A 72089-nucleotide genomic window follows, 5' to 3' on the forward strand; every position below is an offset into this window, starting at 1 on the left:
TTCAGTTGTCCTGAAAAGAGGAAAGACATTGTCTAAAGGCATTCAAGTAGTTTTAGATGGTGAACTGTGTCAAAGTCCAACGTGATCAGGATGAACTTGCTTCCCTTATCGAGGGTGCTTCTGACATGCTCCACTACTAAAAGCGCTGTCTCCATGCTGAAGTGTGGCTGGAAGCCTGATTGACTGGAATGTAATAGTTTGTTTTCCTGCAGGAATTGAGATAGTTGATGATTAACTGCTTTTTCCAGGATTTTGGAATAAGCAGGGAGGAGGGAGAAGGATCTATAGCTTACCGGCTGTTTCAGGTCAGCCATAGGTTTCTTCACCTGTGGAAGCACTTTTGCCCTTTTCAAATGCGCACGGACCGTGCCAGTTGAAAGTGAGGTATTTAGTGTAATATTTACTATTGGATTAATAGTCTGGGCAGCCTTAGTCAACAGGTCTATGGGGCATGGATCAGATGGGGACCCGACTTCAGGCTCTTGATAGCTGTTAGTGACATCTTGAGGGATAGCGGGTCCAAACTCGCCAGAATGGGACTTCACGTGGGAGAAATGGACATAGCCAGGAGATCAGAAAGATTCAGGTCAAATTGTACATTGTTGAGAAGATCAGCCTGAATGGTAGCGATCTTTCATAAAATAATAATTCTAACTCCTTACACTACCCAGCTGTTGGTTGACAGTTTCTTTATATGACTATGGGTCTAAAAGGGATTAAACAATTTTAAAAATCTCACTAGTCTTATTGCCTGCCTCCTCGATCTTTGTTTCGAAGAAGGCATTTTTAGCTATAGAGACACCTTAGCATGATAATTTTGAAATGCTAGTTTATTTGCCACTTTATCCTCTAGCTTGAAATTACATCTCCATACCCTTTCAAGGTGTTTACACTGTTTTTTACATGATCTAAGGTCATCATTGAACCACAGGGCCGTCGGTTTCATCCTTGCTAAAAGGCACCTCGTAATAGGGGTTAACTCATTATTGGTTCCCTAAAATCCAACCATCCACGCATGTAGCATCCACTTCAGGAGAGCCAGACAAAGCCCGGATGTTTGTTTCCAAGGCTTACATCAGGTCATTTTGCTGTACTTGGTGGTAGGCTCTGTAAGAGACCTGGGTATTTTTCTTTGGAGGCAGTCTGGCAAATGTTTGTGGCCACGTAAATTGGTTAAGGTGGTGGTCAGACCATGCAAGAGGGGGTGGTTGCAGCACTTCCAGATCTACTTTTGAAAATACCTGTTCTCATGTTTGGCCGGCTTGGTGAGTAGAGCCAAAAACCTGTTGCTTAAGTGAAAAGGCGCTCATAGTATCTAAGACTGCCGAAGCCTTTGACTCCGTGGGGTTGTCCACATGGAGATTAATATCTCAAAGTGCTATAAAATGGGTATAACTCATGGTCCAAGGGGCTATGGCACTGCTTAGTGAGTTCACGCATGGGCTGGCCTGGCAAAGGGCTGATAGATGAGGGCTCCTGCCAGAGACTGATGGGGAGTTAGGGATAAACAGAAGCCCTTTACATCTGGCTTCTCAGGACCCTCAAGTGGAAAGGATGTACATTTGTATTCCTTTTTATAAACTTATGCTATCCCATCCTCTGCCGGTTTCACGGCCCTTCCTCAGGACTCTGTAAGGTGTATGGAATGCTCTGTCTAACGTAGGATTGGCTGTATCAGAGAGCCAAGTTTCTGTGAGGAATAAGGCATCCAGTTTCCCATCAAATAAGTCAAAGATGTGGAGTTTGTGTTTCTGGAAAGACCTCACATTTATTAAAGCTGCTGAGAACTGTTTTAGTGCTCGATTAGATTTTTAGTGCACTCACATACTCACTCACACACCCACACAACCACTTACATACCCATTCACACATGCGTACAAGTACTCACACATCCACTCAATCACCCATACAACCATTCACACAGACACTTACTCTCCAATACATCCACTCACACACCATTTCACTTAACCAAACACCCACTAAAACAGCCGCTCAGTCACCCAGTCATTCACTCATGCAGCCATTCAGAAACCCACTCACTCACTCATACAGTCACTATACACCCGCTTACACCACCACTCACTCACCCATACAACCACACTCACACAGCATCTCACTCAGGCACACAGTGTTTCACACACCCCCTATATACCCATACAGCCACTTACACACCCATACACATAAGGATACATAGTCACACATCCAAACACATTATGTATGTTAGAAGTAGTATCACTCAGGAGTAATGCACCTACAGGCACATGCATCAAGCGTTTAAAAAATCGCAAAATCAGCGAATCGCTAAAAAATGGCTTTTGCGATCTTAAAATACCGTGTAGCAATGCATCAACTGTATATTTGCGAAATCCCAAGTTTTCGCAAATATAAAGAATCGCTAAACATTCTGAGATTTATATTGCGATTCTCTATTTGCGTCTCCCAAATAGCAAATCGCAAATAAAGATTTGCAAAATATATGCATGAAAACTCGCAAATTGCGATTTCACAGAAAATCGCAATTTTGCGAGAGCTAAATAAGAAGGATCACAACCAGGTGGTAATCATGAGTGCAAATCAGATACAGCTGAAAATCAACTTAAACCTATTTAAACACACGCAGAATGAGCTAGCACATTTCACAATGGCAGGGATTTACCTGATGGCGAGGAAGATGAGGCTGCAGGCTGCTGGACACAGACGGAGGCAAATAAATGAGCACATTTTCAGAGTCCGCATAACTTTGCTAGGACAGCAAAAGGATGAGATATACGATAAGTATAGGCTCAATGCAGCAATGATCCATGATCTAATCAATGATTTGGATCCCATTCTGCAACGACAGACACGTAGGACCAATGCTATCCCAACGCATGTGCAGGTCCTATGTTGCCTACACCTACTGGCGTCAGGCAGTTTTCAGGGGGTCATTGCTGTAGCGGGAGGTGTGTCACAAAGCGCACTTTCAAGAATATTCAAAGCATTCCTTGATGCCATGATGGCCTTGATCGGGTCACACATCAATTTCCCTACCACCGCGCTTGACCTTGCCAAAACTGAACAGGAGTTTTACCAGATAGCTCACTTCCCACATGTTTTGGGTTGTATTGATTGCACCCACGTGGCAATATGTCCCCCTGCAGCACAGGAATATTTATGTAGAAATAGGAAATGTTACCATTCCCTCAATATTCAGGTTGTTTGCAATGCCAAAAACATTATAACTGACATTGTTGCGCAATTTCCCGGGAGTGCACATGATTCTTATATATTCAGGCAAAGTGGCATACACAACCGTCTTGTCAGGGGAGAATTTGGAGAGGGACATCTGCTTGGTAAATATGTGTCATTGATTCTCACAATCATTGTACGTATGTCAATGTCAAACTGCCACTGACCCTTTGCTTACTTACATGTAGGTGACAGCACATACACCTTGCGTAATTACCTTATGACGCCTTACCTCAATCCCACATCTGACAATCAACAGAGGTACAATGGAGCACATATTTCAACAAGGAACATCATAGAGCGCACATTTGGGCTGCTGAAGAGCCGATTCAGATGTCTCCGGTGGAGCACTTCAGTACAACCCTGAACAATGCTGCAAGATAGTAGCAGCATGTGCCATGCTGCACAATATTGCGACAAAGGGAGGAATGGAAATCGAGGTGTCTGACAGCGACTCGGAGGATGGGAACCAGCAAGTGCCACACCACCGTGCAGCACAAGGGGCAAGCGCAGCAGAAGGGCGCAGGAGAAGATTAGACATCACACAAAAGTATTTCTGAGGTGAGTAATGATGACACAGAAACTTTATATTGCAATCAAAGTAATCTTTAATTAAATAAATAATGACATGAGTGTTGAAGCACACTTTTAATGTGACCAGTGGCACAAGATTCTGAGTAATGGACATAAGTGGATTGAAAATGAGTAATGACTTGTAAGTCAGTCAAAAGGTCAGATTACAACAATGGTTACGTCACCATATTGGAATGTTATTGTACATGGCAATCTAGTGCTTTCTCCCACGAACACCCAGACGCCTGTCAGAGCCAGCATCATCATCCCTAATGTTGGAAGCGGAGGGGGTACTGCTGCGTGTGCTGCGTCTTACTGCAGTGGTGACTGGCATTGCCAAACTACTTATGCTTGAGGCCCCCTCACTACCCTCTTCCTGCGTGGAAATGTTGGCCGCAAATGTGGAAGCATTAATCAATTCCACTGCATTGGTCACCTGGTCCAGTGCTTTAGCCACATCCCCGCTCCAATGGCACATTTCTGTTTGCATGGTCACAGACCTACGTGCCAGCAGTGCAGTTGTTGTGGCCAGCCTATTGTTTGATTTAGCATACATTTGAGGTGCTGCATTAGTTCACGATGGTGTCTTTTCTGGGATACATGTCCCTCCTGCATGACCTTGGTCAGTTGCTGCACACTATCGGACAATACTGCAATGTTGCTTGCCATCTTCCCAATTTGTAACTGTACTGCACGTGTGTTCTTGGTCTGCAGGCGCTGCATACGGAGCATCTGTCCCTCAACACACCCCAGACATCATTTGGTTGCTCCTCCTGCTGTGTTCTGAGCAATCTAGCTCTTCTACGCCGGACTCTGACATTGCTTCTGCGGACCTGTGTTTGTGGATTTGGGATGGGAGTGGCTTGGCCATGGCTGGCATCTTGTGTTGCATCAGCCTCATCATCAGAATCCATGGTGACCAGTGGTGGGACAGTTGCCCTGTGTGAGTTTGGGGCACGTGATGGATTTTTTGGCAACACAGGTGTGTCCATATGTTCAACTGCGCTGGTGTCCTGCATGTCCTGGAAATCACTATCCTCAGCTTCTACACGTTGTGCATCTGTGAGGTTAAACAGTGCAAAACAGCATTAATTAATGTATGTGATGTCATGTCACAGTAATATATTTTTGGCTTTGTTATTAAATTGAGAATATATTACACTATTTAGAGTTGTTTATCTCATATTTGTGTGTTTGTCATTGTAACTGCTTGACCTGACTACATCTCCCATAATGCACCTCCATTTATGAATACATTGTGCACTGGATGTTCAAAGTGTGCACTTGTGCTGTACTGAGGTCATGTTCTACCTTTATAATTTAGGACAATGGTAACATGCATTCTTCTTACCTTCAGATGTGTTTGCTGCTCCTGACATGTCTAGCTGTGTCACACCAACAACAGCTTCAGGCTGGATTGTGGATTCTACCAAGTCCTCCATGGAAGTGTTCCCAGTGTCTGTCGGTGTTCCCCCTCCTGTCTTCATTGCCTCCTTGAGCCGGTCAGCAATGCACACCTTAGCCCGACTGCGCAAGTCGTACCATCGTTTTTTCAGCTCTTCGATGGTGCGGTGTGTCACCCCAATGGCATTGACCCTGTTTTGGATCCGGATCCATATTTTTCTTTTCTCCTGCTCTGCCACTTTTAATGATAATTTGCCAAAAAGCTTATCATGGCTGTGGACTACTCCTTCAATGAGGGTGTCAATTTCTTTTTCAGAAAACTTTATTTTCCTCTTCCTGCCTGTTTGGCTGTCCCCTGCTGTTTGTGAAGCTTACATTTAATTTAAATTCCAGGTGCTTCCAATGTCTCTGTCCCACTCCTGTTCAGCTCCCAGAGCCAGCTCCCTCCTCTCCCTGAGACTGTGCACTGAAAATGAGGCTGGACCTGGTCACTTCCTGGTTCTGATGTCATCAAGATGCATCAAAAAGCGACTTTGGTAAATGCGATTTCGCAAATAGCGAAATCGCTAATAGCGAGTTCGCAATTGCCGGAATCTCTATGATATTTGCGATTTTTAGCGATTCTTTAATTTATCGCAATTTTTTTGTTGCATCGCGTTTTGCGAGTCTTTATTTGCGATTCCTTAAAAATCGCAAATAAGGAATCGCAATCTTTAACATTGATGTGTGTGCCCGCTAGTATACTAAGTTAACTTTTGTAGTAAGTTAGTACATATGTTCATAACCCATAAATTCTTAAAAATACTTACACTCACTTGATGATGCCATCAGAGATGTAATCCGTGATATAATGAGTGATGCTACTGAGCATGTCATGAGTGATGTAATATGTGAGTTCATAAGCAGTGCATTTCGGCGACGTAAGTTAGAGTTAGCTCAGGTAACTATAACTGCTGATATTCACTGGTTTTGTTAAAGGGAAATCTGAGCTAAACTATAATGTCCCACGTTAATGTCCATAGGAAATTTGAGACACGGCTACAGCCCGAACTGCTGAACGAAATTACACCAAATTTGGCAGAAAGCTAGCTCCTGGTCCAGAAAGCACTCTTGTTATTAAATGGTGTAAATCTGTATGGTAGTTCCTGAGAAATGTAAAGATTTCTCAGATATGCTACTGTAGCCGCTGTGGATCCGCGTACCCTCCTGGTCTCGTGCCTGCCAAACCAGGAAGTGTTGGGAGCCATCATGCGACTCGGTTGAACCCCTGCTGCCCTGGGGACCACCACTTCTCTGGGGCTATTTTCAAAATGGGAAGGGGGCATGCAGCCCCCTCCTGGAGCCCTAAATGGCCATAGGGACCACAGGCACCCACATCCGGCTAAAGCAATGTCCCTGGTGCCCAACCCTGGGACATTGCAGTTTGCTATGTGACAATTGGAGCACTGCTCCCACCATCACATAACAAACAGTGTGCTCCGCTTTGAACAAGCAAGGGTATTTTGCTCTTGCTTGTTCAAAACGGAGCATTCTTTGCTTTTTACAGCCAGGGAGCTGCATGTGAGCAGCTCCCTGGGTGTAAAAAGCCATGCCGGCTCCGACATGTGGCGTGAGCCAGCAGGGATCACAAGGGCCTTCAGGCCCCCCCCCCCCGCAGTCCCCAACAACAGCCCAAGCCCTGGGGATGGGGTTCCCGAGGCGAAAAAGGCCTAGCCCCCCTTCTTTAAAAACAAAAATGGCCAGCCTCCATGGGATGGGGTCCTCAGGGCCCAAAAGGGTCAAGGGAAGGGGGGGCACACAACCTCCCTTCCTAAAATAAAAAAAAAATAACCCCGGCAACTCACCGGAGGCCCTACTTGCTTTCTACACTACTCTGCAAATGTGTTTACTGGTGCTGCTGAGGGCCTTTAGGGGCCAACTAGCCTGCCTGTTACCTCCACTTAGCCACACACAGTGCTGAGAGGTGGTCGGGACATGCACCTATTTTCACCACTCTGCAAATGCGCCTCTCTACTCACTGCTGGTGGGGCAATGAGATCCTCTTGCCTCCTGAGGGCCTGAAGAGTAAAGTGGACTTTATCCCCAAAGCAGCAGTGAACCAGGAGGCGCGTTTGCAGAGTGGTGGAGAAAGTGGTCGTGGTCTCTGACCACCTCTCAGCAATTCAGGTTTGTGGGGCTTACTGGAGGTAACAGGAGGGCTAGTCGGGCCCCCGGGACCCTCAAGAGCTAAGGGGACTTCATCTCCCAAATAGTAGTGCGCCAGGAGGTGTGTTTGCAGAGTTGTTTTTCAGTAAATTTGTAAGATTTCCTTTTAATTTAACATAAGATAATATTACTATTCTTATTATTAATTTACCCTATAATGTTAAATGTTTTTGATACTCAGTGTTCCAGTACCATACACTGGAAAGAAGGTTGTTTAATCTCAGTTATCAGAGAAGTTTGAATCACTTTCCCAATAGACCCAGGGGCAGGATTACATACTGTGTGCAGGTGTGTGCAAATTAGATTCAATTGGATTTGTGATTCCCTTTTCAATGCTTTGGCATGGTGTACACGTTTTCCTCAAAATAAATAGCAGATGTATAATTTGCACATCTAGGGTCATATTACGGAAGTGCCCAGGGGCGCAAGGGGCTTTTGTGCCTTCTTTGGGTGCCCTTGAGACACTTTGGTATTACAGAAGGGCCACAGACACTTGTACATCCCCTACTGTAGCAGCACTAGTGCACATAAAGCGCCAACACTATCATCAAAGGGTGTTCCTCCATTTTGCATGGGGGCATGACATCATGCAAATGAAGGAATCCCTTTGTCTCTATGCCTCCACCGTGTTATAGACACAGAGGCAATGAAGCTGTCAGGAGGTGCACAGCACTGCCTAAAAGGTGGTGCAATGTCAGTGTGCCTCCTGATATCCTGTTGCAGGCGGGTGCAGTCACTCATTTTACCCACCTGCAAGGGGATCTCTAATCACCATTCAAAGAGCAGGCAGGTGCCTGTCTGCACCATGAAACACGGAGTGGCTTCAAAGCAGCTGCTCTGTTTTTTACATGAATGCACTGTCCCTAGGGCAGTGTGAGTTCAATACAGTGCATTTTCCTTGTTTGCGCCGGGCCCAAGCAAGGAAAATGTGCTGTATCTGTGATATCGCCCCTGGGGTAGTGTTAGGTGCCCTGCATGCACATGAAGAAAGGAGATGTGTGATTGTTATTAATAAAATTGCCCTGTCTACAAAGCAAACACTTACTCACTAAACTACTAAGGGGCCGATTCCGAATCGGAAGGTGTCGGACGGATTCCTTTCCGACCGAGCCATTCAGAATAAAAAATTATAGAGTTGCTAAAAATATAGTGTGTTATGTTGCCGTTTTCTAGATTCTTTTTTAAGTGCATTGAATGTTTTTTAATTTTATTATATGTATTTTTTCAATGCTTATATATTTTTTAATAAATAGTTGATTACCAACTCAGCAATGGCGGCCTGCAAGGCAGTGTAGTTCTTCATCCCTGCCTTCGCAGTCCCAGTCAGGAGACATTTGTTATCCAATGTTGTGAACTTCTAAGACAATCCGACAGAAGAGCTTAGTCAGAGGATCAACTGTTACATACCACAAGTTTTTTGTGGTGTATTTAGATAAGTGTGGCTGGTTAAGAAAAACATGAACACATTTCAGGCAATACTCCCTTCTCTAGAGAGGTTTAAGCAGTCACAAATGGTCAATGGTTTTGCAGTATACAAATGCAGTAACACCAGTTGACATGCTTACCCTTGCTCATGGGACATTGTTTAGCTCTTCATTGACATAAAGTTTACTAGTTCCTATCTCAGGTGAGACATGTAACATAGTCTAAAAGTGAATTAGCATGATTCTGGACTCCATGTATGTGAATGTTTGGTTATTACTATACTTCCCAGCAATACTATGATGTGGAAGATTCCAGAATATGTTTTATAGCATCACTAGGCATGTGGAACAATAAATTGTTTCATGACGTATGTGACTGTTAGTGTTTTTGCAGGGGATTTGCCTAGTAGAGAGACAGTTGTTGCTAAGACTTGTGATGGTGGGGAGCAAGGTGTTTTCAAAGTATACATGACACTGGGATCCTAAAAAACAAGTATTTATTGTTGGCCCAAACTTCACGGCAGCACAAAGTATCCACCATCACCAAGGCCATATCCAACTATACTTCAGCAGAATGCTCACCTGCCACAAAACTAAAGGAGTATACATAACCCATGGTGCATGCATGAAATGCAAAATGTTTATGTTTATGTTTATTGTAATTTATATAGCGCTAATCACCCAAGGTCTCTAAGCGCTTCACATTTAGACAACAGACAATCGAGGTAACACTCTGAACATGGCCCCATCCCGTAAGCCTACGCGAAGGCCTCCGAGAATAGCATAGTCTTCAGCCTCCTCCGAAATGAGAGTAGATGTAGATCTTTCCGGAGCACCTCAGGGAGTTTGTTCCACAGCTGCGGGACACAAACAGAAAAGGCACGACCCCCAAGTGTCGATAAATTGAAGCGGGGGCAAGTAAGAAAACTGGCCTGCGAAGAACGGAGGTGGCGACCTGGGATGTAGGGCTTCAGACGGTCTTTGATATAATTGGGTGCTCTGCCGAATAGGGACTTATGAGCAATACACAAGCCCTTGAAGCATACCCTTTGTTTAATAGGGAGCCAGTGCAGCTGCCGCAGCAGAGGGGTGGCATGTGTTTTACGAGGCAGCTTGAAAATCAATCTAGCTGCATCGTTCATGACTACCTGGAGTTTCCTCAGGAGTGATGCAGGGAGCCCAATGTAGACTGTATTTCCATAGTCAAGCCGAGACAATACCAAGGCAGTTACCACCCTTTGCATGGTAGTGAATGATAGAAGGGCCGATAGTTTCCGGAGCTGACGTAGTAATCCGACACAGCTTCCCACCACAGCGGAAACCTGGTTCTTCATTGTCACTCCGGAATCCAGTATAATCCCTAGGCTCTTCACGGTAGGTACCGGAATGGAGGTAGGGCCCAACTCTTGGGGCCAAAACAGATCAGACCAAGGGGAGGAATCTGGAAAGAGTACCAGAACTTCAGTTTTGTCAGGGTTTACTTTTAGCGAGTTCAGAGTCATCCAATTCATGGTGTACCTGAGGATGTTCTGAACATTCCGTTGAGAGTCACAAGAGTGGTTGATGCGAACTATTAACTGAGTATCGTCCGCAAATCCCATAGCATAGTGGATGCATGCAATTACAACATAACACAAGGCGAGGAAGATGAAAACTTAGACATAACTTTGTAGGAAATTATTAGGTAAAGAACTATAGGCTCTCATCAATGACCTCAGGATGCACTAGGCTGGACTTAGCCAGCATTGCCTGCAGTGATAACCTGAAACTTGCATGTCTGTATATTGTGTGGCTGGGGGTGAAATGTTTACTGCGACTGAGCCAAATGTATTTTAAAAGACCAACACAAGCATGTTTCAGTGTATGGCTAGCATAGGGACTGTAGCCATCGTTTATTTGTAGAAACAGAAAAGTTCAACAATAGAGTTCACTGCCTCTTGCTAGCAAAGGCATAAACTTAGGAGGGAGGATGGCATGCAATGCATTTGGTCAAAGACTGAAATTTAGATGAGGATCATTTTAGGGCTAATTCATCTATATAAATTGGCAGAGGTCATTGGTGAGTCAATGAAAAGAAAGTGGCAATCTTTGGAGAAACTGCAGCAGAAAGAGATCAATATGTGGTAAAAATGAAGTCACACAAAAAGTACTTAACATCCCAAAAAGATTCTAGGGGATTATGAATGATCAATTTTTCGCTAAAGAGAACAAAATACAGAAATGTGTGAACTATGGACAGAGGGATCAAATGAAAGTTCTTGCAAGGTGCACTGAGATTGATCAAATAAATGACATTTATGAACAAGATTAATACCCAATGGGTGTCCTGGTACTACTATGGCAAAAGCAAGATACAAAAGATCCAACACAAAGATTAAACAGATTGCAGGTGAGAAGAAACTAACCTGTTTACTGGAAAGAAGAGATCAGACACATTTTACGTTGCTTGCTAAAGAATAAGTGATTTTTTAAGAACTGGAACCAGAGGAGAATTCAAGAGTATAGGTGAGGTATGCCCTCAATACAGGTGATGCAAAATATGAGTATCATTAGTAGGACCATGTTGGAGGACAGAAGAGTCTAAGATGCAGAATATTGAGGTAGAACCTTTTTCTGATGAAAGGCAAGCTTACCACCATAAATGACAAATATTAAATGGCTTAAAAACAGCCTGTTTAGCAACCAGCAACAGTCAGGAGAGGCTATGTGGGACAAATAGACATGTGCTAAGACAAGTCAAGAATAAGTCTGATTTTATTTAATGTTCTGGACCCTCAATATTTAGATTGCAGCCAAGAAAATCTCATCATGTTGAAAACCAACATGAGGGTTGTGACCTGTCAAAACCTACAATGAACATCAATAACAATATGCAAGGTATTGAGCAACCCAGTACACTCTGCTAGACAAATTAACAACCTAGTGTTAAATCATAACAATGCAACATTGGACGTAAGAACACAATTTCTTGTCTGTTTAGACAAGTCTATCCACCACTTATGTTTCCTCACCCTTGTTACTCCCAGTGTGCAACTCATTTCAATAAGTCCTTTCAGAATTATCTGCTCTGAGCTGACCAAGAGGTCCTTCAAAATAAAGGCATCCATTGTAGAACCTTGGTCGAATGTATCCTTGAACTCACCTAATACCAATGATTTAGTCATATAAAAAGTCATACTTTGCCTCCTAAAACACATAATCAACTCTCCTATCTTGAACAATTTATTGGGTTTCAGACAAGACAATGGAAAAGAATTAAGGACAAATGTAGAACAGGGAAGGAAAGATTGAGGTTATTTTGAACTTTTTGCTTAACATTCACAGATATTTTCCTGGGTTTTTCAAATTTTAAGTGATATGCCTGGCTAGGATTCCTTCTTCTTTGGTTAGTCTACCAGGTTGTAAACCTAGGCTACATAAAATGTGGTATAATATCATAAAGTTAATAGTTGTAAAATATTATTTGTAGTTTGGAGACATATCTCACTAATTACCAACTCCAAGTCAGAATAAAGTCTGAGGGGCCGATTCACAGAACTAACCTGAGATAAAATCCTAAACTTACTACTTTTAGTATTCACAGAAGGCATTTAGTAGTAGTAAAGTTAGGACTCCTAACTTTGCTACTATTAAATGCCTTTAGTGAATTCCAAAAGTAGTAGGTTTACTACTACTAAACTGAGACAAAATCCTAACTTTACGACTTTCGGTATTCACAAAAGGCATTTAGCAGTAGTAAAGTTAGGAGTCCTAACTTTACTACTACTAAATGCCTTCTGTGAATACCAAAAGTAGTAAGTTGAAGATTTTGCCTCAGATTAGTTCTGTGAATCGGCCCCTAATTGTTTTATTCATTATAGATCTATGTGAGCACAGTCAAATAGAATGTTTTATTATGTTAGTTTATTTGTAAACCGCTTGAATTCCCAAAGGAATGTAGAATATTAGATACAGAATACTATTGCAGGGAGAAAAGGAGGGTTTTTAATTCTTTGTGAAATTGGAAAAGGTTGGATAGACAGCATAGGTTACCAAATAGACTATTCGACAAGGAAGTTGTCATGCAAGATTTTTTTTTAAATGGGGGATGTTCAATACCAGGGAATGAGAATACCTGATGTTGTGCATGGGTTTATAAAGTAGTCATGAAAGAATTACAGTGTCTTGAGAATAGAACTTTATGATATAGGCAAGGTGTTTTAATGTTGATGCATTTATAAACTGATAAACAATGTGAGGAGAACAGTAACAATGAAACTGAAGCAGAGTTAGGCACATTATAGATTGGTCGGGTTACAGCATTTAGTCCAAGTTGCAGTTTGTGAACCAGTAAGTTAGGGAGACCAGTATACGTAGAATTCCAATAGTCCAGTCTACTTAATATTAAGGACTGGGCTGATATCCTTCAGGAGGCAGAAGAAAGGTGATCTTTTTGAGTACTTAAATCATGAGATAACAAGTGAATGTGGGCTTTTAAATTAGATTTGTGAAAGATAGATTTTTGTTGAAGGTCACTTTGATGTTTTATGATGATTCAACTGGATATGGAGGGATACACAAGTAACTAGGACAGAGGTAAGAGGACCACAGATTGGGTTTGCCAAAAACTATATTTTCCATCTGATACGTGGTTAGCCATAGGGAGTTGTCTTTTATCCAAGCTGCCAATGCAGCCAGACATGATTGAACAAATGAGGTTAGCTACAACCTTTGGTGATGCTTCATTAGGTTAAAGCAAGCATAATTGCTTTTAAGCCACTAATTGACTAGTAGCCCCCCCAGGACAGAATATCTGAGGGAAATTGCCAGTGAGCACAAAGTATGTGGACATATTTTATGCAGAGGGGCCTTGTAGGTTAGTCCTCAACTTGGCCCGTGCTTACTGGACTACTGGACTACTTACAGTACAGCATTCATTTTATCCAGTCTTTCCCAGAGAACCAGATAAGATAGCTGATGTAACACCCTGGGGTATTTAAATGTAGTCGAAATGGGGGAGTGAATGCACAAGTACATAGACTCGGGCCTAGATCTGGAGCCTTTATATTGGATGAGTGTGAAACCTAAAAAGTTACAGAAGCAAAAAGAATGTAACATTCCTAACTATTTGTTCTGTGTTAGCTATTGTGAAATTACTTTTATTCCACTGGTAAATCTGAATGGTAAATCCTGGGTTCCTATTTTGGGAAAAGAGAACACATGGTTGTTACTGCCTAGATGCTAACACAATTGTAATGAAAGAGCTGCCATATTGGAGTAAATAGGGAATAATCATTGAGGCGCTCAGTCATAATGACTCATAACTGCTACTAATGGACAACTCTTTGTCCTAGATCATCAGTTGACAGTATGTAATGACTAATGCGAAGGTTCTCAACAGGTCAGTTGTGAGCTACCAGTAGCTCGGAGGCTGTCTTGGACTAGCTCCCTGCCTGTCAGCCTAGTTTGGAATATGCACCCATGAGGCCCACAAAGGTGACTATAAAGGACCTTTGCTTGATAAGAAGTCTTAAATAAAGACTAATCAACTACCTCACATCAGAGCACATTGTAAGGAAAGCTTCAGCCTGAAAAACATATGTTACCCATGAGAAGTTTATTTCCTTAAATTCAATGGCAGAAATATATTTGGAAGAGAGTTGTAATAGATTTAAATGTTTCTTCCTTTCTTTTTGCTTTCTCTTTCTTTTTTGTTCCTTATCTCTGTGTATTTCTCTTTCTCATTTTCAATATTTCTTTTCTCAATATTTGTGTTCTTTTACTTCTCCCTTTTAACCATTCTCTCTGTTTCTCCCACCTTCATTTTCTCTATCGTTTCGGCAGCCTTCCTTTTCTCTTTCTTTCTTTTCGCTCTTATTTTTTATTTCTGTCTTTTTCTCATTCTTTCCTTCTTTTACGCCCATCAGCAGCTTGCTTCACCCCCCGTTGGGGGCCAAGGATCAGGAGACAGCGGTGGTGTGATCGGGAGCAAGAACTCCATCTCCCAGCGTCCTTCGCTGCGCTGTTGCACTGCTGCCAGCGTCGTCTGTGCACCAGGAGGCGCTTTGAAAAGCCCCCAGGGCCTCTCGCAGCATGGGACGCATGCGGGCTTGCCCTGGGCCCATCTGCGCCCGTCAGAGCCAGGAAGAGGCTGGGCTGGGCCACCCCTTAACATCGAAATCTCCAACAACAGTGATGGGTAAGCGGAAACAACTCTGTAGCAAGGATCAGGGGGGGGGGGCTAAAAGCCAAAATCCCAAGGAAGTCTGCTTCTATTATTTCATATTTAACCTATACCCTAAACAAGGAAGTAGCCAATGCAGAAAAAGAACTGGGATTGGGTATGAGTCAAGACCCCGGGGAGGGGAATATTGTAATTGAGAATTCCCCCAGAATCCCTGTTCCCTGGAGCCAACTGTTCTGATAACAAATGCGAGAGCAGGGAGGGGAGAATCAACACATGATGTTACACGTGTCAATGCGTGCGGATGGTGAAACTAAGGAAAATTGGACACCCTTGAACAAGTCAACAAAAGGGGCTATTACGGGCCCTTTAGGGAAAAAGAGGGCCACCAAAAAAGTAATTAAATGGGACAAAGGACCTAAAAAGAGTATTTTTACACAGGCGGAAGATGTGGACAAAAACACTCAACTAACACTGCGGAAACTGGTGGAGGATATATTTAGCTCCTGAATGGAATCTACACTTACAAGCATTGCTAAAGACATAACTGACACATTAAACACTTTTGTCGAGGGTATGCTGAAGAAATGTGAGCGTATTGAATCATTCTTAAGGAACTTGAAAATTCCAGGTGACACCCCTAATTTATTCACAATACCCCAGGTCCAAACAGAGCCTAGGTCTTATACTGGCGAGGATTGCCCCGGTAGTCAATTTCAATTGCAATCTTCGGATAGGTCAAAACCTAGCTCCTTGAATAGGACAGGGGTAATCCAGGGGAGCCAAGTTGGGGGGAGGAACTCCCGTCATAATGATCAGAGACCCATAAGCTCTCCATCCAATGGCATGATTTTGGTTATTAGTGGGAACCAAGGCATACAAGAGAGGAATTTCAGACCAAATAGCTGCAGACTTAACCTCCCTCCAGAAGCTACTCCTCTGGTAGCTGTTCTTATAGGGGTGCCCTCACTCGGAGACATGACTATGAATCCACTTCGGCTCTGTTACGGAAAACCAAACACTGGTGTGATCAACAATGTAATGGCAATTCCAAGGTTTCATCTCATATTATAATGGCTAGACGTGTTGGGTGGGTTGGAAACTGTCCAAAACAGGCCGAAGGCAATTGTATAGTTGGTAACTTCGATAAAAAGGATGTAGTGGGCCGGCTGTTTTGCGACAGTTCTGCGTTGGGAAAAGGGGGCATCAGGGCTTTACCCCTGGGCTTCTTTTACCCACCAATAAAAGGAATAAAGGCATCAGGTAGACCCCCAGGTGAGGCATGCTCAAAGTTGTATAATCAGAGTGATGATCATCCCATACAACATAAAGAACCAGAGACTCACTCAGATAGGCCCAGTTGGAGACCGGTAACAGTCCCACAATTATTATCATTGCCGACGGTGCGAAATGAAGAAGGGGGTTGTTTAGCTCTAAAAAACTGATTTTTCCCACTGTCCTAGTTAGATGTGAATGACTGACTGGGGGCGCCCCAGTCCCATGAGTTCCCACGGTGATAGTCAAAACGGCCAGGTCATGGATGCAGATATAGCCCCCAAATGTAAGATCATTAGCTGTAACATAGCGGGCCTTAGAAGTAACAAGCATTGGCATAGCCAATAGGTCTCGCCTTAGGGACCTTATAAGTGTTTAGCCGTGCAACAGTTTGTGTTGTTGCACCAAGGAAATTGTGCTGCATAACTAAATACTTATAAGGTCCCAAAAGCGAGACCTATTGGCTATGCCTATGCTTGTTCTTTATTTTGGGAGTTTTGTGCTGGCCAACACAGCCTCACACATACGCTGCACTTCATCTTAAACAAGGCTTGTGTACGAGCACGTCGCCCGCTTAGCAGACTTGCATTTTCAACCAACAGCCTGTGTAAACTGCACTGCACTGCATCAGCTTCACGGATGGGTGCAGCGATTCATGTTAATTGTTTCTTATGTTTTACTTACGCCCAGCAGCTTTACATGGCCGAGACAGCCTCACATATACACTTCATTTATAACAATGCTTGTTGCTCTTAGTTACGAAAATGTGGCCACTTTTGGGTACCCAAGTACTAACAGCTACTCTTTAAGTGCCGATTAGTGGCTGGAGCTGTTAAAGGCAGGATTGTAATGGGGCTGGCTTATGGAACCTTCGACAGTTGTTCTTTCGTTATGTGGATTGCGAAAGGGTAATTAAATGCTAGCCATTGAGACAGAGTGCGTGTGTCCAGAGTGGCTTCACTTTTCATTTGTCACTGGGTCGGCTTAGATGATATCAGCAGAGCGGTGCTGACACTTATTTGGTGCATAGTCCTGTCCAACTCAGTGACTTAGCGACTGGCCCGATGCAACTGGAAGATCGGGATGGTGACGGGTGTTGCTAGCTGCATTGACTCTTTCCATGACAAGGTGGGTTCAGACTAACTGGGCCCCTCCCACCAGCAGTGTTACGGCACTCTTTGCTGAGAGCCACTCGGTCTGTACATGCAGAACAAGCTGCGTCACCTCCCGAGGGAAGTCTCCGTGCTTCACTCTACCCCTGTTTCTCTGTAGCCCAATCCATTCCTGGTGCCAAGCTCCACCCTGTGCTATCACAGAAGAGTGCCCCTGGTGTTCCCAGGGCTCAGGGCAATCTCATCGGCTCCCTTGTGGATGAGTCTTGTCCTGCTATTATCCTGCCTGGAAGGGGGATTTGGGGGGCAGCTGAGCACCGCGAGGTCTGCCCCCCGGGCAGATTGGGAGGGGGTGGGGCCAGCCGGGCGCGGCCATTTTGTGGCCTTTGGGCTACATTGGGACTAGCCCAATTGTAGCCCAAATTTTAGAAATAGCCCAAAGTATTTAGGGGTGTTTGGCGCTTTCCCAGCCACCATTTTAGGTTTGGTGACCTGGTGGCTGGGAGCGCTGTAGAATAGGTTCTAGGTAGTGAGGCCTTGGGTGGTAGGGGTTTATTGCGGTTTTTGTTGCGAATTTGGCTGAAGTGATGGCGAACAAGGTCGTGAGGGTGTTGGAGGCCATCCGCCTCCTCAGCAAAGCAGGACGCATGGACCTGCTGCTGCCTGGGACCTCGGGAGGACCGCGCCCGGTGAGGCGCACGTCGGCGGGGGTGGCGGCCGGCGTTTTGGCCTGGTCACCCCCCCGTAAGGCACCACGGAAGCAGGTGATCGGACAGGGCTGTGTGGATGTTAGGGGCGCGGCCCTGGGGGTGTGTCTGGTGGCGGGAGGGGCCACGGGTGTGGAGGAGGGCCGGATTGTAGGCAGGAAAAAGGCGCAGCACGGGAGCGCGTCCCGCATCTCCCCACTGGGGCCTCAGGCGCTTTATGGCCGCGTCGGGGGCATCGCAGGGGTTGAGAGCGGGAGGAGGGGGGATCGAGCCCTAAGACGCTGCTGGGACTCCAAGGGGCAGACATGTGGCATGTGGGGGGAGAGCAGCAAGCCCCTCCCCGGCCCACACGAAAATGGAAAGGGGCCGCCCTCAGGGGAGGAGAGCGGTCCCTAGTATGGGCAGCGAGGTGGGCCTGATGCAGCATGCCCACTATGGGGAGGAGAGTGTGGTGCCACATAGGGGGAAACATATGGAGCAAGGGGTTGAGGCCACGGGTCCCCGGCGGGTTATGGAGATGGGGGTAGGAAGGTCTCATCGGGGGGCAGAGGGCTGGGATCAAGAGGCGGGGGGCACTTCAGGGGGGCCGGGAGGGAAGCACTTTTCAGGAGGGGGTTGGGGGACCGGGGCTTGGCGCGCAGGGGTGGGGGACATGTGCCCATTGCTGTTGGGGTCGGAAGGGAGTGAGAGGGACTGGGAGGGGTTGGATGTGTTTGACTCTTGGGCGGAGGGGGTCCAGGATGCCCACGGGGAGGGGAGGTTGGCAGAGAGCAGGGGGTGGGTTGTTTCGCCTTCCCCTCGGGTTGGGGGATGGGGGTGTGGCGGAGGTCGAGGGTGAAGAGGAGGACTTCAGCAGGGGTGGGGATGGGGGATCCCCTGGGGAGGAGGATGTTGGGGTGGGGGGCTGGTTTGGAGCAACGAGGAGGGGGATGGTGAGGTCGCAGGGGATGGGGTTAACCTTAGTGCGGTGGGTAGGGCGTGGGTGGCTAGCACTCTGGGCGAAGATGTGCGGTGGAGTGGGATAGGCAGAAGGAAGAGAGTGGGGCCCAGCACACCAGACCGTATGTTTATTTTGCAGGCAGCGGAGCATCGCGGGGTACCAGACTTGGCAGGGCTGGGAACCGCTCAATGGCTCCAAGGAGAAGGGACAGCTGAGCCTCGGGCGGCGTGCCCGGTACCGGCGGCGGATCCCGTCGAGGCCGGCAGAAGTAGGCCCACAGCAGGCTCGCCGGCCCCAACACCCACGGGGCCGCTACGGCCCGGGGAGCATATTCGGAGGAGGAGCGACGTGAAAGTTGATTTCAATGTTGTTAAGAGGGTGCAGTCAGCGCCGCCGGTCGTCAGGGCTGGTTGCTCGCAGGATGAGGATTTGGTGTATGATGAGGATAGCATGGAGGAGGGAGAGTTGAGAGAAGGAGAGGGGGAGGGAGGCCGAGTAACATTGTTCATAGTGTGTTGCAGGTGTCACGACGCCCGGCAGAACCCACGGGTCGGACATCGCGCTGGGAGGAAAGATCGGCCCCTCCGGGGGGAAGAACAAGAGAACGGAGAGCGGAATCTCTAGCTCCAGGTAAACGGGCGGCCGGTGCGGCCACTTTTATGGTATCAGTGGAAGTGGGGGGCAGGGTGGGGGAGGTTAAGGAAAGGGATATACGTGATGGACGTTGGAGTGGGGACAGAGGACACAGACACAGGGGCACAGGAGAACGCAGGTAAGGCATCCAGGGGGAAGGAGGGCCCAGGTAAGGGGCCCGAGGACAAGGTGACTACAGGGGACAAAGGGGTTGACGGTTGACAAGGCCAAGAGAAAGGTAAATGTAGACATGCTCCGCTTTTGCCGCCAGTTGGGTTTTGCCAGGATTTGGCACAGAGACATCAGGTACGACACGCCAGAATTTTTCAGGGGGGACGGGGTCCATCTGTCCAGGCTAGGCATGGACTTTTATTTGTTGGAGTTGAGGGAAGTACCTGCCAGGATGTTGGGCGTGCGTAGAAGCTGAACGGGGAGTTGTCTGGAGGGGCCATGGGGGGTTTAGGGTCTAGGCAGGGAATAGGGGGCAGGGGGGGCGGGAAAACGGGGAGGCGGCGTTTCCGCCTCCTCTCCCGCCTTTTCCTGGGTGGCAGGGTTGTTTGAAAGTTGGACAAGTTTGCCTGGAGTTTTGTAGTTTCTTGTTAAGTTTGGGGAGTTTGTGAACAGGAGCAGGGAAAGGTTAAACAGGCTGTAAGTTTACATTACAGGTTTGTTAGTTACAGTTGCATAAAGGCAGGTAGGATTTTAGGTCATGGGAGGTTAGGATTTATAAATGCTATATGGCACGATTGTGTAATATTGTTATGGAAAGTTATTTATTGTCTGTTTCAGGGTGGGGGTCTTATGATGTGGGGATCGTAGGGGTGGGGAGGGAACAAGGGGTCAGGTATTTTATGTATAGAGAGGTTTTAGTTTTGTAAGGCAAATTGCCAGTGTTAATAAAATTGTGATATGCACCTGTTTCAATAAAGCGACCTTTTACACACACAAAATGGTTGTCGGTGTGGCTTGCCCCCCCTTTCCCTCCCAAGAGGAATTTGGGGGGCAGCCGAGCACCACGAGATCTGCCCCCTGGGCAGATTGGGAGGGGGTGGGGCCAGCCGTGCACGGCCATTTTGTGGCCTTTGGGCTACATTGGGACGAGCCCAATTGTAGCCCAAATTTTAGAAATAGCCCAAAGTATTTAGGGGTGTTTGGCGCTTTCCCAGCCACCATTTTAGGTTTGGTGACCTGGTGGCTGGGAGCGCTGTAGAGTAGGTTCTTGTCCCCGCCCTCCCTCCCTGGGCGTGGGAGTTTTTGTGGTAGGCAGTTAGGGCAGATTTTTTCTGGAGGGGTCTTATTGGAACAGGTTGATAAGGGCGTTTATATTGTAGTCTTGTCGCTTGGAACAGGTGCTGGCGGGGTTGTTTGAAAGTTGGGCAAGTTTGGCTGGAGTTTTGTAGTTTCTTGTTAAGTTTGGGGAGTTTGTGAACAGGAGCAGGGAAAGGTTAAACAGGCAGGAAGTTTACATTACAGGTTCGTTAGTTACATTTGCAGAAAGGCAGGTAGGATTTTAGGTCATGGGAGGATAGGATTTATAAATGGTATATTGTGAGATTGTGTAACATTGTTATGGAAAGTTATTTAACGTATGTTGCAGTGTGGGGGTCTTATCATGTGGGGATCATAGGGGTGGGGGGGACAAGGGGTCAGGTATTTTATGTATAGAGAGGTTTTAGTTTTGTAAGGCAAATTGCCAGTGTTAATAAAATTGTGATATGCACCGGTTTCAATAAAGCGGTCTTTTACACATACAAAATGGTTGTCGGTGTGGCTTGCCCCCCCTTTCCCTCCCAATGCAGTAAGTGAGGCGGTGGGACTATCCCCTGCACAGAGGCTACCTTGTGCTCCTTACCACCACGGTGGTGACTGACATGGGACCAGGGCAAGGCTTGGCTGCTTTCTGCATGCACCACACCATGACCCCTGCACCCACCTCACCCCTGGGTGTTGATCCATCTCACCCCTGGGCTCTGTATCGTCCACAGATTTGGAGATGAGTAATGGCAGTCTGACCCTTGGACCCACTTCACTCCTAAGCTCTGTACTGTCTGCAAATTTGGAGATGAGGTATGGCAGTCTGGGCTCTGTACTTGCTGTAACTCTGGGCTCTGTGCCCACCACAGCATGGGGGTTGAGACATGGGAGCCCCTGGGCACTGTCCAGATATCAGGGGTGAAGCATGGTAGCCTGACCTCTGGTCCAACCACTGCTCGGGAGATGAAGCATGTAAGTGTGAGCTCTGCAACCACCTCACCCCTGGGCACTGTATTGTCCACACATAGGAGGGATGATGTATGGTAGCCTGGTCTCTGTAACAACCTAATTTCTGGAGTGAGGCATGGTGGTCTTGGCTCTCCAATTACCTCGCCCTTGGACCCACCGTAACTCTTATGCTGACTGAATGCAGTAGTCACTCAAAAAGTCATAATCTGTTTCAGAAGTAAGTCATTTTTCAACTGGTTTGTTGAAAAGTGTGAAAGAATAGTCCTGCGTGACACTTAAAGGAATGCTGTTACATATCATCAGAGCGAAACCTAAAAAGAGAATGTTAATGTTGAGGTTTGTTTCAATAAACTATTCCTAAGTCATGATAGTAGGTGCTGCAAAGGCAGTGTTTTAAATGGACTGAAACTCACGGATATGGTGTACCAGAACTTGTCAGTGGTCTCCCCCCAAGTACCAGACTTTTTCCTTCCTTGCGCTAAGAGAGTACCAGTACTCCTAGAAGCAGCTGGGACCAGGCTCTGAGGTATGGGTACATATGTGCAGTGCAGACTTTGAGATAAGGCGTGTCCATTCATAGGGGATCCATTGAGAGGGCCCCCATGAGCTGCAGGGCCAGGGGACTCTTAGGAGTCACTTGCACGCTCGCCCTCTAAGTATATTGCTGCATCTCCAGTGCGGAGTTTAGTGAACAGTAGTTTAACTTTGAGATATAGTAGTTAATATGTCAAGTTTAACAATAATTGTTTTGGGCAACATTTTAGAGCATGGGCATCTTCAGAGAACCCCTCACAGAACACTTTCCCAACTCTGCTTCATCAAACTTTACAACATTTGACCTACACACAATAGTTATATGAAAACGCTGACTTTCGTAAACGTTGGAAATAACAGCTTTGCTTTTGGAGAAAAATGATTTTAAATGATTTACCTATAATTTGGGCATACGCTGTGAAAATGACACTGTGTTCTTTTTTTATCCACCAATCGTGGCTCACGCAGTAGTCAACAAAGCTATTTAACCCCTTCCCCGCTCATGACGGAACGGTTCCGTCATGAGCCACGGTTGCCGTGTGCTCATGACGGAACGGTTCCGTCATGACACGACCGTTGGCGGCCGCTTGGCCTACGCGGCGCTGTTTCCCCGCCTGTGCGGGGGGACAACGCAAATGGGCGGAGTCATGACGGAACCGTTCCGTCATGAGCACAGCTCAACCGTGGCTCATGACAGAGCGGCTCCGTCATGAGCACAGGCCCGCCGCGCTGCCCCCCTGCCCCCCCAGCCCTGCAGCGGAATGTCCGCAGCAGCGAAGGGGTTAAAATTCATGTCTGCCAAAGACTGTACATCATGACTGGAAGTGGTTAACTAGTGCTCAGTGCTGCTGTGAGATGAAGTTCAATCAACATCCTTCATCTTTGGTATGGACAGTCAATAAATTTAGATTAGTGGAACCTGAGTACACAATGGCTTATGAAGGACACATAGTGGAGTGTCCATAATGACAGTCATGACTACTATGGAATAAAGTGTGAACAAAATCATACCCGCATATACCAACAGGAGTAGTACACAATATAGCAGAAATGTTTCAAACATACATTTGCCCGTTTTCACCAGTAACAACATCTTTTATAGCTGTGTGTACCACTTTTCTGCCATTTCTAAATGCTATACCAACCTTGGAAGGATGGAAGGCTCTAATAGTCTGGCTGAAAAGCAAACTACTGGCTGCATCTCATGGCAGAGGTGCAAGCTAAACCTTTAAGTGACAGAGCCATGTTGGTAACACTTGCTAATCTATAACCCTTTCCCTCCTCGCTTTCGGCACTAACTCCCTGTCCTCTTCTCCAGTGTTGATCTTCTATTCACTTCCTTCCCTCATTCTTTAAACCCTGTCCTCTTCTGCTGATCTGCTGTTCTCTTCATTACTGCCCTCTTCCCCCTATCGTTTCCTTCTCCTCTTGAGTGCGTGTCTCATTTATTGACTCTGTGCGTACAACACATGCTTAACACTACGCTCTGATAAATCTAAGCTGCTCGATTGACTACAGTACCACAGATAGAGCATTTGGGATTATTAATTTAAGCCTTGTAAAACAATAAGAATAGGGTGTACATTTTGCATGGTGTGCCCTTACATTGACACTACCACATAAAAAGCCAGCCCCCTACACCCTAAAGGACTGTTGTCTGCTGCGCTGATAGCTACCTGCGGCCCTCTTGCCTTGGTTCGAAGGACTGGACCGGCAACCAGTATCCAGGACCACCAGAGTGACTCCAAGGGGTAGTCTCTTTTAACCACCACCTGGACTCTGCACCTGTGAGTTCTACCCTGCCAAGTGGGGCAACCCTAGTCCTAGACCCTTAGAAGTGGGTCTGAAAGTGCTCTACCAGCCAAGCGGAACTGTTGCATCGCCTCTCCTGCGTAGCGCAACTCCGAGCAGAACCAATGCTGTGAGGATTCTTCCAGCGCACAGACTTCACATCGACCACACAGACTGCACCCCGATCGCAACTGCACATTGCATCCCTAACGTTGACGCTGACATCACAAGCCCCTCATTGATGGCAGCCTTTACGATGGCACCGAACTTTGCATCAGAAGCCCAGCAGTCTCTTTGGAACCTGCCGGTACGCAACACATCCCCAATACAGGACTTTACATTACAAGATCTCCTTGTTCTTTACCTCCTCGGTGACAATGCAGGACCTTGCATCGCAGCATAGCAGCTCCTCTGAACCTACACTGCGTGAAGCATCTTCAACGCGGACCTTTCATCATCTCAGCTGTGTGACGCATCCTTGACGAGGATCCTTGCACACTTTGAAATCACGATTTAAGGTACTCTTGTTCAATGGACCTCACTGGGTCCCTGTAGCTGGCCCATGCTCTACCACAATCGGACTGAACTTGTGACTTTGTCTGAGTCCAGCACAACAAGATATTCCCAGTGGGCGATTTGTGCTTATTGGCACTACTTTCACTGAAATATTTAAACCTTCATGTCTCTCGTTATACTGTGTGGATTTTTATTTTTGTTGTTTTGTTTTGTTTTGTTTTCTTTATTCAAATGTACTCTTTTATTAATCTGGTGTGTGATCCTTTTAGTGGCATATGTTCACTTTGTTGCTGTTTGAAGTGTTGCACAAGTACTTTACATATTACCTACTGAGTTAAGCCTGACTGCTCTGTGCCAAACTACCTGAGGTTTGAGCACAGGTTGATTTAGCGTTTGCCTGTGACTTCACACAGGCAAGCATTGTGGTTCCTGTTTGAGGAGGGTTTCACTCCCCTCCACCAGTAACCCAATTTATTACAAGGAGAACATTGAAACAAAACTTAGAGTGAGAGAATGTAGGGAGGGCTGGATGGACACAAAGGAGAAAGAATCAGAAATAAAGCAGGTGATAGCAACTTAAAGGAAAGGCAGAGGAATAACTGATTGGAAATACACTAATAAGAAAGACAAATTGGTGAAGAAAAAAAGAGATAGAAATACATGGAAAAGAGAGAATGGACACATTAAAGATGTAAAGTCAAAAAAATAGGGACAGGGGAGAAATAGAGAGATAAATACAAGAATGAAAATAAAAAAGACATCACAAAGGAGATGGAGAGAAAGACAAAGTAATAATTGAGACTGTGCAGTAGAAACTAATAGAAGGATTGGCGAAAGAACAGGAAATGAGAGAACAAGTGAGAGCAGACAGAGGAAGAGGAACAGGTATGCAGCTGTATAAATTAAGGTACACAAAGAGGTAAGTTAAAATAGACACTTAGCAAAATGAATGGAGAGATAATATTGGGAGTGGGAGAAACAGAGTGATGGAGTTTGTGAGAGGCATTTCAATAACAAACATTGGCATAGCCAATAGGTCTCACCTTTGGGACCTTATAAGTGTTTAGCCATTTAACAGTTGATGGTGTTGCACCAAGGATATTGTGCTGGATAACTAAACACTTATAAGGTCCCAAAGGCGAGACCTATTGGCTATGCCAAAGCTTGTTACTTAAGTTATGTTTGGTTCCAGATTTTGCATTGGAATGGTAGATATATTGACCCTGACGAAGGGCTACCTGGTCAAAATGCATTGGGCATTTCATGAATGGATTTAAAGATTAAGATGTGTAATCGTGTTCTTCAAATATAATTGGAATCAATTCATTTTTGGAATACAAGTTCACAACGGAATGTGTAATAATGCATGAAGATCCAATACAATATAAGTGGATTAATCAATATTGAAGCATAAGATTTATATTTTGACTTTCACTACACAGTACGACTTGCCTGAGACGTATAACTTAGACTGAGAAAAGATTTGAAGCTGAAAAAGGGGGCAAGGTTGGATAGTAGATGTGAAACAGGCTAAAGACGCTGGTGGAAACTCTGGACATGTTGCAGAACAGGTCATACTGGCAAATGGTGCCACAGGAAGACAACAAACAGAGAAGACTCTTGGCCTATCACCTGGGGAGGGAACCTTCCCCATGGTAACCATCATCCTTGAAATTTCAAATATGTTGCACAATGATGAGGGCATCATAAAGAGGTTTAATGATAACTTGAATCTGCTATAACTGCAAATTCAGACAATGACTAAACATCAAGTCATATAGTCACCCTTGCATTGAGACTCCCAGAGAAGCGCTGGGTAATTATGGATGCTTCATTAAATAGGAAGGAGATCTTTGCTGTCATTAAGGACTGTCCGCAGAATAAACCTGGGGTGATGATTTCCCATATTAGGTTTTGTTAACGTATTGTGACACCGTGAGGGACAGATTATTGGAGGATCTGGAGGAAGAAATGTGCATAAATATTTTGCCTCAGTCCATTATGTATTATAGGATATTGATGATCCCAAATCCAATCTGGGCATCTATGACTTCATGACACGTCACCATGGCATATGCTGAATGTGGACACAAACATTTTCAGCAAATTACTGGGAAACCGCTACAACAGGACTTTATAGAGCACAACGTCTCCCAGGTCCCTAAAGCCAATGAAACGGGACATATAGAGGTAGAGCAGCCAAGAGACCTGCACCCCTACAGTGATACGCGCTCTAAAGAAAACCCTAAAAAAGTCTCAACCTCAAATGGGTTGAGAACACAGGTCACAAAGACATGCTACCTTTTGAAATTCAATCACAGGGAATACTAAAAAAACACAACTCTCACTACATAGGGCATGGTCTATTGAAGGAGAACCCCAAAGATGACCATCAAATCCACAGACATATAATAGTAATTAGGAGACATGCACTGTATAAAAACATAAGATATTACAAAAGGGACTTATCTACAATAGATGGGAAGAAGTGGTATCTGAAATAAAAGCACAGAGGTGTGTATTAACATCTATGCACCTATACATATTCAAAAGAAATACTACAAAGGGTTATCTTCCTCTCATGTGGCCATGGCTTTAACTCTGGATTTTACTTTAAGGAAAAGTGAGAACCAACTTACAGACCTATCTACACACAATTTGCAGATGTCACCCACATCTGGATGTCTACACCCACACATACGCAAATTATACTTTCCTCTTGCAATACATAGAGAGCCAAAAATGAGCTAAAAGGTCAGGGCTCACCAGCAAGATAAGACTAGAATTTGAAGTTTGAAGCTTGGTAGATTTATTTAAGGGAACATGGCCGTAAAGTCTCAGCAGAATCTCCTTTTACAAGACATATAATTGAAAGGGAGCTTGCAGTTTCCCTGAGACCGTATTTCAGCAAATAAGAAAAATTAAGATGCTTTAACATGAAAATATAAAGATATCTAGGGTGATTGGAAAAACACAGTATGAATAAATAATGAAATACAATGCAAGTGAAAGAGCAAAAGTCAAAAAGGAGGAGAAAGCCAGAGAGGAGTCCATGTTTTAAGGAGGGGTATGCCTGCTTATGTGTTAAGCTTTTAAACTAATTGGAAGTAAAATACGAACATTTCCATTTCAAATGTGCATGATGGCGCAACTAACTGGAAAAAAACCCTTCTCATGTAAAGTGGAAACCAAAAAAACAAAGTGATGAGTGGAATGCTTAAATTAATCTCAGCCTTCTGGTAACCAGGACCACTACTGATTTGCATGTTGCTGATCCCTGGCTACATTCGCATAGTGGGCTTCACAAACAACTGACTGGAATGCAGCCCTGAGTGATCCCCAATTGTTGAGATTATTTCAAACATTCATTCCTTTACTTTGTTGTTTGCTGCTTCTGGTGTACATTCTTAGACGTATTAAGGAATTTCACGTTTGCCCCTTACCATCAGAGGAAGTGTTAGGTATGAAGCATACAGGTCTACAAATGAAGTAATGCTGCTAGATATCACAGTCACCAAGGCAGCAATGCAGCCAACACTCTGTGCCCTCAAATTCAGCACCAATTTGACTCGTGGCTCCTTTCCATTCCCTTCATTCATGAGAATAGAAACCTTTGGGGGCAGAGAGAATTTATCCTCCCCTCCCCCAGTTTTTGAAGTGTGGGTGTGGAGTGCAGAGGACACAATAACCTCCAGACTTTGAAGTGGAAACTGAAGATTAGACAGTGGCAGACAGACAGGTCTCTCTGAAGCCATGCTAAACATCACCTATCTCCTTGAAATACTGTAACTTCATGAGCAAGATGTGGGGGATCTATGACCTCTTTGGTTGTTAACTATTTAGTTGCAAACACAGAGGTATTCAGCTTCTCCTAAATTTGGTCTGTTTGTCAAGCCAGACGAGCCAGCAGTGAAGGAAGAGGATGCTATTTCATGTTAATGTTACTGTTGTCACACCTCAATGACGACAATTAAAAAATTGGCAAAAGTGAAGAGGTCTCAGAGCCCCCACAGAGATTGCACCTGCAGCAGGATTTCATACAGGCATGTTCTGTCACAGTTTGGTCATCAGTGCCTGTGGAAACATGCCAAATAGAAAAGCACAACTTTACTAAGCACATGTGTATACTGTCAGGTTGATTTAAGGTGTGCTAAGTTTATTTATTGAACTACAAATACTAAAACGAACTGAATAAAAATACTTGAATAACCGAACATAAAAACATGGACCTTAGGGTCATTGGGTATCCTTTTCCTTAACCACCCTTTATGAGAAAACAATAAAGTAATTCAGCACAGGACCTGTACTCTATTTAATTCTCACTTATACATGGTCAATTTAAAATCATTTTGCTTCCAATTTAATAACAATACAGGCTATATAAATAAAATACATAGCAAACTGACACATTTTGGGTAACTCATGGTAACGTTGCAATCGCATGGGATTTTATTGAATGCTTCATGTTTTAATTTTATTTACTTTAATTAAATGTTACTCAGTTCAGTATCGTAATTTTTTGTAGTTAATTTAGGCAGTGTCTCTTATATCCTTGTCTCCAAACTGTACTACCCAGAGACTCCTACCTCTCCCCATAATATAGGGCCCTTGCGGCGGCACAGCAGATCGGCTCTCAGTTAGCAACCTCTCCACCGATGTGCCCACATCCTCCGGAACATCAGTCAACAGAGAGAGCGGACCTGGTAATTTAGAACCAGGGAATGAAGGACAGCAGGGAGCCCCCTTCCCTACTGCAGCCATGAGAAAATAAACACTGGGAAGCAACCAATGGAGAAAGCACTGGACAGTCCTTCCTGTCTTTCCACTGCTGTTGCTTTGACTACAGTACACACAAGCCAGGGAAATAAAAAAAGGACGGAAGGTAGCGCGTACACGGAAAGGAATGATGCCTGTCACCTGACACCTATGTTGATGCGAGTTTCGTTCACTTGGGAGTACAGCATTTTAACAGCATTTGCAATGCAAGAGTACTCGCATTTACGCGAGACCTCTTGAATTGCAAACAGGAGTTGCGGGAGTGCGGTTGGGCGGCCATGATGAAGGCACGAACAACGGGAGTGGGAGGAGCGGGAGAGAAGGCAAGCCAGGGAAATAAAAATGATGGAAGGTAGCGCGCACACGGGAAGGAATGATGCCTATCACCTGACACCTATGTTGATGCGAGTTTCATACACTTGGGATTACAGCATTTTAACAAGCATTTACAATGCAAGAGTACTGGCATTTACGCGAGACCTCTTGAATTGCAAACGAGAGTTGCGGGAGTGCGGGTGGGCGGCCGCGATGAAGGCACGAACAATGGGAGTTGGAGGGGCGGGAGAGAAGGCACGACAGTGGGAGGGGTGGTACGGACACAAAGTAGTGCTCAGGAAATATGCAGTAAAGGCGCCAAAAGCCATGGAAGGAGACATGGCTGTCATAAGGACGGATTAGCAGCCTCTAAACCAATCAGAAGGCAGCATTTAAAAAGGCCAAAGCCACAAGTCAATGAAAAAGTGGGCGGGGGAGTGGGCGGGGCTTTCCTCACCTATAGAGTATACTGCATGTCTCGCAAAGCGAGCAGCGCATGCGCTGCACCGCTAGGCGAGCCCTAAAGAAAGATGATCCAAGCTGGCTGGGTTTTTAAAAAGAATATGACGTAATTGGTCTCCAGGATACTTGGGATAAGGTGGGTAATTTTTGGATGGATGGGTATAAATCGTTTTGTTCCCCAGCACGCTCCCCTCCGGCAGGTAGAGCAAAGGGGGGCCTCCTAATGCTTTCCTCACTAAATCTGAAAGGGACTCAAAAGAGGCTGAAGGTGGGCTCTCATAATTGTTTGATAATAGAATTGATAACCCCTAACTTCCCCAAAATATTATTTGTTAATTTTTATAATTCAGGGGAAAGTTATTTTATAAATCAACATCTATGTTATTTCAAATGTTTTTGGGAAGAATATAGGTTGAAGCAAACTACTTTTTATCACATTGTACTTATGGGCGATTTTAATATTCATATCTGTGACCTGAACTGTTATGTTGATTATCACCTAGGGCCAACTTATTGTGCGACACCCCACTTTGAGCATACACAACAGGGGGAAGCCCTGGAGGATCTTTTAGCTGGTGCAGATCTCTTTGAACCTAGTTTTAGTGATCCGACTGATCGGATCCCCACTTTTAAAACTAGAGAGAGGGATACTGTTATTGACTATATATTCATCTCTCCCCCTATGCTAGCTCAGGTAGTGTTTTATAATGCCAGGCTGTCGCCTTTTAGTGACCACAACCCGGTAATACTTGTGTTAGATAAAGATTGTGGTCTTTTGGGAAAAACTCGAAAGAAAGAGGGAGTTAGGAGCGTAGTAACAAGTGGTCAGGGGAGGAGGCTAAAATGAGCTAAGGTAATACCGGACCTTTTCTTCTCGAACCTCTGTCAGAAGGCTAAAGATAATATTGCAATATGTTTTGATAACACCATCCCAGGGGTTGAGGTCCTTAGAGCCTTTGAAGGCATCTGTGGTCAGGTAGCATCTGATCTGACTATGACAAATAAACCCAGACCAACTATGGGTGAAAGGTGGTTTGATAACACCTGTTCACGGGCCCGTCGCAATTTGACGCAAGCCCTGAAAAACATACCTCGAGATAAGGAGTTGATAGCCATGCTAAGGAAACAGTATAAGATCGCTGTTTCACACACGGAAAAACAAGATTAAAGAGGAGGCCTGGAATGCACTCTTATATGTTGACGTCCTTAAGGATAGCTCTAGATTCTGGGCCATTGTTAATTAACCCTTTTTTCCGGTATAGAGTATGGCTCCTTAGAATGCAACATTACAGAGGCCCAGTAGCTCTATCATTTTGAAGCAATTTATGGATCTAATGTCACCACGGACTCCTCTATCAGCCTGGAAGCTAATAGGGCTTTACCTCCCTTGGTCTTTAAGGAGGAGGATGTAGAAAGGGCGATAATACAGACGTCTAGTAATAAAGCACCTGGCCCTGATTCCGTCCCCGCTGACCTGTATAAATGTAACCCAAGATTCTGGGCCAAACTATTACGTAATGTTTTTAATGTTTCAAGTTCACAGGGGTTTCCTGCTTCACGGTCTTTATCTACGATCATACCAGTTTCTAAAAAGGGTCAGAGAGGGGATGCCCGGTGTTACAGACCGATTTCTCTAATTGATTCTGCTGTTAAAGTATTAGGCAAAGTGATCCTAGCTAAAGTCACTGATTGGGTGAACAATAATGGGGTTTTATCCAATCTACAAGACGGTTTTAGACAAGGTAGGAGGACTATGGACCAGTGCCTTAACATACATCTAATAATAGGTAAATATACCATAATTAAAGAAGACACCCTGCAGATGGTCTTTATGGACCTTTCCTCGGCCTTCAATCTGGTTAACAGATCAAAGCTGTGGTCTATTCTGCTTGATATGGGCATTGACTCTTGACTAGTCTATTTTTGGGCAGATTTACACCGGGATCTCTTAGCAACAGTTAGGGTCACCCAGGATGGTAAATGCACAAGGCACTTTAAATCGGGTAGAGGCGTCCTTCAGGGTTGTATATTGACGCCACTACATTTTACCCTTTATATTAATAATCTAGATAAGACCCTAGATCAGGCAAGCTTGGATATTCTGCGAGCAGGAGAAAGGAGTATTCCGGTTCTCCTATACGCGGATGACGCTGTGTTATTAGCCTTTACAGCTATGGGTGTCCAGAGGCTATTGGATGCCTTTGGGGCCTATATGAAGTCCTTGGATTCAATAGTGAATATATTGAAATCTCACATTATGTCAATGGGCCAGAGAAATATAAAAGTAAAATCATTTTACTGTAATGGAGCAGAGGTGTCCAGGGTGTACTCTTTTACCTATCTGGGGTTTTATTTGATGATAGAGGTACCTGGGTCCCCAACAGAAAGTAAAAAAAAGTGCAATGGCTAGATCAACGGCAGCTATACAAGGGTTTGCACAGTGCCTGGGGGCTAGGCCCATTGAAGCTATGCTTAACATTTACAGATCTAAATGCCTGGCTATTGCTATGTATGGCTCCGCTATCTGGGGCTACAAGCAATTGGAAGGGGTGCAGATAGCTGAAAACAAATTCCTACGTACCCTCTTGTCAGTACCTCAATCAACCCCAGCCTTTGCTATTCACCAAGAAGTGAGGCTTGGATATGTGTCAGACTTGTTGAGGTTTGCCTCGGTGGTCTGCTGGCTTAAGACTCGGCTTAACCCAGATCTAACCCTGAATCACCAGATCATTCGGGATTGTGTTACCCTGGAATAAGCCAGTAGTATCTCGTGGTTGCATTATGTTAGGTTCATGTTCTCTAAATTGAGTCTCCCAGATCTCTTTAGCGACCCGGATGGGATTCAAGAAGAGGATATGAAATGGGTTAAATCTCAACTTCTGAATTTATTGATGGTGGAACTTGAGAAGCAGGAGTTAATGAAACCCTCATTTAGGGCTCACTTTTTGTTAAAAACTTCCCCACTAATTGAGCCTTACTTGAGAATTGTTACCCAGTGTTTCCATCACTGGCTTTTAATCAGGTTTCGTTTTAACCTAATTCATTTCTCGCTGGGTAATCTGCAAGGCTGGTGTAAACCAGAAGATATAGTCGCATGTACTTGAGACAATTTTTCGTCACAGGACACATTGCATTTTATTAATTTAATAAATCTGTTTATTAACAAACATCGACATAGAAGCAATCATCAAGGTGTCACAGTATCAATAGATATAAGCATGACAATAGAGGCAATACCTCTCGATAATATACACGGCAAGGACGCAGCAAAGAGGAGGTAGATCTTCGGGTTCCATACATTGTGTGGGGGCGCGGATGCCTCCACGCTATGGGTCTCACGGCGATCATATATGGGACCCCATTCTAATACGGGCTCAGCCCGCTCATCCCACCCCCCCCACAACCAATATCTAACATAAGTTTAGCACTTGAAAGCAGGACTTCTTCATGTTATACACAACAATGACCATTCAAGGAGGAAGCAGATCATCGAGCTCAATACTCTGCAGTGGGGTGCAAATGGCACCTCCATATGAGTTCCACAATGACCATACACAAGACCATTTTCTGGGGAAGTCTCGGGCAGTGTACACTATCTTTTCCCTGAACATGCACCAGTCCATACTCGTCTCCCATGCTTCCAGTGTGAGGGGTGTTACTGCTCCCCAGGCCTGAGCGATGTTTCTGTTGACAAGCATGAAACCCAAAGTGGCCCACTGTATATGATAGGTGTTTAGGTCGGTCGGTTCCTAAATGTTCAGCAGGCATCTACGTGCTTCAGGGTGAATAGGAACATTTAGGACTGTTCTACTCACCGTGTGTACCACCCTCCAATACATTTCAATGAGCGTGCATTCCCATATAATGTGCATAAAGGTGCCAACTTGCCCGCATCCCCTGTGACAATTCCCTGTCTCTGCTCTTCCCATCTGTACCAGTCGAGGGCCAGTCATATATATCCTATGTAGGAATTTAAGCTGTACTAATCTTAGTCGGTCTGGGATGGCCACCACCCTGGGAGAAGATACCACCTCCTGCCACTCCTCATCATCTATTTCTATGCCATCTGCGACCCATTTCGCAATACTGAAAGGGGGTCTTCCATATTATGTATTAGTTTATTATAGATTAATGAGATGGTCTTGTCCGGGACGTGGCCATCCAGTATTCTATCCTCCAATGGGGATGACTCAGGGAGGGAAGAGCCCTTCAGGAGGAGTGAGCGTAGTGCATGGCTAATCTGTCTGTAACGGAAAATCTCAGAATCAGCCAGCTCGTACTGGGTCTGGAGAGTTACAAATGGTTTCACCCCCCCCCCCCCCTTGTCCCACATATCCTTAATTTGTGAGATGCCAATCAAGTCCCACTTATCAAAGCCTTTCGACGTCCAAAGATTACCTAGTTGTGTAGAGTCCCATAGGGGGGTAGCCAGTGTCAATTTACGTTCCCATCCGAGGGATCTATTTGCGGCGTGCCATACACCGACTGAGTGACCAGTGGGGTCATTCAGTTGAGGCCAGTTTTTGAATAGAGTGATCTATTATAATTCCCTCCTGGGAGAAACCACTTGTCCATACGGTAGCCTGGATCATCAGGGCCACCGTACATGCAATGATTATTAGCTGCTAAGTGCGAGGCCGAATAATATTTTTTAATGTCTGGAAGGGTGCTGCCACCATCATAACACTTTTGTGTATTTAAAGGATATTGAGGCGCGCCATTCCATAGCAAGTCACTCTGGAGGCGTTCAATTTCTTTAAAATATTTCAGGGGGACAGGATCAAGTGAGTTTTGTAGGGCATAAATGAAACGGGGGAGTGACATCATTTTAAAAAGAGCTGCCTTGCCCTGAAGGGAATGAGGAAGCGATTTCCGGCTGGCTATGTCCCGTTTCAGGCGAAGCACTGGAGGAAGGAGGTTTTTTTCGCATCGAAGTGTAGGGTCTAAAGAGATAAATATCCCCAAATATTTGAATCCCGAGATGCTGACCTGAATTGGACAATTACGGGGCAAGGCGGGAAGGCGTCCTCGAAGGACATATAAGTGTGATTTAGTCCAATTAATAGTAAACCCAGAGTATTTGCCGCATATTGCCAATATGTTTAAAACTGCGATTAGGGACTTTTTAGGAGAAGTTAAATAAAGTAGAATATCATCCGTGTATAGCGAAATACGGTCCTCCCATTCAGGTGACCAATGCATACCTCGAATAACTGGATCCCGGCGGATCCACGCCGCCAGAGGTTCCAGTGCTAGGGCAAATAAAAGGGAGGAGAGCGGGCATCCCTGACGGGTACCCTGGCTCAAGACAAACGTGTCTGACTTTTTATTGTTAATCACAACTTGCGCCAGTGGTTTCGAGTATAGGAGGTGAACCCAACGAATAAATTCCTTGCCGAACCCCATTTTTCGACGGACAGCTATAAGGTAGGGCCATTCGATAGTGTTGAACGCCATGGTGGCGCCCAAGGAGGCAAGGATAGCTGATTCCAGAATCATGTCCACCCTACCTAAGACTCATGCACTCGACGCAAGTTTAGTGCCGTGTTCCGATGTGGTATAAAACCGGATTGATCTGGGTGCACCAAGTCTGAAATTATTTTAATTAGGCGGTTAGCTAATACTTTGGCAAGGATCCTAGGCTCAGCATTAAGGAGGGAGATCGGCCTATATGAAGTACAGTCTGTTTTGGGTTTTCCGTCCTTATCTATAGTTACTACAGTGGCAATGCGTTGGTCTAGTGGTAGTTCACCCACGGCTCTGCTCTCCTCGAACATGCCCTTAAGATAGGGAGATAATTTATCAGGGTTAAGTTTATATATAGTTATATAGCCAAGGGCTTTTCCCGAATTTAGTGACCTGATTGCTTGTGCAATTTCGTCTGCTGTCAGGGGGCTGTCCAATAACTGTTGGTCTGCCGGGGAAAGGGTGGGGAGCGCAAGGTCTCTTAGTAATTCAGCTGAGTCTTCCTCAGTGTAGGGTGCTACCGTGGTATATACCGCCTTAAAATGTCTAGCAAAGTGGTGTGCTATGTCCTGGGGGTCGGTAATGTAAAGGTTATTAGTGTCCCGCAGAACCGGAACTAGTCTATTAGCCCATTCCCGTTTATCAAGCCAGGCTATCAATTTTCCGGCCTTATCCCCTAGGTCATAGATCCTACCGAGTTTTTCTCTCCCCAGCGCTTTAGCTTTGTCGGTCTCTAATGCCCTATATTCGTCTTGTTTAAGACGTAGCCGGTGTAGCGAGTCTGGCATTGTCGTTGTTGCCACGTCTCGCTCCAACTGGTAGATCTCGTCCTATATGTCAGATACTTCCTTTCGCTGTTCCTTCTTCTGTCCAGCTATATCTGACAGAGCTTCCCCCCTTAGTACTGCTTTGAAAGCTTCCCAGAGTGTTTGGGAGGAGTTCACCATACCTGTGTTTTCATTGAAATAAGTATCCATCGCTTTGTTGAGGTCTGTTCGAATTTTGGGGTTACCAAGATACCAGGGATTAATTGGGGCAATCCTACCCACTTTAACCTGATCAAGAAGTAAATGCACCCATATCGGTGAGTGGTCGGATATGCCCCAAGATAGGTGTCTGATTTCATGAATGTGTGAGATTTGGGAGCTAGGGATCAAAATCTAATCTAATCTAGATAGTCTGCCGTGGGCCCCAGAGTGAAAAGTGTGTTGAATCCTCTCAGGGTTGTAGGTGCGCCAGCTGTCCACCAATCCCATGGCCCCAAGGAAGTCTGGCAACCAACTAGTAGAAGGCCCTAACTCCCGCGGGGACTGGCGGTCCAGTCTACCCGAGCCCACAGAATTAAAATCACCTTCCAATAATAACCGTCCTTCCGGTAGCGAAAGGAGAGTAGAGCGTATGTCCTGGAATGTAGTGGATTGGAGGCCAGGTGGGACATAGACAGATACTAATGTAATGGTTCATCCCTCCCAGGACCCAGTGACACCCACATAACGGCCCCTCTCAATCCAAGTGCAGTTCACGCTGAGGGGGAATGTGTTTTTTATCATAATGCCCACTCATCTCGAACTCGTCGTGAACCCAGCATACGCCACCAGTTTATATCCCAACCTGCACATCGCTTTGCACGAGCTGCCTATCAAGTGCGTCTCCTGAAGTAGAACAATGTCAGGGGCATGTTTCCTAATATATTGAAGGACCATACTGCATTTAACTCTGTCCCCTAGCCGTTGACATTCCAGCTCAGGATTATGGCGCTCTTAGCCCACTGTGTATGCATTGAAATCTTGTGGAGAAATAAAGGGCCTCAGTGATGCCTATTGCATTGCTTGTCGATGGACCAACAATAACAAAAACCAAACACAAACCCCATTCCAAACAACCCCCCTCCCTGCTTCCCTGCACATTGGACTTAAAACTGTCCATTCTAAACCGGCAGAGCGCCTGTCGCCCAACTTTGGTACTAAGCGTAAAAGTGTGGGGTACGTGGTGCCCCGTTGCCCCTCACCTCGCACCCATGATCAATTATACATTTCTGCGAGGAAAATGAGTGTCATGGGGTGTACTGGCTATTGGGTCAAACACACCCCGTTATCAGTTTCATAAAGTTCTTTGTGGTCGATCGACGGTTCCGTCCTGGCTGCTCGCGTCGCTTGCGGAGGTCCGGAGCATCTCATGGTGCTACCCGCCTTTCTCAAAGTTCTGAAGCTCCTGTTTCTGATATGGTCATCCTGGTCTCAAACTTTCCGGGTCTCCAACCAGTTCGCCGCTATCTCTGGGTGGTCAAAAAACCAGGCCTTCCCATCTGTTTCTACACGGAGTTTGGCAGGAAAGAGCATTGCGTATTTGAGGCCTTTGTCTCTAAGCATTTTCTTGACTCCCAGAAAAGATCTCCTCTGCTTCTGGACCATCTGGGTAAAATCCGGAAAGAAGGTGATGTCAGCATTCTCAAACGTAAGCGGCAGACCCGCTCTGGCGCACTGGAGTATTGCGGCACAGTTCCGATAGTTGAGGATCCTGGCCAGGATCGGGCGTGGGGGGGGCCCTGGTTTCGGGCATCCACCGGGGACTCTATGGGCTCTTTCAATACCAAAGATGTTACCAAGACCTTTGGGCTTGAGGTGTCGAAGGATAAGGTCCTCCACAAACCGGTCCACTGACTCCCCTTCCGTTTTTTCAGGAGCCCCAAGTATACGCACATTATTGCATCTAAGGCGCCCTTCGTAATCGTCCATCTTAGTTTCTGAGAACTGACTGAAGGATTGCAGTTCACTGACATCGGTTTGCGATTGCGAGGTGTCCTCCACCAGGCTGTTGGTCTTGAGTTCCACCTGTTTAAGACATTCATTGTTTTTATTGAGGTCCGAGGGAATAAGATTCGCCTCAAGAGTTATGACGTCCATTTTATTCTCAAGGGAGGTCTTGATATTGGCTATAGCTGCCATTACGTCCTTGAGGGTGGGCTCCTTGCTCGGGCTCTCATGTTCTCCAGGAGCTGTAGGTTTGGGGGAAGGCTGCGACATGTTCTCCCTTGAGAATGCATATTTGTCCAATTCATTGGACTGCACTGATTTGAGGCCTCGTGTGGTCATCATGTTAGATGCTAGCAGCGCTATTCAGGTACGACTGCTTCACAATGTGTCCCCGGTAAGTAATCTCTGCAAGTGCCAGGATCAGCAAGTTTACTATTTCAAAGCTGTTATTGCCGTGAACCCCGGCGCGGCACTTCTATCCCTATTCTCCACTGGGGTGACCCTGACTGCGGGCTTCAGCCACTTGCTTCCATATGTGAACTGTTGCGCCTACCAGGGGGTTCCTGTGCATTTGAAACTGCGGTAGCACAGTATCCAATGTGCCCCCCTCAGAATCCTATTTCAGGGCAGCTCCCGCGGCGTATCGGGGAGTCGGGGAGGCCCACTCGCTGCACCACGTTTGGGAGTCTCGGCCAGTAAAGATTGAAGCGCTGGGCTCCCCACCCTCTGCGTGCAGGCTCACCGGTCTGTCTCGCAGAGTTCACAGGTCTCGGCTACCCATGTAGGTTCCGCAGTTTTGCCGGTGTGCACCTCTCGTTGCCGCAGTCAGACGTCTCTGCGGGGGAAGTTGCGGGACCATTCCGCCCGGGCTAGGCCCAGAGCCCCGCCGCCGTCGTCGTCACGCAAGCCTCGGCTCTCACCACTCAAGGTCCGGTCCTTCTTGATCCGTGGGCCGATACTTCCGAGGAGGATATGTCTGACCGGAATGCAGTTGCGAGTTTCGTTCTTGCAGCCACGGACTCTAACCACTGTTCGAGCACCAATTCCCACTGCAGATGAGTCGGATGAGTGGTCCGGATATGTGGGTTTAGGCTGGGTGCTCTGGAGCTCTATGGAACAGTGGCCATTTCGCTACGCTGCGTAGCCACACCCCCCACATTGCATTTTATAATGTTTTGTGACTACTATAGCGAAATTCGCAGGAGATTTTTAGTTCCTCTGTTGAGGGGAAAGGGCTTTTTACAGGTCAGACCGGCATTATTTTATATTCAATTGCTTAATGATACATGGGATATTTTTAATATTGCCAGTTTTTTTGTTGCAGCAGTTCGTCTCAGGAAAAGAAGGTTTCTAATGTAAAATTTTGTAGGAACACCCTTGTGTTATTCTATGAAATTTCTCCTAATGTGAGTTTTTAAGTCTTGATGTATTAGATAATTGATCCTGTTGTATTAATTATTTTTTAATGTCACTCATATGTCTCATTGATCTATATGATTTTATTATATTTTATATTGTGTATTGTACTTTTATGATTTTAATTAATCGAATAAAGTGGTTTGACTGACTACGTTTCTTCTCTCTCTTGTCCTATTCATTGTTTTCTTTATTCTTTTTTTAATTTATTTTATTTCTTTTTTCTCACCTTTCTTTTTTCCCTTTCTTCTTTTTCTGTTCTCTCTTCTTTTCATCTCCTTTCTAGATTTTTTCATCTTCCATCTTTTTTCCTCTTCTTCCTTTCCCACTGTGTTCCTACCTTAAGGTTTTCTTTCCTCTCATTCTTTCCTTCCCTTTTCTCTCCTTGGCTAATTTTTTATCTTTCCGTTCTTTTTTGCCTTCCTCCTCATATGTTCCTTTATTTTCTACTTGTCCATTTTTCATTTCCTTTTCTCTTTTTTCTTTCTACCTTTAATTTGTTTCCTTCCTTCTTCCTTTCCTTTATTTCTTCTTTCTTGTGTTCTTTAAATTTATAAACCAATCTCTTCATTGAATAATTTGTATTTCATCTTTGTCTCAAAGATATACTTACCAGTATTAGGGTGGCTGAAGTGTGGGGAGCTATGAAGTCTATACATATCCTTCATTCTGCTAAGTAAGACGGTATCAGTGTCTGGACATCAACCACTGGACTTTAAGGCAGTTGGCCAGAAAATCTTTTGAGCCTACGTCTCATAAATAGAATAGCGTTATCCCATGTATTGCATGATCAAGAGGCCACAAATCCATGATAGACACTGTAATTTCACAAGTTTCATAATACAAAGTAAAGAGAAATAACTGGTCCTTGGGGATCAGATTAATAAACCTTTTACAGTACAATTCTTATGCGTTTATTAGTGTGTACTAACTGTAGCGGACTGGATAATGTAGGGGCAGTGTTGAAGAGGCTTGCCATTTTTAGTGCTGTTATGTATATTTCAAATGTTGTAGCTCAAGATGTTTTTCACAGATCAGACGTGAATCTCACTACTGTAAAGGTTGGAGACCCGAGATCTAATATGTAGTGTTCCCAGTAATACCTGATCCCAAGTGGGGCAAATCAGCCATTTCTTCATTGTGCACAACTCACAGCTGCAGAGTCATTATGTAGATAAGAGAGCATATCATCCTTGTAAAGGGTTATACCTGGATTTGGGTGAATAAAGAAATTATCCTAAAATAGGGTAGCACCTTTCTGAAAACAGCAGCACTTAACTGAAGGAAGATTTCGATAAGGGAGTATATTTAATGTTCTTCACAGTGATATGTACTAAACTGAAGACTTTCCCTTTGAGATCATTCAGACATGAGAGGTGGACCCACATGGCTGACAGGTGCTTATCACGGTATGGATTATGGGGTGGATTGGCCCAAATTGTTTGATCTAACCAACACATATAAGGAATACTTGCAATCCTTGAACTTGGAAACAACATGTCTTTCTTCACACTACGGGATTTATGGTTGAAGGCAGCACATCATAGATATTTTGTACATATAGAATATTGTGCCCTTATGAAGTTCAGTTCATGCACAAAACACATTGACTACTTTTGTGCTGTAATATTTGGATGATTCTTTCACGTGAACAAAATAAAAAGAAGAACTGAAAAAGTTGCCTTCTGGAATATGATTTGGACTCTGTGTGGTGCAACAACTAACTGTGTTTTGAGTACTAAACTGAAGTATTAGACTAGCCAGTAACATAGAAGGGAATACACTTTTATTTCAAAGTATGTTGGGGTGAGGTGATAGAACTGCACAGATTACTGCATGCAAGAAAAGCCCAAGTCATACACTAGAGGACATCAAGTGCATTAAACACTACAATGTTCCCACTTGCTCCAGGCACCCTACTTCTGTTACAATGTAATTCTAAGTCAGTCAGTCATCACCTTGATCCCTGATTTGTTGGCAGCTTCGGAGAAAATCCATTTGGCATCGTTGTTGTATAGTAATTCATCAAATCCATAGATCATGGGGTTCACCCATTCCACGATTATCCATTTGAAATCAGTTGCTGAGTGCTGATTGGCAAAGAAATGTGACACTAGTATTATGGTTAATCAATGGTTCCTAGTAGTGCTAGTATGTTCTTGAATGTGGGTTTTGATTTTTGTGATTAATCCAACAGACAGTAGTCTGTAATTACACTCTGTTGTGGATCTCGAACATGGTGTTGCAGTTAGTGAAGCACTTTTGGATCTATCTACAACCATCCCTTAAAATTATCTCTTTAGTGACACTTGTAAGATGGCATACATTACAAAAACCATAGTGGTCTCATAAAGTTGTCTTGGCATTCAGTCTGGAACTTTATGTTGGTGGCCCTTTTAAGGCAGATTGAGATGATGGTATGTCTTGGTTTCCAGTTTTCAAAATATGCCAATGTTTCCTGATTATTTTGGGAATCTGTCATCATGTGGGTCATATATCATGACAACTGTAATATTGTCTTCTTTGGATTTCAGTTTTTTTCTCTAAGACGACAGACCTAGATGCTCTCTTATAGGCTTGGTATCCTATTTTCTTATGATCTTTCTATTATTTGTGACTTAAGATCATTAGCCTGCTGGATAAATGTGTCAGTACTGCTATTACATTGATAGTGAACAATCTGGCCCACCTGGAGACTGTCTCCTATGGCTTTTGCGTGATGGTGCCTGTAGAGTTCTTGTCTGTTTGTAGCTGGTGGACTGTAGTTATTAAACTAGTATTTTTGACTGTGATGTCCAAGACACATGACATGATATTGGAAAAATAGATGAGGATCTCGATTGTTGGGAGAACTCAAGAACACTTGTAACAACTGATAAGAGTCTTTGCAAAAATTGCATGTTGTTGATGTATCACTTCCACATTTCTAGATGATGTCACACATATATACATGCTAGACTTGGGGTGAAGTTTGCATCCATATATGTCTCAGAGATTCGAAGGTAAAGGTTGCCCTCCAACTAGTAATAGCTCCCCATGAGTGACTGCAAAGTATCATAGAAACATTCTTTAGTTCTACTACTAATCAATGCCATAATGTGCATGCTTTGTTTCTAAAATGGTATTGATAACATTGATTTCACCCAATTGGTCAAATCTACTGTTCTGCAAAACCATGTAGATGGAATGAAAATTGCACCTTTGGCAAGAAAATGTAATATAATATGTGGATTGCAGTGTGTATTTACACTACCCACATGTATAACAAAAATATGTGTCTGCTTTGAGCACCAATGTGCTTGGTCTGAGCTGACGTTTAAATGCACTGTAGTGGCACGAGGAGCGGAAGTGAATTGTCTGAGCTGACGTTGAAATGCATTGTAGTGGCACATGGAGGGAAAGTGAATTGTCATATAGGAAAAGAATATTCATATATAATCACAAGTCACTCTAATGTGTGCCTTGTAAGCCCACAGGACTGAGTACTAATATTTAAGCATAGGATACAATATAATTTGGGGCTGGTGTGCCCCAAAAATGAAATAAAGCCCCAAAATGATTTCATGTTGTAGGCTTTGCTAGACTTTCTCTGTAACAGGCTTAAGTGGGGACAAAATCTGTGTTTCCTATCCCTGATCAAGAAAATGCTAGGAAATGTTTTACCTTTATTTCCTACATGATGTGAACAATCTGAGTTAATGGTAAAATCAGATTTTTGATAACTTTGGTGGAAAAGGAACATTATGAAGATGGTCTTTAGTCTGCCTGAGCCAGATCTCATGTCACCTGCAGAGCTGGAATACACATTCATAGCTGGGAGAGTTACCAATCCTGGATCAGAAGATAATGGCCTGCCTTTGATCCCAGGGAGGACAGGGAGGTGTTACTGTATAAACAGGGATTAGCCTATTGGGAGTGGACATCAATAACTGTCAGAACAAAACACAGACATAATACTAGCTCTTTAACTTGAAGATGCCAGGGAGGGTGTCTCCTATTCATTCTTATGACCCTCCTAGACAGCCTGGTTCCAACAACAGCAGGGGAAAGAACCAGTTTTGAGCTAATATGATGGATGGAGAAATCATCTAAATATGGGAGTTACCAAAGAGCTGAAGCCAGGCATGCCTGCTAGCTAAATAGTTCTTCCATATAGACACAGGGGTGTTTGGGTAATTTTACAGTACGGCAAAGAGGAAGTTTTGTAGGTGGAGGGGCAACTGTGAGAAAACAGTTAGGGCTGGGTGGCAGAACGTCTCCAGTCACTGGCCAGTGCACAGGTGAAATCTGACACTTTACCCCCCACTTCCTCAGTTCATTCCTGGACCTGGCAAAAACTCCAACTACTCCTGACTCTTGCTGACTCCTGCTGAAAGAAGAGTAGTCACTCAAGAACATCTGCCTCTTGTTGGTAGTCCGGGATTGGAACTGCTCTCCAGGGGTCAAATAGTTGACCTCCTGTTTACTTGCTTCAGGGACAGATAAAACAGAAGCACACCCGCCTTCCGGAAGGCCCAGCTGACCACAGAGAACTGGACCATTCAAGAGACATGGTGGAGAAAAACCTGGTACCCAGAAACGTATCATGGGAAGGTGGGTGCTGTAGGACTGACCAGAAGGAACATTCCAAGCAGTTGGAGAGTAGGGGTACTGTTCACAAAGGTAACTTACAACTGTGAATAATTCACACGTGTTACTTACTCTTACACCTTTGAGTAAGTTTACTACTTTAGGCTATTCACAGAATCCAAGTGTAAAGGTACTCAAAAGTGTGAAAATTTGGGTGGAACAAATTTACATGTGTAAATTACTAGTGTAAAAAATAAACAGTATTAAGTCCAGCGCCCCACATGGGCAACCACTGGTTTTGCAGCACCCTCCTATAGAAAACAATTGCAGTAGAGACATAATATTAAATACATGAAATTATTTAATATAGTTAAAAATATAAATAAATATAGTTTAATACCAAGGAAAATCTTCCAAAATAATACACATTTATTATTTCATTATAAAATATTTCAGCAACGTTTGCTGAATGTAAAGATGAATGAAACATTTAGGGCCTCATTTACAGTTCGGCGCATGGAGTATGTACTGTCGGCATGGTGGAGTACTTTACTACTGCCATATTGAGGGTACTTTGCCTCCTGAATTTAGAGATGTACGCCATCCCAGCAGACATGTCATGTATTGACAGGAACCACCGTCATTGTGGCTCCTGTCAATGCTTTGAAAGACAAAGACAAATATATTGTTCAGTTAATTAAAACCATTGCAATAAAATACAGTTATGATCAATACAAGTATTAACATTATCAGTGCCTACTCTTTAGTGTTAAACAGTATAATCCAACAGTTCAAATTCCTGTCATAAACGTTTGTTTTATATATTGTTCATCTGATAACCCCATAATCACTACTCACTATAGTGGAAATGTGCTTAGTTTTCGTGTGGAGGTTCTACATTCGTGCAAATAATGTACAATCAATGAAATGATTGAAATCATCAGTGTTTGAACTCTAAAACAATACAATTTACTCAAAGAATTCAAAGTATAGCAAATATTTTTCGTGTGTTTCGACTAACTAACACCACCTTGACAACTGCTCATTTATTATGCAAATATGCTTATTTTTTATGTACCAGGTTCTGCATTTGTTTCAAAGGTTCTGCACTGAAAGTCTGTTGGGTGGCTCCATCAGCATGATGGAGTATTATAACAAACATCATAATAAAATGTCAAAGCTGAATTTTCTTTTTTGAAAATAAAAATAGCAATGACACCCTGCCCATTGGAGGTTTCTACTATGACGTGGGGTCATTTACAAGCTTTCACTATCCCTAAATGCCAGGTTTTTTCTGGTGGTGATGGAGAATGAAAACTAGCCATTTGACTACCCATTCTAAATCAGGCAGGCGGTCTTTGATAGCTTACTCTGTTGGACCTTCGGTGGTGTATGCCAGCGGCACAGATGGAGTAGTCTCCAAAGTTGACATACTTAAGTTCTACACTACTCCAAATGAGGTGTTTCCCCTGTGACCCCCGCCCCGCTCCCCGCTTCATGCCGCTGTGCCAGCGGCCACGCCCCCTTCCCTTTGTGTACCCTCCCCGCTCCCCGCCTCCCAGCTCCTCCCTCCCTCACACTTGGCCATATATGGCGACCGTGCAGTGCAGGTGAGTGTGACCTGCTCCCAGGACACCCCCGCACCGCACGGCCACCAGCTGCTGCGTGTGCCCCCCTGCCCGCTGCCTCTCTCAGCCTCGCTGAACCTGCCGCCTCTTCCCCCCCCGGGATCGCTCTCCCTGCCTGTGTGCTGCCGCGCTTATTCTGCCACTGTTTCTGCATTTTTCTGTCGCTGCATTGTCCACTGTTGCTCGTTTTTGCTCCCCCTGAGCCTCTGATTTAATTTTCTTTCCCCGTGTTTCCCCTGTGACCCCCGCCCCGCCCCGCTCCCCGCTCCCCGCTTCACGCCGCCGTGCCAGTGGCCACGCCCCCTTTCCTTTGTGTACCCTCCCCGCTCCCCGCCTCCCAGCTCCTCCCTCCCTCACACTTCGCCATATATGGCGACCGTGCAAACGCGCAGCGTTCACGCGCAGCGGGCGCGACCTAAGTGCGCTGAAGCTGCGCCAAAAGTAAGCCCGTCTGCGCCCGTCCGCGTCTGGACCGCGCCCAGCGCCAGGACCCCTGGCCCCCGCAGGACGTACGACGCCGCCACCCTCAACGCACTCAACACCGGCCGAATCCCGGGATGCTACCGAGCCACGCCGAGACGCACCCACGGACCCTTCAGCTGCCTCCCCTGCAAGTTCACCTGCATCCGGACCTGCACCGCACCCACCAAGCCGAACACCAGCAGCAACCACCTGAAGTGCATCCTGCTCAACACCCGCTCCGTCCACAGACACGCCGTCCAACTCTGGAACCTCCTCGACACGACATCTCCAGACGTCGCCTTCCTCACGGAAACATGGATGAACGCCTCCTCAGCGCCCGACATCGCCATCGCCATCCCGGAGGGCTACAAGATCACCCGGAGGGACCGAACAAACCAGACGGGAGGAGGCATCGCCATCATCCACAGGAACACCATCCGCATCACGACCAACACCGACGACACCCTGACAACCGCCGAACACCTGCACTTCCAGATCCACACCGACCCCAAGACCACCCTCAGAGGCACCCTGATCTACCGACCCCCGGGACCACGCACTCAGTTCAGCGAAGACTTTGCCGACTTCATCAGCCCGCAAGCCCTCCCCTCCGCTGACTACATCCTCCTCGGGGACCTCAACTTCCACCTGGAGAACAACAACGACCGCAACACCACCTCCCTGCTTGACAACCTCGCCAACCTCGGTCTCAAGCAGCTGGTGACCACCGCCACCCACCTCGCCGGACACACACTCGACGCCGTCTTCTCATCCAGCAAGGACATCGTCTTCAGCCACGCCACCGGACTCCACTGGACGGACCACAGCTGCATCCACTTCAGCTTCAGAAGAACCACGATCCACCACCATCAGCAACAGGTTGCACGAAGAAGCTGGAACAAGATCACAGCCGACCAGCTTCCGCATCCCTGAGCCAGCACCCTCCCGCCAGCTCAGCGAACCCCAGCCAGGCCGCCGACAACCTCACGAAGTGGATCAGCAACTGCGCAGACGACCTCGCCCCTCTGACGACCCCGCCCAGCAGACCCGGCAGCAAGAAGGCCCCATGGTTCACCGACGAACTCAAGAGCTCCAAGAAGAACTGCCAAGCCCTCGAGAAAGCATGGAGAAGAGACCCAACACCAGACAACATGACCACCCTCAAGCTCGCCACCCGAAAGCACCATCAACTGATCCACGCCACCAAGAAAACAGCATTCAAGGAGCGGCTGGACAACAACGCACACAACAGCAAGGAACTCTTCAACATCGTGAAAGAGCTCTCCAACCCCAACGCCGGAAACAACGACATCACACCATCACAAGACCTCTGCAACTCCCTCGCCTCCTACTTCCACAACAAGATCGCAGACATACACAACAGCTTCAGCACACAACCAGCGCTCCCCACGACCGCACCAACGCCCCCCACCACCACCCTCAGCGCCTGGATCCCAATCAGCACCGAAGACACCATCCGCACGATGAACTCCATCCACTCCGGATCTCCGACCGACCCCTGCCCTCACCACGTCTTCAACAAGGCTGACGCCGTCATCGCACCCCACCTGCGGGACATCATCCACACCTCCTTCGACACCGCCACCTTCCCTGAGAGCTGGAAGCACTCCGAACTCAGCGCTCTACTAAAAAAACCAACAGCGGACCCCACCGAACTCAAAAACTACCTCCCCATCTCGCTCCTCCCGTTTCCAGCCAAAGTCATCGAGAAGACAGTCAACAAGCAACTGGCCGCCTTCCTCGAAACAAATGGTTCCCTCGACCCCTCACAGTCGGGCTTCAGGGCCAACCACAGCACCGAGACTGCCCTCATCGCTGCCACCGATGACATCCGAGCCCTGCTCGACAATGGAGAAACAGCGGCCCTCATCCTCCTAGACCTCTCCGCGGCGTTCGACACTGTTTGCCACCGCACCCTAGTGCAGCGCCTCAGCAACATTGGAATCCAGGAGAAGGCACTGGAGTGGATCATCTCCTTCCTCGCTGGAAGGACACAGAGAGTCCGCCTACCCCCGTTCAGGTCAGAAGCCACCGAAGTCATCTGCGGCGTTCCTCAGGGCTCCTCGCTCAGCCCCACCCTCTTCAATGTCTACATGAGCCCCCTTGCAGCCGTCGCACGCCAACACAACCTCAACATCATCTCTTACGCCGACGACACCCAGCTGATCCTCTCCCTCACCAACAACCCCACCACCGCCAGAGCCAACCTACACAAAGGGTTGAAAGACGCAGCCGAGTGGATGATGACCAGCCGCCTGAAACTGAACTCAGACAAGACAGAAGTCCTCATCCTGGGCTCCTCACCCTCCGCCTGGGACGACTCCTGGTGGCCCCCCGCCCTGGGCACCGCACCCAAACCGACAGACCACGCACGCAGCCTGGGCTTCATCCTGGACACCTCCCTCTCCATGACCAGACAAGTAAACGCCGTCTCCTCGTCTTGTTTCAACATCCTGCGCATGCTACGTAAGATCTTCCGGTGGATCCCCACCGAGACCAGGAAGACGGTCACCCAGGCCCTCGTCACCAGCCGCCTGGACTACGGCAACGCCCTCTACGCCGGAACAACCGCCAAGCTCCAGAAGAGACTCCAGCGAATCCAGAACGCCTCAGCGAGACTCATCCTCGACCTCCCCCGACACAGCCACATCTCCGGACACCTGAGAGACCTGCACTGGCTCCCGGTCAACAAGAGAATCACCTTCCGCCTCCTCACCCACGCACACAAAGCCCTTCACAACCAAGGCCCGAGTTACCTCAACAGCCGCCTCAACTTCTACGCTCCCATACGCCAGCTCCGATCAACCAGCCACGCCCTCGCCACCGTCCCCCGCATCCGAAGAGCCACAACAGGAGGAAGGTCCTTCTCCCACCTGGCCGCCAAGACCTGGAACTCCCTCCCGACCCACCGCCGCCTGACCCAAGACCCCCTCGCCTTCAGGAGGCAGCTCAAGACCTGGCTGTTGGAGCAGTAGCGGACCCCCCCCCCCTCCCCCCCAAGCACCTTGAGACCCTCCGCGTGAGTAGTGCGCGATATAAATGTCTTTGATTGATTGATTGAGGTGAGTGAACCTTCAGTTTGGTGAAAAGATTACTCCTTTGCCTTTGTGATGGAGTATCCCCTCCCTAAACTCTAAATTGAACCCTAAATTTGAATAACACTGATTTATTTTAATAAACCAATAAAGCATAACAAAACCTTTTTTTCTTTTTACTTTAGATGGGAATACATTTTTTATTTAAACTTCAGCAAAATAACTTTAATTAAATGTTATATAGTCAAATTAAAAATTTAATTGACACTCATTAATAGCGTTGCAATCTTTTTTGGGTCTACATTTAAAATAAATACAATCATATAATTAATTTGCAATAATAATTAACATAAAAATATTTTACTACCTTTTTCCAAGTTTTATAAACTTTTTCAATTTTAGCTAAAATTCACTATTGGGAGATTTACACCACTGTGCATTACCATCCGAACCGACAGCTTAGATCAACATCTTCCTTCCTTGCTCTAGTGCCTAAGATCAAAAAAACTAGATGTGGTGGCTGCTCCATTGCTTATAATTCAGCTAAACTCTGGAACTCTCTCACCCTTCACTTGCGGGCACAGACCAACCTGTTCCCTTTTCGTAAGCTTTTAAAAACTCTGCTCTTCAACAAATCCGTATAGTTTGTCCGCAGCGCTAGGACGCCTTAGGGTAGCTATCGCGCCTAACAATTGGTCTTTTCATTTCATTTCACTGTGGTAAAGCTCTCTCTATGGGCAGTAGGGGGGAACATTTATCTATACTTTACCATATGGAGCTTCCGCTCAGACTGCAGACATCTTCCAATGGTAAAGTACTAGGAACGTTTTTCAAACCCCTCACCAACCCTCCCTTTACCCTTACTTATGCCACCCTAAACCCCACCTATTTTGTAGTAAGTACACTCCATTTTAAACCACTTCCTGTCCCAGACTGTGTTTATGAGGTTGTTAGTGGTCATCCCTTCTGAAATTAATAACCCAATTTCTGACGATGTATCACTTCTAAGTTCAAGAACTATGGGGCTTATATACAAACCCCTTGCATCGCCAGTGTGCTACTTTTTATGTGATAAAAAGTGATGCACTGGTGGCGCAAGTGGCCTTTAAATAAGTCCCTAGGATATTACATACAAATTAGAAAACATGTAAACACTTATAGAGGTTAATGTAACTAACAGCTATTGTTTTTTTAGAGCCATTACTCTAATCTCATATATAGACATTCATTTTCTCTTTCAATGAGAATAATTTATTTTGAGTTCTTTTCAGTTTCATACTGACAAGCACATTTAGACATTCATGTGTGAAAGGCCCTCTGTACCCCAGCTGAGGATATTTCCATGCTTGCATGAGGGGCCATGGCACCCTTTATTGCCACTGCTTGCCTGGATGTTTTTGTTTGGGAAGTTCTTGGATGCCTGTCACATCCTATTAATCGATTAGATTGATCCATTTATATTACTTTAATGAAATGAAATAGTGTGAAAGAGAATTTTGAAGTGTGAACCAAGTCTTTGATGAAAAGTTAATGACTTTCTTTAATATTTCTACAGATTGAAAATGGAAGAGTGTGGTGTCAGGACAATGCTTATTACCATTTAGAATTGTTTTGTGATATATCTCTTTTACATGCCTACCAACGGTTTTGCAGATATTTTGCGAATATTCACATGTTAATAGAGAAGTTGGTAAATCCATTGCACCTGCCGAAATGTTGTGGAAGTCACAAACTTCACATTGCATGAATTTCGGTTTATTTTGGTGCTATTTCGCAGTTGTCCTATTTCATACAATTATCACCAGACTGACTATTTCCAGAGAGTAAGTAAGAGTATTTCCGTGGATCTACATTCAACCTTAGTGCCACGATGAGCCAAGGAAGGCAGCACAACAGATAAAGGTTGTATTGTGTCTATGGCTGCCCAGCACCAGGCAAGCCACTGTATTCTGCATCATTGGAGATGCTGAAAAACATATGAGAATCTTCAAATATAGGGAAATGTAGTAGTCGACTCATGATGCACCTGCGAAAACAAAATACCACCGTTTCAGAAGTGAAACAAGGTACATTTTATCAAGGAAGCTGAACTGAAAACGACAAGCACAGGCGACTGCCGAGACCTATTGAGAAACCATCAGGGCACAGTGCAGTTTCACACGAACACATTTTACACCTTATTATTTACATACAATAAATGTTCGATACAACTTGAGACAAGAACGAACAACAATGAAATACTGCTTTTTTTTCTTTCGACTATAGGTATTAGCAATTTACATGCAATCATAAGTGAGTGGGTGAACTAAATGCAGATGCCGCAGTCCTCAAACGTGAAACAATGTTTAAAAATGTATTTTCATCAAGACAATGTATAAACCCCTGTCGAGCACAATATCCCTTGATATCAATTGCGGGGTGCTGTAAGTTCCATCACAGTTACTGCTATTATGAATTCAAACAACAACCAAGGTAAGGGATTTTGTCAACGTTTTGACTAGACCAGGGTGGAGTTCACAGAGTTCTGCTGTGCGAAACACTGCAAAATTACTAAAACACTCCGCCGCGCTATGAGTGAGTTACGTAGCACTGTTCATGCTGATTTTTAGTGCTGTGTGCTTATCCTGCACTGTAAAATCAGCGCTAACGGCATCAAACGCAGGGCAAGAGGCCGCTGCTTCTTTCTGCTGCTCAAATGGATGTTCTACTCGAGCGGCAGCTTCCTCAAGGCGAATGGAAGGTTTCTCCATGCGAGTGGTCGCGATCATCTGCGACTGCCTGCTTTGAGAAATCTCGCCGGGAGGTGGTCTGGAGTAAGATTTTCCTTGCTCAAGAGCGCCAACTTAACCTTGGCGAGGGCGAGTGAGGAAAAAACTCTGCGCTACGCAGAGCGCAGAGTGCTAAAAACTCCGCAAACTCCGCGAGCAGAGTGGAATTTCAGGCCAATGCCTAGTTTCGACCCCATATGAATTTGAGGGTCTCCTCCAGATCAAGTCATCTGACCATTCAACCTGCATGTAACAAATACAGATTTCAGAAAGTATCCTAAGTCTCAGTGGATACTGGACTCATGGAATAACAATCTGCCTTGGATAAAGTTTTAAGACACTACTACAGCCTCTCAATAACATACTTGGTAAAGTTCTTAGTATTCAATGCTCTGTATGCAACAGTATGAGAACAAACTAACGTGACTATCTCATATAAACACTATTCTCACCGTAAAGTGTGTGCTATCAGTCATATCAATGAATGAATGAATGAAATGGAATTTGTAAAGCCGTTGGCTACCCGGAGGCCTCCCAGCGCTGCAGACAAGGAACAAACAGAGAGCACAGCAAAGGATGAGCTAGAACAACCAGGTTTTTAACAGCTTGGGGAATGAAAGAAAGTTAGATTCATTCCGCAGAAAGAAAGGGGGAGCATTCCAACCAATGACACCATTATATGTGAAGGACCGGCCCCCACATCTAGACCTCTTTATTCTGGGTTGGTCAGCAAGGAGGAGTGCAGACGACCTAAGGTTTCTTTCTGGGCGATAGGGGGTGATCAGAGGCCGAAGAATAGGAGGACTACTCTTCCAGAAGATTTTATGGACCATACACATAGCTTTAAACTGGATCCTTTTCCTGATAGGCAGCCAGTGTAGAGTTTTAAGAGCTTGTTTGGAAGAATGCCAACGGGGAATTTGAAGGAGTATACGAGCAGCAGAGTTCTGGATAACTTGAAGCTAATCAATAGTGTACTGCGGGGCTCCTAGATATAACACGTTCCCGTAGTCCAGGCGAGAAAGGATCAAGGCTTGAACCATGATCCTTCTAGCATTAAAAGGAAGAAGGGGCAGAATCTTAGAAAGCATCCTTAGGATCCCAAAACACACTGCTGAAAGCTTAGCTGCTTGATGACTAAAGGTAAGGGAGTGGTCAATCCAGATGCCTAGGCTCTTAATTTGCTCCTTAGGGACTGGAGCAGGGCCGAGGCAGTCCGGCCAAAGAAGTGAGGAGTTAAAAACCGGAGAATTACCCAGGAGCATCAGATCTGTCTTGTCCCCATTCAACTTCAGGCATGAAAGTTCCATCCAGTTAAAGACCTCCTCTAGGCAGGTACTAAGAGAGCCAGGAGGTTCTTTACAATGGTTAAGTGCCACCACGAGTTGGTTATCGTCAGCGTAGGTAACAATTTTTATACCAAACGGTTGGACAATGTCTGCCAGAGGTTGCAAATATACATTGATGAGCGTGGGACTTAGGGCAGAGCCCTGAGGGACTCCACATTTAAGGGAAAACTCCTCGGACACCACATTTCCCTCAAAAACCCTGAACGAACGGCCAATAAGAAAAGACTGGAGTCATTGTATGGCCATACCTGAGACTCCCAGATTCTTCAGTCTGAGGAGCAGGGTGGAATGATTAACAGTGTCAAAGGTGGCACTGAGATCCAGAAGGATGATGGCCGCCGTGCCACCCTGGTCCATGATCATTTTAGTTTCTTCTGTTACTGCGAGAAGAGCAGTTTCTGTACCCAGTTGGGGACGAAACCCCATCTGAGAAGGGTGTAACAAGTTGTGGGTTTCCAAGAAGGTGACCAGAGTATTATTTACATGTTTCTCTAGAATCTTGCTCACCCAAGGGAGAAAGGAAATGGGGCGGTATTTGGCAAAATTGTCCTGGTCCAGGTTAGGTTTTTTTAAGAGAGCTTTGACCATGGCGCATTTCCATGCTGCCGGGACTGTTCCTAAGGAGATGGAAGAATTCACCATATCCAACATAAGCGGCTGATGGTGTCAGCAACTAATGTAAGGACCTGAGGGGGAGCTGGATCAATCGGGGATCCGGATTTAATATGTTCTCCATGATTGAGTCCAACATAGTGAGATCGAGGAGAGGAATTTGAGCTAGTGAGAGCAGGGGTCCTTCGGATGGCCCAGCAGAGGTGGCAATGGGAATAGTGGGCTGATAAATATTCTGAATTTTCTTATAAAAGAAGTCTGCCAGGATTTTACAATGCGTCAAAGGATCCTGAGGCCTGGGCTGATTATGGGGTAGTTTAGACAGGGTTCTGGCAATTTTAAAAATTACCCAGTTAATCGGGACTAAGAAATGGTCAGTCCAGGGAAGGGGGGTGGGGGTGGGCAGTCCACTGGAAAGTTCCCCACAATTACAATGTAAGTGTATCAGTGGCCACCGACATGTCAACCAACCTTGGGTATAACTCTAACAAGGCACAGCAAAATGACTACATTAGTGTGTCATCCATCACACTTGTGCGAGCAAGTCATTAGTGTTGATGCTATGCAATGTCTAGCTCAGAGCATAATACATCCACCTAAGATCGCCACTAGTGAAGACACTACTATGCTAGAAGAATCTCTGTATATCATTACATATATCCAAATAAAACCATTGGCTACCCTCATGTCAAATTCACAAATATACATGCTCGACCTCTCGTGAGCGCATGCCATACAACACCAGTTACCTGTCTCATGTGATCAAAACTTGCTCGAAACTCAGCGGGTTGGATTAATTTAGAGGAAAAACCTGTCAAAGGGAGCATTATATACCAGTTCCACTGTTGTATGCCAGCACGCAAACTATATCTACCGGCCATAGTAGAAGTATGCTACACTCACCGTGAGTGGTATCTTACTTAGCTTCATAGCTTTCTGCCCCGCATACTGTTTGTGTAGACAGGAGAAGATGCGGCAGACACAGCAAACTTAACTCCCCCTGTCTGTTTCCGGTATTTATAAAGCACAAACAAATCACCCCCAGGGGTCTCAAGGCACTGGGAGCCGTCGGGGCGATTAAGTGAGCTATTGCCCAAAGTCACAGGGTGATGAGCTGAGCTGCAGCTGGCGATTGAACCGTGCGCCCCGTGCTCCTGAGTCAGCTGCTTTGGCCGCTGCACCACACCTCTCCCTTCAACTAGACAGATAACCTACCGCAGCGTCTTGGAAGAGCTTGAACACATGTTAGACATGTCAGCCTTAGGACGGGTGTTCCTCAAACCTTTTGCCTGCTTGCCTGTACTTATAAGTCCCTAGTAAAGTACACTACTTGTGCCCAAGGCCTGTAAATTAAATGTTACCTGTGGGCCTGCAGCACTGATTGTGCCGCCCACTCAAGTAGCCCTTTAGCCATTCTAGATGTGACTTGATGGGATATCCACATCCTGATGGGCCATCCTGGGCCAGATGGGAGGGAGGAACTGGGCACACAGGATTGAGAGCTGATGTGCTGCTGAAGGACTACCTCTCTGACAGATTGCTGTTCTGTATGAACTGCTTTCTGGCTGTGCTGACCTGCTGCCCCTCTGACCCGACTGAGAAGGACTGGACCTGCATCACTTGAGCCCAGAGAGACTCCAAGGGCTTGCTGGCGTGCCTACTGATTGAAGTATCAGCAATATAAAAGGCTACCAACTCACCTACCTCAGCACCTGGATGTGGGTCTGAATGCTGCTCCAGCAGAATCCATGAATTGCCGTTGACTCAAATTACTAGAACCAGTGAATCTCCTCACTGCGGACAAATCACCGCTGTTGTGAGGATTGACTCTAATGCATTGCAGGCTGTGCACCTCATTGATTAGATTCTTGGCGCATCATCGCCATTGCGCAGCTCAGAATCAACACATCACCTTTCTTCTTAGACCTACGATGATGCATTGCCTCATCTGCACTGTGCATCTCATCTCCGACAATGACCCAAACAAGGTACTTTGCAGCGGGCCAAGGCTGGTCCCTAGATCCAAACCACATGCCATCGTGATTGGCCTGAACTTTTGGATTTGACCCAGTCTATCATGGCCAGATAGCCCTAATTGGTTCTTTATGCTTTGAAGCACTATATTTCAGTGTATTCTTTGAAAATTTACAAAACTGGTTCCTGTCCTTCTGGTCTTGTTGTGTTCATTAAGCTCTATTTTTTGAACCAGGTATGGTATTTGTTGTGTGGTGTTTTCACTTTTTTACCGTTTGCAATGTTGCTCAAATACTTTACACAGTGCCTCTTAACTTAAGCCTGACTGCAGTGTGCCAAGCTACCAGAGGATGCGCACAGGTACTTTAGGGTGTTTTGGTACTTACCCAGACTAGGACCAACTTGCACCCAGGGGAGAAAGCATAGTCAGCATAACAGCCCAAAGATCACTCTTCAAGTCGTTTGACAAATCAACCACCACAAATATTTTACTCTCACAAGAACCTATGCACACTCTCCCATATGTACGGAACATCATTTGTCATGTTATCAATCATGGTTAAATACGGCACACTTTTGCTCTATGCCAGGAACATGATACGGTAATCTTGAGCAATATCTAAAATCATTTACATAAGTTTGGGTAATGTTTAAATCATAGCGCATATCTCCCACTCCAAATATTAATCATATTTGAGAACCTGTGTATGACCTCCCATGTACACAAAAACACTATTCATCATGTTAACAAGCATATATATATTCAGTGATTTAGGAGTGCATATGTTCTGTTCATAGCAGTCATTTAGACAATATTGAGAGACGCCTTAAATCATTTACATCATTCAACCCGTTTTGGGTCTTGTTCAACATGTCTATCCATTTACAGTCATTCCAAAAGTCCTTTGATATTGCCGTCTCGGCTCTCCATGCAAATCACTTCTGCCACTGTATTTCATCCTCAGTGTGTTGATGTTCCACAAAATGTCATACCAATGGTGCTCCTCCCACTTTGCATCTGATTCAGCTTCTATGTTGCGTAATACATTGTTTTACCATTTGGGAGGTTTGACCCACACATATCATCATACATGGACATTTAATGATGTAAATCACATTGTGAGTATTACAATTAAAAAAATAACGTAAGTTGAATATTCTACCACATGTTCCTAGTGTGTTAGTGTTGAATGTAGATTTGAACACTGAGCAACCACCACATTTATAATGGGCAATAATTTCAGGTAAACTCATATTGTCACAGTTTTTGGGGGTATCTTTGTGAGCTCTAGCTACATAGTCCCTAATATTTTTATTTCTCTTGTATGCAAATAAAGGTACCTCTCTGCATGACGCTTGTACTAGTGGACTATTTCTTGTGTTGATTTTTTTCACTTCAGTGCTCACAGGTGAGAAAGTGCATACCATCAATAGTTTCTCTTCCATAGTCTCCCTTACTCTTGGTTTCAATAGATGCTTTTGTGGGCAAAATCACACTCTTTTCATAGCCCTGATAAGGATTTTCTCAGAGTAATTCTTTTCTAAAAGATTATTCTTCAAAAATTCCACCTCACAAAAGAAGTCTTCCTTGAGCTTGCAACTACTGGGCAATCTCAAAAATGTACCGTATGGTAAGTCCTCCCACAGCGCTCTTTGGTTGTGGCTGTTTATATCTGAGTAAGGAATTAGTATCAGTGGGTTTCTTTTACAGTGTAGTATATAGAACACTATGTCAATGTTTAATCAAGAGGTCGAGGTAGTTGATCTCTGTGTGACTAAAGTCGGAAATAAATGTCAATCAGGACTTTGATTGTTCAACTATCCTGAAAAGTGACCCAGTTGTTCCTCACTGCCATGCCAAATCAGAAAAAATGTTGTCTATCTAGAGCTTCCATTCCCTGATCTTCAAGAGGAAGGGATTGTTGTGGTTATGAATGACCTGTTTCTCAAATGTGCCCACAAACAGATTTGCTGTATCTGGGGCAAAGCAGGCTTTCATAACCACACTCTACTTTTGCATATAGAATTCATTCTTAAATCTAAGGTAGTTTATTTTTAGTTATCTATCAAAAAAGGGGAAAATGAACCACATAAGTATCAGTACCAGAGTCTCAGAACTTTTTGTCTCAGAGACCCTCAACCACACGTTCACAGACTGTGGTGTATGTAATCTCTGCTGAATGTGGTTTGGTGGATAGCATCATTATCGGCTCTTGTCACTTGAGTGTCCCAGTCTACAAGTGACATCAAAACCAACCTTCACCAGGAGGGAGACTGTCTGGATGCTACTAGTGCACCTGCAGCACTGATTATGCCATCCACATAAATTTCCTTTTCAAACCTGTCTCCGTCCTGCCATTGCATTGCTTGTGTGTGCAGTTTATTGCCACTTTGACTTGGCATTTAAAACTACTTGCCAATCCTTAAAATCCCCTTTTACCACATATACATCACCTCTAAGGTAAGCCCTAGTTAGTCCTAAGACCAGGGTGCTATGTAAGTAAAAGGTAGGACATGTATTTTTATGTTTTGCATGTCCTGGTAGTGGAAAACAGCTCAATTTGTTTTTTACTACTGTGAGCCCAACCACTCTCATAGGTAACATTGAAAATTCCCTAATACACTTTTAAGTGGTAAATCCTGATCAGAAAGGAGTAGCTACTTCATGTTTTATATCTTTGAAATGGTAATGATAAATCCTCCTTACTGATGAAGTTGGATTTAACATTATTGTTGTCGAAATCCACTCTTAGAAAGTGGACATTTCTCTGCACTTACTGCAATGTGTGCTGAGCAGCCTGACTCCAATGCACATCCGGGGTGGGTGACAGCTTTCCTTCATGCATTTCCTCTAGACACCAATAACCGCAGGAAACTCAAGGGCTTCTTCATTCAGCTACATACTGATGGGTCTTCCTGAGCAGGAGGAAAGGGAGGAGCTGACACTTACACTACAAGAGACAGCGTCCTGTCCTCACACAAATCACTGATTTACCCCCCCACACATAGGCTGGCAGACAGCACGGGTTTGAAAGGACACTGGTGCACTGCAAAGCCCTTCTTTTGAACTTACCCCTACTTCAAAGGCACATTTTCAGGTAAAAGCACTGGGTCTCTACCTCCTCAAATTAGACATCGCCGAAACTACAACTGCACATTGTCAGAAAGACTGCTGTGCTGCTTAAATGACTCAACCTTGGCCTGCAGACTTAGAAGGCCTGCTTTTCTCTTGTGTTGCCCTGCTGCCTGAAGCTCTCTGACTTTACTGAAGGGGAACTGGAGTTTGCCCTTTTGTACCCGTATACCTCCAAGGTCTTGTTGGCTTGCCTCCTGATGCCTAAAACTCAGGGATCTTAAAGTTTCTAACCCAGTCTCCTGTGTCTGGCTCACTGGAAGTGGCCCAGATACTTTCAACACAGATTTCAATGCTTCTCCTGTCTGCTTGTAGAAGAACTGGTGCATTGACCTGGTTGACCTGGTATCAAGAGCAAAATCAGTGCATCACATTGGACCCAGCGCTTTTCCTCAAGATTGAGGCATCGGACAGCATAACACTGCCGCTGCATCTTGGAGATATCGACGCATCCCCTTGACTGCTTGGAGAACCCCGGCACGTTGCTCAATGCATCTCGACTGAGGCACCTATCCACGGAACCGATGCATCATCACCAGCGCATGGAAAAGATCAATGCATCCTCGACTTGCGGTACCGGCATCGACACATCGCACGACGCATCTTGCTGTTTGTGACAATGGAGAGGTACTTTATTCACTGAGGTCTGCGTGGATCCTGTAGATGGCCTGTGTGTCATCATGGTCGGCCCGAACTTTGGTTTAGTCTCGCTCTAGCACAACCTCAAGTGCTATTTGCTTCTAAGCACAATTTTTCACTTTTCCTTATTGTTTTTTTTTATTATTTTGGCCATGTTTTGTTCAGAATAGAATAATCTATTTTTCTAAAATGTGTGCAGTCTTTATGTGTTGTATTCATTGTGTTGCTCTGTGTGTTTGTGCGTGTGTGTGTGTTGCACAAATACTTTACACATTGCCTCTTTTGATAAGCCTGACTGCCCTTTGCAAAGCTACCAGAGGGTGAGTACATGTTTTCTTTTAGTGTGTATCTAGCTTTCCCTGACTAGAGTGGGGGTTCCTGCTTGGACAGGGTGCATACCTCTGCCAACCTCAATCCCCATTTCTAACAGTCACTGAGACGTGTACAAGTATCAATGGATGAACTCCCAAACCATTGGACATTTTCAAAGCATTCACTCCACGTTAACTAATGAGTGTGACAGTACATTGCCAGTGGTAACATCTACCAGAATGACCATTTCACAGACCTCAGGCACTCAAGACTCTAAGGTGAAAATGCTAGTAAACCAAATCACAACTAAGTAGCAACAACTGAAATGCCTATTTTGCTAAAATGGAACACTTTAATTCACTTATATTTGATATCCAGGAACTTGACATATCTGTAAAGAGGGCAATGGACTGTATACCTATACTGTAACCCTTGAATGTTCTACAAATTCATGTATGCTAGTTTTCCAGTTTAGAAATACATATGGACTTCTGTCAGTTTCAGCAAATATACTTTTCACACTCACAATATATGCTAATTGATTTGTTAACAGCCCATTGAGAGTGGTAGTTGGTCGAAGCTTAACACACATGTAGGTTGGAATTGTGTCAATATATTTGTTGTCATGTGAGTTAATGCATATAGGTCATCATTATATCTTCTAATGCACAAACACAGTGTGTGAATTTTTGTTTTGTATATTATACACATTGTCCCTTCATATACATTTTTTTACATATTGTCTTTCAGAAGCAACCTCCAACCTGAAAACACAACCCTTAGGATTTTTCGCCCTTTCTCAGACCTTGCCACCATTCAAAAGAGAGAGAGAGAGCTCATAATAAATACTGACTAAACCAACAGACAATAGAGGATTTATGCGATCAACTTGTACTACAACTTGAGCTACTGAACCAGAATTCAACTTCCATAACACTAGTTCTGAAGACCATGGCAGTTCTCCATTTTGTAGCCGCTGGGTCTTTCCAGCACACCGTAGGTGATTGCAGTGGAATGTTGCAAGCTACTTTTTGTGGTTTGCTATAGAAATTGATGGACATAATGCACCGCAACAGCTTCATCCAATTCCCAAGGACTGGTGAGTAAATAAACAATCTGAAGTTGTTTTTTATGGTTTGTGTAAAATTCCACATGTCATTGGTGCCATTGGTGACATCCATATAGCCCTAGTGTCACCGCACAACTATCAAGTTTACTGTAACAGAAAAAACATAAATTCCATTAATGTACAAGTGGTGTGGCTACCTGATTTGTACATCTCTAACACGTGAGTGCATTTCCTTGGATCCACCCATGATTCTTTTGCACTATGCAAGAGCACCATAGAACAGCACCTGGAAATGTGAGGTCCTGGCTTGCTGGTAAGTGTCATGTTTCAATATGTGAGAATGCAATAATTCCTATAATGTAAGAAATATTTTTCCTATTTTGCTTTGTAGGAGACTCAGCCTATCTAGTAGACCATGGCTGTTACCAACTCTGAGAAATCCCAAAACACCAAGAGAAGTCTGCTTCAATAAGGCACATGGTAGAACGATGTGTGGAGTGATCTTTTGTGATCCTGAAAGCAAGATTTCAGTGTCTTGATAAGTCTGGAGAAGCCCTCCTCTACTTACCTGAGAAAGTTTGCAAAATTACAATGCTCTGTTGTATGCTGTACAACGTTGCTCTGCAGCAAAACATTCCTTTCATCCAAGATGAAGACTACAATGAAGAGGCAAGGGTGATGTTGAAGAATTGCCAAATGAAAATGACAGTGAGGGTAAGGGAAAAGATTTACGTCAAGGTGGCATTGAAATATCACTAAAATGGACATGTTGGTTGATGTTACTATCTTTATCTACAGTTGGCAGTCTCTTGCAGTTTTTATAATATATAGAGGTTATGCAGTTGTCCACATGATATAGGTTCACATGTTGATGTCTCTTACAGTGATGAGTGCATGGCTGAATTGAAAATATTGGGAATAATTAACCCATTAATCAATTCACCCTAAAGATCCTGTGAATATTCAGGTCTTTGTTTCACCTCCTAGGTCCTGAAGAAAGCCCACGTGACCCTTCGGGGCACAACAAGGGCTGAAACATGTCGACCTTTTTAATGGCACCTTAGAATGCACAGGGTCTTAACTCACCCTGAGTGCACACTGACTAAACTCACTAACATCTAGTACAATTAAAGATTTTTTACTAGCTCTGTTGGTTTTTAATTATCTTTTTTTCACCACTGAACACTTCACCAAATTCACTCTCATTTTTTATTTACGATCACTACCAAAACAACCAGTGGTACGATCTCCAGGTGGAGAAAGCATAACAGCAAACCCAATGATGATGCTGTCACGTTACTAAGAACGAAGCGGAGAACGAAAATATACCGCTAACATCCAAAACGTTTATAACGTGATTGAGGGTTTTTTAAAACAGTACCTTTACTGTCCTTGCACACCCTGGTTCTCTGGGACTAGTGATCCACTCCCTTTTGATTTACTTGATACTTATGACAAGGAAGCTGAGTGGATCAGCAGATCTTCCTTCTCCCTCCAGTTTGATTACTATAATATTTAGCAGCGTGCAGCTGTGGGAGTTCCCCCTCCCCCTCCCTTTTTTTCCGTCCTTCACCCAAGACACTGCCTGTGGTAAGCCACCATGTCCGAGAATCTAGGCTTGAGCTACTCCACGGAAGAAATTAATGCGATTCTGTCCCTTCCTTCGCTACTACATGACAGAGATATCACACAGACCCTAGCCCAGACTACAGACTGGGATGAGCTATCAGAAACAAAGAAAGAACAAGTGCGCACAGCCATCCATGGCGTAATTATGACAGAGTACCTACGCGCCAACGCAGCACCAAGAGGACTTTGGGTAAACAATGCCCCACGCATCTTCCTTCAAGACCTAGTCTTTCGAAAAGATTGGTCTTCCATCTCTTGGAAGTGCACCCGAGATTACCTAGTTCTCATAATAAAAACCGCCACACGCCTCACAGAAGAACTGACGATCAAAATACAAATACTAGAAACGAAAATCAAGAGCACGGTACAGCTAACTGTATATAAAAAAAGGTTAGAAGAAATCAATAAAGAAATGAACGAAACAAAGGACTACATTACACAGAACAAGATCCAAAAATTAGGGAAGGATCTGAAAAAATTCTCTATGGAAAAGATGCACCCTTACAGTGCAGATGATTATAAGATCCCGGATGACATCTTTGACAACTCAAGTATTTCAAGCACAGGTTCAACGAATAATGGCTCTGACTGGAGTGGAGAAGAATCCTACACACCGAGGAGGAACAGAGGTCAATACAGACGCCAAAACAGAAGAAGACCAAACACCTGGTTCAATCCCTACTTTGGCACACAGACACCTCAAATGCCCTTTACTCCTTTCAACCCCAACCTTCCAGCATGGGCAAACCCTTTCTATCCAGGTCGTCCACCTATGGGCCCTCCAGTAATGCCTGACATGGGATCCAACTACACGCACAGACCGCCTTTTTTAGGGAGAGGCCAGACAACCCACAGGACAAGACGCAAAGGGGTCACCTGGTCAGACCAGCAACATCAAGTCCACACGAGGAGCATGACAGGCGCAAAAGCGGGAACAAGCACAACAACCTGATTTTCAACCTCACCAACGTAAGACTTACCAAAGAACAAGAGGATGTTCTTAACAAAGGTCTTAGTTACGTACCCACACCACCCGTAGACATCTTTAGACTCCAGTGTGAAATGGCTGAATTCTGCAGGAAGATTAAGCTGAAAGCCTTCTTCAATGGAAAAGAAGAAATAACGAAGGACGGCGATACGACACTCCGCCGTAAATCCAACTTCTGCCCACTTAACCACCAAGTTCCAGTAGAAGTACTAGCCTTCGAACAGGCCATAATGAAAGAAGTGGGTGATCTGAAAGACCAAACCAGAAGACCCTTCATGAACATATCTAATGCTGAACAAAGAGCACTAGATACATTACGACATGACCAAGAGCTAGTAATCAAACCAGCGGACAAGGGAGGTGGCATTGTGCTTCTCAGTAAAGAAGGCTATCATCAACAGTGCATCGAATTACTCTCTGACGAAAAATTCTACGAAGTCATCAGGACAGACCCGACCCAACGCTTACAGAACACCATTGCCATCATGGTCGATGAAGCAGAAACTAACAACTGGGTCTCCAAGACTGAAGCAGAGTTTCTGATAACCAAGACACCTAGAATGCCCTACTTTTATTCTTTACCTAAAATCCACAAAGAACGACGCCCGCCACCCGGACGTCCTATTGTCTCTGGAATCGGTTCTATTCTAGAACCGTTGTCACAATTTGCTGACTACTACTTACGACCATTAGTACAAAAAACTCCCACCTATTTGAAAGACACGAAAGATCTACTCAACCACTTACAGAACCTACAATACTCACAGAACAGAATGTTACTAGTGGGACTTGACATCGAAAGTTTGTACACGAGCCTCCCGCAACAGAAAACCCTGGAGACCTTAGAGACCCTTCTCTTCAGCCAACAATGGGAACACAAGACACCGAGACACTTCGTACTTGAGTGCTGTAGGTTAGCACTTACAGAAAACCATTTTGAATACAACAAAATCATGTATAAACAGCGCCACGGTACTTCAATGGGCAGTACCTTTGCGCCAAGTGTAGCGGGGCTCTATGTCAGCAACTTTGAAACTACATACATCCATGACCCCTCCAATCCCTTCCTGAGCCAAATCGTGTTCTGGAAGCGATATATAGATGACGTGCTTCTGATATGGGAAGGAAATAATGAAGATCTGAGCGAATTCCACCAATGGCTCAATACCAGGGATGACTGCTTGAAATTTACATACACAGCGGATCCCAGCAAACTTGACTTCCTAGATGTCACTATCTTCAACGAAGGGGAAAATCTAAAAACTAAGACCTACTTCAAACCCACAGCTAAAAACAGCCTGTTATCATATAACAGCTTTCACCCACGTCCATTGAGGGAAAACCTCCCGTATGGACAGTTCCTACGACTCAGAAGAAACTGCAGCAACATCAGAGACTACAAAAGCCAGGCGATGGAACTAAGTGAAAAACTGCAAACCAGAGACTACCCAATACACATTATTAGTAAATGCCAGAAAAGGGCAAGGAACCAGCCAAGAGAGATCCTCCTAGACACCACAGTAAAGGAATCCACCTTGGATCAGCTGACATGTGTTAGCACTTACAGTACTGTGTCAAACGAGATCAAGAAAATCGTCAACAAGAACTGGCGAACTCTGACCTCGGGAAACTTGAAATGGCCAAAACCCAGATTCTCAAATAAAAGAACGAGGAACCTTAAAGACATACTCGTACACACAAGACCTTTGGAAAAACCAGCCACGCAGACACAACAAGGCCTCTGGCATAACACACCGGTCACAGGACACTTTCCGTGCGGGTCATGCTCAGTTTGCCACCTGACAACAGCAACCAAACATTTACAGCTATTACCCAACCTAAACTGGACCATAAGAGCGCACACTAACTGCAATACCACCCACGCTATCTACATGATCACGTGCCCATGCGGCTTGCGCTACATTGGAATGACCTGCAGGAAGGTAAAACAACGACTCTGCGAACATCGCAGCAACGTCAAGTGCAAGAGAAGCACTACAAAGATGAGCAATCACTTCCTGGAACAAGGACATACTGTCAACGACCTACGTTGGGTAATCCTAGAAACCCTTGCTAACAAGAACAACCAAGCAGAGAAAGTTTTGTTCGAAAAAGAACAAAGATGGGTCCATCGACTTTCCACGAATACCCACGGTTTGAATGACAATATACCATGGTTGAATGTATTGAGAAAATGATGTTCTGACCCCCTGTCTTCCAAGACTTCATTGCCAATATTTGAGAATCTGGCCAAATATATATCAACCTCTTAAAATCTTAAGGGTTGATGTACCTGATCGAGCATATGTAGTCCCGTTTGAGGACACACGCTGCTGACAATGATTTAAAGGCGTGTTCATTGCGCTCTCTCCATAAAGACCCCCCTTTCCCTTTTTTAACTACCTTGTGTACATTTCTGAATAATTTGCATCAATGTCATCAATTCCGCTCTTTTATCTACACAGAATCGGTAATTACCACGTCTTGCCGCTCAGTTTTCTAAATTCTATGTGACCCATCTCTTAGTAGTCTTTCGACTATCTCTACGCGGTCCATATCAGATATAACGCGAGCTCTGAGGTCCTACCGGCAGTACCGGGTCGACTAGGGCAGAGCCAGCACAGAAGCCGCGTCCAGCGCCGAAGAGGTTAGCGAGATGGTGGACTCAACTTCACAACAGAACCGTAATGTATTTCTTGGTCCAAGTGTGACAGTTCAAATCCTGTGTTTCTTCTTTATTATTTTTGTAGAGCGCGAGCGACCGCCCTACTCCACACCCGCTGTTACCCACAGTAACGGGAAACAGGTACGGAAGCCCTTTCAAATCACACGCGCCGCCTCCGTTTTGAGCACCAGCTATTAATATATCCCTGTCAGATTTAGATTTATATTTACTCGCACTATGTAACATCAGGCAGCGCTACTGCTCAATCTATTTTACAAGCTGCTGTAAGTTTCGTACGTAAGCTTCAACTACTCTGCGTAAAAATATGAAAGCTGCCATGAGTACGCAAACTCTATACCGCTCCTCCTATTTCCCATATAAACTAACTGCTTCTGAGCTAATTGTAAAAGTACGAGCGCTACTAAGACATCTGTGAATTTTTAATGAATACAGAACTACTGCCATGATTACGCGCCTCTGCACTTCCTCAAGTAGACTCCCCATTTTTTAACACGCGCTTGCGAGTTTAGGACAACAAAGGCTGTCAGTACTGTCACCCTGATCTAATCATGAGTCTCCTTACACATTCAGTTGTATTATTGATACAATCACATATGAACGCTCTCAACACCTTATATGACAAGATGGAATGTGTAAATCTCTTACGAGTTGCTGAAGGAGGGACGAATTTTGCCATACGAAATATGGGACACACTTAGTGTCGTGAATCTAAAAATTGCCATTTTCCAGTTGCTGCAGACAACCTTATAGATATAAAGGAACAATCTGTGTATAGTTGGCTGTCTGTTTCTGACGAATGTGTTATGACAATCTGTTTTTATCTTCACAACTAATTATTTTAACTAGGTCTGTTTTTCTTTCCTTCCCCACCTTACTCTTTGAAACTACTCTTACAGGCTCAAGTTGCATAGTTACCTTTGGGAATAATTAACCCATTAATCAATTCACCCTAAAGATCCTGTGAATATTCAGGTCTTTGTTTCACCTCCTAGGTCCTGAAGAAAGCCCACGTGACCCTTCGGGGCACAACAAGGGCTGAAACATGTCGACCTTTTTAATGGCACCTTAGAATGCACAGGGTCTTAACTCACCCTGAGTGCACACTGACTAAACTCACTAACATCTAGTACAATTAAAGATTTTTTACTAGCTCTGTTGGTTTTTAATTATCTTTTTTTCACCACTGAACACTTCACCAAATTCACTCTCATTTTTTATTTACGATCACTACCAAAACAACCAGTGGTACGATCTCCAGGTGGAGAAAGCATAACAGCAAACCCAATGATGATGCTGTCACGTTACTAAGAACGAAGCGGAGAACGAAAATATACCGCTAACATCCAAAACGTTTATAACGTGATTGAGGGTTTTTTAAAACAGTACCTTTACTGTCCTTGCACACCCTGGTTCTCTGGGACTAGTGATCCACTCCCTTTTGATTTACTTGATACTTATGACAAGGAAGCTGAGTGGATCAGCAGATCTTCCTTCTCCCTCCAGTTTGATTACTATAATATTATGAATTGAAAATATACAAACTGATAATGCCAATTATGCCAATTGAACTTCTTGCCTTCCTTCTGGTATTTTTCCTGACCTGGTGTTGATGGTTTTAGGAGTCTGGGCACTTCATCACTGCTGTCCAGTGTTAAAGTGCATGTGCTCTCTATGGTAAATGTGGTAAGATTGGTCTACACCTGGTTACCGTATTTAATTTACCTATCAGTCCTTTGTAAAGTGGTATCTCATATACCCAGGGCCAGTAAATTAAAAGCTACTGGTGGGCTTGCAGCGCTGCTTGCGCCACCCAACAAAGTAGCCCTTCAAACCTGTCTCAGTCCTCTGCTATTGCACGGCCTACGCGCGCAGTTTACTCCTGCTGTGACGTGGCACATAAAGTGGTTGCCACGTCTGTAACTTCCCTTTTACTACATATCAGTCACCCCTAAGGTAGGCCCTAGCTAGCCCTATGGGCAGGGTGCACTGTAGGTAAAAGGTAGGACATGTGCCTTAACTGTGCGGCATTTCCTGGTAGTGACAAACAGCCATTTTGGTTTCTCACTGCTGTGAGGCTGCTCTCTCATAGGAATGCATTGGGGATTCCCTGATATGTGTTTCAATGGTAATTCCTGACATGAGAGGAATAGCGTGATCAAGTTTGGTATGTTTGGAATAGTGGTAATAAATGCTGCGTAATGGTGTTTGCAGATTTATTATCATTATTTTAGAAATGCCACTTTTAGAAGTGGGCATTTCTGTGTGCCATGTGTCTTTGTGCCTGCCTGTTCTGTATTGCATGTCTGGCTCTGGATGACAGGGGCTGGGGAGGTGCAGTGGCTCCAGAGGGGCTGGGTGAGTCAGCACTAGGCAGAATAGGCCAAATCTGCATTTGGAGTAGTGGGAGGAGTAGCACCTGCACCTGAATAGGACTGCACCTGCCTTACACAATGCTGGCTCCGCCCCCCCTATGGTGTGTCTGAGGCCAGAGCCTATACTGACAATGGAGAGTGTTGTGCACTTGTTAAGTGCCCCCAAGAAATGTTTTGGACCTGTCACAGAGCCTTGTGCCAGGGGGAGAACAAAGACTAGCAGTGGTATCAGTATTGGGACTGTGACCCCATGTAAAGGGTGGAACATTGTGCTTACTGGCAGAAAGGACTGCTGGGCGCCAGGAGGAACCACCACAAAGGACTGTCTTCCTGCTGGAGGGCACTGTGAGCTGGCCTGTCTGGGCCCAGCTCTGCCCTGTGCGAGCGCATGGGCATCGCTCTTTTTATCCTGCTGCCCAAAGAGTGGGTGGAAATAGGGGGGAGCCGTTTGTGCCCTGCAGCAAGGGCAGCGCCACCCTCCCCTATGTAATCTGAGCCCCAAGTGTAGTCTCACACTGCCCCGAGGCATGAGGAACATGTCATGAGTTTTGCACTCGAAAGCGCTGTGTAGCTAAGCCCGCTCCATCGCAGAATCCCACTGGGGAAGAATCCCTGCGTGGGGATTCCTGCAGGCTGCCTGATTGTGGGCGGAGCCTTTCCCAAGGAAGCCTGACTGTGGGCTGGGTCGACCAGAAAGCCTGAGGAGCAGCTGGAAGTCAGGCACAGTCTTTTCCTGATTGTGGGTGGGGCCCACTACCCCGAGAGGCGGGCTCCAGACTCAGAGCGTGGCGAGAGCAGCCGCACCACAGACCAGAGACGTGGGCAGAGAGGTTGTCTCGGTGGAGGCCCGCAAAGCATCAGAAAGTCAGGCAGAGTTTCAGCCTGTTTGTGGGGGAGGCCAAGGCTGCGAGTGTAGGCAGCCAGTGACGGCTGCGGGAAGCCAGGCAAAGGTTGAGCCTGACTGAGCGACGAAGGAGTGGTGAAGCAGAGACTTTGCTCTGTGCCTCATCACGTGGAAAGAGGCGTCGGCGCCCAAAGCCAGTGGATGAGTGTCTCCGCCCCACTTGGTGTCCTGGGAAGAGCTGGCTGGAGGGTAATCACTGTCCCCCATTTTCTGTTCAATGGCAGTCGCCCCACCGAGCAGTGGGTGGTCGCTTTGGTGGCCATTCATTTTTCGGCGATCCCCGTGAGAGGGAGAGAGAGACCTGCTACTTGTGGAACTGCGGTTTCCCCCCTGAGTTGCTTTGGTGGCTCTGCGCTTAGGGAGCATGGGATCAGTGGCAGCCGCTGCCAGACAGCCCCAACTTCGAAGAGGGGCATTGATTAGGCTCACAGAGCGGGTGGAACCTCAACAGAGGTCCCCGAACCTGGGTGGAGGAAGGAGCCTCCACCGAATTACCACACAGTCCAGGTGGTGAGCGCAGAGGGGCTGAGACTGACGATTGGTGGGGCCAGAGGGCTCTCAGAGATATGGGGGCATACAATGCTTTATGATTATGCCTAAGAGGGGCGGGATGTGTGGTGATGTTGCCCTGCATTTCTGCTGATTATATATTGCAGCATATGCTCAGTAATAATATGATGTCTGTGCATAATGTGTTTATGCTATGTTGTTAATTTGTGCAGGTTTATTTTCCTATGGTGCACTGCTAAAAATGTTAGCTTAAGGTGGTGTGCTAAGTGCCTTCTTACCAGTAATTACTGGTTGTCCTCACTAACTGTGAGTTGTGATGATGTTATGACAGTGGCTCGACTGGCCTAATGATTTGGGTAATCTGTAAAGTCATGACAAGTATATATATGTGATTACATTCTAATATGTTTTATGAGTAATACAAAGGCTTTTTTGATATAACCTTGTGTGGAATTTCTTTTGTGGTGTGCCTAGTGTGTCGCTGCTGTATGAGTGTGTTGCGCAAACACTTTACACATTGCCTCTGAGATAAGCCTGACTGCTCTACCAAGGGGGTGAGTAGGGGTTAACTTCAGCGTGTAACTCCCTTGCCCTGACTAGAGTGGCGGTTTCTGCCTGGCCTAGGCGCATGCCCTAGCCAACCAGTAATCCCATTTCTAACACAATGTTTTCATATTCTAAGGAGGAGATTGTGTCTAACTGAAGATGCTACATTGCAAAAAGTAATTTAGAGCATACCTAAGTATTGAAATGACTTTAGCTATTAATAATATTTTCCTTCTTGTGTATGCTACTTGTGTTTCCTGTAGGTGCACATCCACTGTAATTTTCAGAAGCACAAAAGAATCAATGGTGACCAAAGAAATGGGGTAGTGTAATGTCCATGTACAGATGTTATAGGTACTGTAAGTTTTTTTTCTTTTGCAGTAATTTGCTTTCTGTATTTAGCCACATATTTTGATGTAACTGCTGCCAATGTTTTCATTGTTCATTAGTAACAATGGCTGATACTTCTGTGTGCGTCTATTTAAGTAATGTAAAAATAAATGTTTTCCACCCACTATAATTTGTCTACATCTACATTAAGATGTGAGGGACATAACAATATGTTTTTTTCATATATATAAACTATCAAGGTTTATTTAAACAAATTCTGAGTCCATTCCATTTATTTAAATGCTCCATGTGTATGTTAATCTATATGAGTATTTCAGCATGATTATTGACATAAGACGTTTGGATGATTGTCAACCATATTTTGAAAAGATGATAAGATGTTTACTTAGACAACCCATTTTCACAAACAATAAAGGAGTGACTAGGAAACTACAAATTACATAAAGAGACTGAAAAAAGAACATTCATGGAAACAATGAAATGTTCATATTCAATTTGTGAATTGCTGAACAAAATAAACTGTGTTTTCAAAAGTATATATGATGTACATTATATCAAACACAGAATCAACAGTCATAGTGTATGAGCTCTTGAACGTTCAACGCTAAACTATTTT

This window comes from Triturus cristatus, chromosome 6 (assembly GCF_964204655.1).
Source record: "Triturus cristatus chromosome 6, aTriCri1.1, whole genome shotgun sequence".
NCBI lineage: Eukaryota > Metazoa > Chordata > Amphibia > Caudata > Salamandridae > Triturus > Triturus cristatus.